General features: G+C 38.6%; 4 protein-coding genes and 1 non-coding gene across 6 annotated transcripts; 2 read left to right on the top strand and 3 right to left on the bottom strand.

Moving 5' to 3' along the window:
* Positions 1–7,010: 7,010 nt before the first annotated feature.
* On the bottom strand, positions 7,011–7,613 carry LOC138907235 (uncharacterized). The gene has a single exon (XM_070197716.1). It carries the CDS (start codon positions 7,611–7,613, stop codon positions 7,011–7,013), a length of 603 nt encoding a protein of 200 aa, XP_070053817.1.
* Positions 7,614–10,205: 2,592 nt separating this feature from the next.
* On the bottom strand, positions 10,206–11,240 carry LOC104090621 (uncharacterized). Its single transcript, XM_009595761.2, has 2 exons — positions 10,848–11,240; positions 10,206–10,772 (listed from the first exon to the last, which is right to left on the bottom strand). Exons 1-2 carry the CDS (start codon positions 11,238–11,240, stop codon positions 10,206–10,208), a joined length of 960 nt encoding a protein of 319 aa, XP_009594056.2.
* A 621-nt stretch (positions 11,241–11,861) lies between these two features.
* Positions 11,862–11,968, top strand: LOC117275351 (small nucleolar RNA R71). The gene has a single exon (XR_004505518.1). It is a non-coding gene; the product is annotated as a small nucleolar RNA R71 (small nucleolar RNA).
* A 36,360-nt stretch (positions 11,969–48,328) lies between these two features.
* Positions 48,329–55,605, top strand: LOC104111211 (uncharacterized). Its single transcript, XM_009620860.4, has 6 exons — positions 48,329–48,905; positions 49,428–49,639; positions 54,054–54,336; positions 54,421–54,506; positions 54,612–54,703; positions 54,814–55,605. Exons 1-6 carry the CDS (start codon positions 48,561–48,563, stop codon positions 55,074–55,076), a joined length of 1,281 nt encoding a protein of 426 aa, XP_009619155.1. The 5' UTR covers positions 48,329–48,560; the 3' UTR covers positions 55,077–55,605.
* A 1,613-nt stretch (positions 55,606–57,218) lies between these two features.
* On the bottom strand, positions 57,219–61,985 carry LOC104111210 (protein DEHYDRATION-INDUCED 19 homolog 3-like). Of its 2 annotated transcripts, none has more exons than XM_070187868.1 (5): positions 61,643–61,985; positions 60,917–61,116; positions 60,046–60,121; positions 59,225–59,480; positions 57,219–57,734 (listed from the first exon to the last, which is right to left on the bottom strand). In XM_070187868.1, exons 1-5 carry the CDS (start codon positions 61,689–61,691, stop codon positions 57,626–57,628), a joined length of 690 nt encoding a protein of 229 aa, XP_070043969.1. In that variant the 5' UTR covers positions 61,692–61,985; the 3' UTR covers positions 57,219–57,625. The 2 variants fall into 2 exon arrangements, with proteins under 2 accessions (XP_070043969.1, XP_070043970.1); XM_070187869.1 differs by having other exon boundaries at positions 57,219–57,731; positions 61,643–61,981.
* Between the last annotated feature and the right edge of the window lie 10,104 nt (positions 61,986–72,089).

The following is a 72,089-nucleotide window of genomic DNA, read 5'->3' as shown; positions in this document are numbered from 1 at the left end:
ATCCCTATTGAATTTTGAAAGAGCGCGGGCAGAGCAACTTTAGAGTTGCTAACTCGGTTGTTCATTGTCATTTTTAGGACGGCAACGATGCCTGAAGAATGGAGATGGAGTACGATGGTCCCGGTGTACAAGAAAATATATTCAAAATAGCAACAATTTTTAAAGTATCAAGCTGCTAAGCTACACTATGAAAGTTTGGGAGAGTGTCGTGGAGATGAGGGTGAGGAGAGGTGTGTCTATTTTCGAGAACAAGTTCGAATTTATGATGGGGCGGTCGACTACAAAGGCAGAGAGACTTACATATAATATTCATTAACGTAGAAAAAACATATGATAAAGTCCCAAGATAAGTTATTTGGAGATGTATATAGAGGTTAGAGGTGTACTTGTAGTGTATATTAGGCTGATTAAGAATATGTACGATGGGGCCAAAACCCAGGTAAGGACAGTGGACGGAGACTCGCGTCACTTTCCAGTCTTGATGGGATTGCACTAGGGATCTGCCCTTATCCCATATTATTTGCCCTAGTGATGGATGAATTGACGCGACACATCCAAGGGGAAGTGCCTTGATGTCTGTTATTTACAGATGGCATAATGTTGATTGACGAGATGATGGGCGGTGACTAGGTTGGAGGTTTGGAGACAGACCCTGAAGTTTAAGGGCTTAAGGTTGAGTAGGACTAACAGTATACCTGGAGTGCGAGTTCAATGATATAACACAAGTTGTTCCGAAGAGAGGAAGTTCAATTATCTTGGGTGTATAATCTAAGCTAATAGAGAGATTGACAAGGATGACACTCACCATATTGGGGTGGGGTGGATGAAACAAAGGCTCACATCCGGTGTTATGTGTGATAAGAATGCGTCACCTAGACTTGAAGGTAAGTTCTATATATAGAGTGGTTGTTAGGCCGACTATGATGTATGGAGTGGCAAATCAAGAGCTCTCATGTCCAGAAGTTACAAGCAACGGAGATGAGGATACTGAGACGGATGTGTGGGCATACTAAGAGAGATAAGATTAGGAATGAAAATATTTGGGATAAGCTGGAAGTGGCCTCGTGGTGGACAAGTTGCGGGAAAGCGACGCTCAGATGGTGATAGCATCCTAGGAATCTCAAATCTATTCAAGGGAAAGGATGAAACTTTGAAATCTAAAAGAGGGCCTTTAACAAGATGTCAAGTTAAAGAGTTGCAAAACAAGGTCATTAGACTTCAAGTGCAAATAAAGAAGTTGTTAATTGGGAAGAAGAGCTCAAGGATAAAGGATGTGAATTGGCTAGGTGTTATAATTGTTTTATGACCCAAATTTATGTCCAAGAAGAGGAGTATTGGATCCCAAGAGACATCCTTTGAAGAAGGTCCAAATCAGGCCATTGTTGGACCTATTTGGCACCTAAAATATGTCCAAACTTTCTGCCCAAAAGGTCTTACATAAAACCACATTTTTATAACATAAAAATGACATACTTGATGTCCAAAAATGGTACAACAGGCATGCTAGAAGTTGAGGGCAAGTTGGTGCCAAGTTGCTTGCAAGTTGCCTTAAAGATTTCCAAGATCCTACCCAAGATTGGTTTGGACTTTCAAGATCCTATCTTAGATTGATTTTAATTTATTTTCATATATTTTGGTACTAGATTTATTGCTTTCCTAGGTAGTTAAGGTTATGTTTTCCTTTTCCTAAGATTGTTAAAATTACTTTCCAAGATTGATTTGGTTTTTATTTCCTAGTATTTTTTCTATTTCCTAAGGTAGTTGGACTTGTTGTCCAAAGTAGTTTAGGACTTTATTTTCTTATTTTTTAGGTAGAATTTCGTGACCCCCTCTCTGTATAAAGGGGTATCTTATTTGCTTGTAGATTATTATAGACAATATCAATAAAAATTATAGATTTTTCTTGCACTCTTGTGTGAGGCTACTCTTGGATTTATTCTTCAACCTTCAAGACTCAACTTAAGGTGGTAAGATTAAACCCTTTTTCGAAATCTTAGATCACTTCTAGGTATTTAAGAAAGGTGATAAGTTTAGGCTTTTTGTTGTTCTTGTTATTCTAAAGGGTCGGGTTTCATAATCTATCTCTTGTTTTTAAGTCTCTACCAAAGGCGATTAGTTCTTTGTTAGTTGATCACGCACAACTATGCCTTGTAAAAAGGACTAAGCGGTCGCTGCAAATATAATCCGGTTCAAGTCCGGAGTCGAATCCCACATGGAACTAACCTATTTACTACAACTTTTAACAATGCTAATGATAAGCTCAGACAATTTCCGGATGCAAGATTTTTTATAGAGCATAAGTGGAATTTATTTATCTAATGAAAATGACAACAAAATTAGCAATAATCAAGAATAAGGTTGTATTCAGAGGTAAAAGGATCTAGGGCTATTGATTTCCCCAATTGCCGGACTAATTCCTGACACGTTAGCTATAATCTCGCTGTAATACTCTATGAGGATTATGAGTTCCGGACTACCGTAATTATCTCTTGATCAATTATGATAATTTACTAGAAGTATTCTCTCGAACTACTCTAGTTAACAATTTATGCAACTCGGAATTGTCCCACCAAAGCTTTGTTATCTCTAACCCCACTTTTAAATTCAAGTAATTAATCTCTTAACTTACCCGAAAGTGGTGTTGTTCAACAACAATCTAATCAAGTGTTATTTCTCAAGCAACACAAGGTAACTAGACACGATTAATCAAGGGCCATTTCAATTAATCACAACACATAGTTGAACAATCATGGAATAAGAACGGCTCAATTATATCTAAACATAGTCAAAACTTTATCCAACAATTGGTTTCATCAACCCTGGATGATGGGTTTAGCTACTCATACTAATGGATAAAAATTCACTATAACAATTCATAATCAACAATGGAAGTAAGAAGAAGAAGATGAAAACTCTTAGAAAATTCTCCGTCTTCTCTCTCTTGTTCTTGCCTCCAAAACCTCCTAAAAACAGCTCTCCATCTCTTCTGGGCAAATTAGGCTTCATATAGGTTTAGGTTAGTCGTATTGGAAATTACATAATTACCCCTTGAGTTGTTGGCCTCCGTCTGCTCGTCCGCGGCCGCGGATTCGACCGCGGATCCGGCCGCGGATTTCAGCCAGTGTTCTGCCTCCAGTGCGCGGTCCAATTCGCGGTCAACTCCGCGGCCGCGCACCTGGAGGGACCTCCTCGCTTGCTTTTCTCGCTCCTTTTCGACTGGCTAACCTTCGATTGGCCTTCCACACTCCATATTGACTCCAAAACACTCTTTAACTTCCTCCTAGCTCGGAGTGGCTCCTGTAAAGCATAAAATTCTTAATTAGAGCATTTTGTTATCTTTTAGCATTCAAATATCAATAAAGTGTGGCTAAATTAGAGTATAAATAGTGTCTAAATTGCATAAATATAGCCTACTATCAACACCCCACACTTAAACTATTGCTCGTCCCCGAGCAATCAAACCACATTCTACAGAGGCCTAACTTCACTGAGCGACTTCCCTAACTCGTCACACCAAAAATATTTCACATAGTTTGAGTATACATTAGTGTAACATCTACACCTTAAGAGTGGACTCCCGCGAGCCACGCAATATTCCTAACCGGCTTACTTACTCTATTAAGAGATCCAGACTTACCTCTCCTTCGTGAATCAAGTGCCTGCTCACTACAAAAGAGACTTATTCCACAATCAATAAAATTCATGCATACTGAGGAACTTCAAAATAAACAAAATTCACTCACCCTCAGAAATGATATTCTTTTGCCACAGAAAACGCTGCAGTGGCTTGCCCGTAGTGTACTACTCTACTAATTGAGCTTGTTCAGTCTAGGATCAAGTAGGACTTTATTTGGTTGTAATGTAGCCTGCAGGCCGGGTAACATATATTTGGATATAATAGTGACTACACCTCCCCAAGCACTTTAATACATATATTTTATAATCAAGCCCACACTTAAGTTAAACCAATATTTCCACCTTCAACACCACGTAAATTACCCCACACTTCTTTGAGCACAATCATCTTAAAAGCCACCATAGAATATTACTAATCAACATGATACACTATTAACACATGATACATTTTTTTTTCAACAAGGTGCACCTTTCTCCTGATTTCCCTAGTTCCACTCAAAAGCCCCACCAACTACCCCATACTTTATTCTTTATAGATTCATAGTAATTCAAGTGCTTACGAGAGGTAAAAAGTTCAAAAAGATGGTCAATTCAAATAAGGGATAAGGCTTGTAATGTGGTTGCCAAGGAAACAGGATTACAGGCTCAATGGGGTTAACTACGATACATAACAATAGGTAGGTGGAATATGTATATATATATGGTTCAACAAAGAAATGCCTATATCACTTTCCAGACTAAACAAGACTACTATTTCGCTTTGCAGACACACAGGGCAAGTTCTAGGCATCAAATGTCGTGCACAGAACACAACAAGCCTCTCACACACATGGCATATGACTCACTCCAAATCGGATCATCAAACACTTAGATTAGAGTACTTAAGCCAAATTAAGAACATACAATTTAAGGCATTCTTACAAGAGTCAACAAATGAGCCTAAGCGTCACACTAAGTACCCATTATATTCAAGGAATTACGAAGTTAAGAGATCCTATTCTAATCCTGCCCATAGCCCATAAGTTCCTAACTAAAAAATAAAAACTAACTACACCCGGTTCAAATAAAACCCTTGAAAAAGAACCGTGGTTTAAAGAAAAATCAAGAGGGAATTGTTACACTACTACAAAAGAAAATCCACGGTCACCGCGCCATTTTTTACTTTTAACAATTATTTTTCGACTTTAGTCCCTCAAGAAACCCGTCGAATGATATCCATCGTCGAGACAAGTCGAAAATGATTTATGTAAATAAACTACGAAACTATTCTACATACAACAAAGTATCCCCCACCCCACACTTAAAAAGATGGCATGTCCCCATGTCATACAAAATAAAGTAATGCGAGGTAAAGGAACTTCCCCGATGGATCAGTCTTGATCGGAGATAGTGCCAGTGTCGAGATGACACGCCCTCCCCAACGCACGCAGCCAACCCATGATTTTCTTCTCTGACTTCGCATTTTGGGTGGCCAAGGCATCAACTCTAACCCCTAATTCCGTGACGGAAGTGCGCAGCCCTGCCATATCCTATTCTAAGACTGTCATCCGTGTACTCTGTCTGACCTGGGATGGTCCTTCAACCACTGCAGCTTGTTCTTGTGGGGGTGAGGCAGGTCCAACCTCCTCCTTCCCTTCATCGCCCTCCTCTGGCGCATCAGAATCGTCACTATGAGTTGCCCAGGTGCCACCGGGGCTTTCTCGATGGTCACTTTGTCTGCCCGGAACTTTGCTTCTTTCTTCAGCATGCTATCTGCATTTAGGTTCTCAGGCACCCTTGCTGCCCGGCATAATCTAGTGACCAGAGAGGGGAAAAAGAATCCATACCTCTTCAGTGGTGAACGGACGAACATCTCAGACTGAATAACCTTGGCCACATCAAAATCGTGGCCATTCACGAAGCACCAGATCAAGGCAGCTCTCGGACCATTTACCTTCATGGTGTTGTGGGACGGTAACAAGCGACTGTTGATGATGTGCAACAAGTAGTTTCCTTCAAAAGTGAGTGAGGCAAAGTGTAGCTTCGATCCCGGCACAACCCACACCACATCTTTGCCTGGTACACAGATAGTTCTGAAAAACCTGTTCTATATGATGGGTTCTCGCTTGTAAGTATCGTTCTATATGATGGGTTCTCGCTTGTAAGTATCATAGGAATCCCCATCCCCATTGAATACAGGCAATCGATACACTCTCCTGATGGCTTCTATCGAGGCATCCACCCTCGTGTGTCGCACAGTGTATATTCTATCCTCATGTTCGGGGCAGTTGGCATAGAACTCCCGGACAAGCATCAAGTTACCCTCCTCCGGCTCTTCGAAAAAGCTGTCCAACCTGCATCTGATCAACTCCCGATATATATTAGGGCACTTATACTGGAGGGACGCCCTGTCAATACCCCTTTCCGGTACAGGTTTTCTAGTGGTCTTCAAACTGAAACGGTCTTGGGCAGCTCTGGAGACAAACCTGGTACGATCAAACTGAGGTGCACTGGCCGGTGCCCGTGCCCGGGATGAACCTCCATGACCACTTGACGAGGCTCCGGTGGTGCGTCTCTTCTTTGAAGGTGTCATGGTACTTGGAGATCTTGGGAGGAACGGAGATTGTGGATTGGTTGAGTGGGGAAATAGAGGAAGGAGAAGAAGATTTGTTGATGAGAGAAATTTTGAGGGAGAGGGGGCGTGTGTTTTGTTTTAGGGGAATGGGGAAGGGTTTTAGATTTTATTAAGGGGGAGGAAAAGAAGAAGTGGGGGAGTGGGCGGTTGGGGGGGGGGGGGGTAAGTAAAAAAATTGAATAATAATAAATAGGAAAGAAAAGAAAAGAAGAGAAAAGAAAATAATAACAAATTCTGAACCTGGTACCGCCTCATCTGCAGTCGATCTCGTTCAAATCCGCGGCCGCGGATGAGGAACAGTGAGAGGGACAAAATCCGTGCCCCAATCCGCGGTCAAGTCCATGGGCGCGGACTTGCGACAGTGAAGGCTGTAAAATCCTTTGTCGACTCCGCGGTCCAATCCGCGGGCGCGGACGTGGAGGCAGTGGTCTATGCAAAATCCGCGGCTTACTCCGCGATCTAATCCGCGACCTCGGATTTCGATCTCCACCAAATTTTTGTCTTTTTCACACTTTTACCTATCTCTAGGTTAATTTCGTCCCTCGGATCCTTCTAATGCGCATAATTTTATCCCTGCACATTAGTAGATCGGTCAATGCCATTCAAAATCAATTACAAAAATAAAAGTAAAGAAAAATAATGGGTTGCTTCCCAAAAAGCGCTTGAGTTAACATCGCGGCACGGCGATTTACAACAAACCATGAGTTGCCTCCCAGGAAGCGCCTGATTTAACGTCGCGGCATAACGCAGGCTTTCATTATTACTCTTCGCTCGCATATTGGGGCTCTTCCAAAGATATCACCACTCTATCCCCCTTTTCTTTGACCATTCCAAGGTAATATTTCAACCTTTGCCCATTCACCGTGAACTTATTTGTACCATCTTCGGATTCAATTTCTACAGCTCCACTTGAGAACACTTGCACCACTCTGAAGGGTCCTGACCATCGGGACATCAACTTTCCCAGAAACAATGTCAATCTCGAGTTGTATAACAACACTAGATCTCCGGGTTTGAAGTTCTGATCTAGAATGTGCTTATCATGCATCATTTTCATCCTTTCTTTGTACAATCTTGTATTCTCAAATGCATGGAACCTGAATTCCTCAAGTTCATGTAACTCAGTGACTCTGCTGGTGCCTGTGGTCTCCATATCCAAATTCAACTGCTGCAGTGCCCAAAGGGCTTTATGTTCGAGCTCTACCGGAAGTTGGCATGCTTTTCCAAACACTAACTTGTATGGTGACATACCAATTGGAGTTTTAAATGTTGTGCGGTATGCCCATAATGCATTATCCGGCTTCTTTGCCCAATCAGTCCTTGTCGCATTCACTGTCTTGGTCAGGACACTTTTGATTTCCATGTTGGACACTTCAATTTGCCTGCTCATCTGTGGGTGGTAAGGTGTGGCTACCTTATGGCAAACTCCATACTTTTCCAACAACCGTGCGAACGCTCTATTGCAAAAATGGGTTCTACCATCACTGATTATAGCTCTCGGGGTGCCAATACGTGTGAATATGTTTTTCTTTAAGGAAGCCTGTCACCTCTTTTGCATCATTGGTTGGGAGAGCCACCGCTTCGACCCATTTGGAGACATAGTCAACTGCTACCAATATGTATTTGTTACCATACGAGCTGACGAAAGGCCCCATAAAGCCAATCCCCCACATGTCAAAAACCTCTACCTCTTGAATTATGGTCATCAGCATCTTGTGATGTCGAGATATGTTGCCTGTCCTTTGGCACTCATCGCAACTTTTTACCCAAGCATGGGCATCCTTGAACATAGCTAGCCAATACAACCCCGATTCCAACACTTTTGCTCCATCCGGATTCCTCCAAAGTGTCCACCATATGGTGAAGCATGGCAAGCCTGCAAAACAGAAGGTTGATCTTTCTCGGGGATACACCTCTGGATCATGTTATCTACACATATTCTAAAAAGTAGAGGTTCATCCCAATAATAAGATCGTCAATCACGAAAGAACTTTTTCTTTTGAATTGAAGAGAGTTCATAAGGTATAATACCGCTTGCCAAATAGTTAGCAATATCAGCATACCATGGCGTCTCCTCCATTGTCACAGCGAGTTACTGTTCATCTAGGAATGTCTCAGTTATATCTTCAACCTCTATCTTCTTTTCAGCTCCTTCCAACCTTGAGAGGTGGTCTGCCACTTAATTGTCCGTCCCTTTTCTGTCACGGATTTCCAGATCGAATTCTTATAGCAAAAGAACCCAGCGGATTAAGCGTGGCTTTGACTCCTTCTTTTCTATCAAGTACCTAATTGCTGCATGGTCAGTATAAACAATAACTTTTGAACCAATTAAGTACGACCTGAATTTGTCGATGACAAACACTACAACCAACATTTCCTTTTCCGTTACGGTGTAATTGAGTCGTGCACCGTTGAGCATCCTGCTTGCATAGTAAATTGGGTGCATCATCTTGTCTTTTCGCTGCCCCAAGACTGCTCTTATAGCATAATCACTGGCGTCGCACATGAGCTCGAACGGTTGCTCCCAGTTGGGTGCAACAATGATGGGTGCAGTTACTAGTCTCTTCTTCAGCTCCTCAAATGCCAACCTGCAATAATTAGAAAACATAAAGGGCTGTTCCTTTTCAAGAAGTTTACATAAAGGGTTAGCAATCTTGGAAAAATCTTTTATGAATCGCCTATAGAACCCGGCGTGCCCAAGGAAACTTCTCACTGCCTTGACTAAAGTGGGCGGTGGCAATTTCTCAATCACATCAACCTTAGCATAGTCGACTTCAAATCCCTTACTAGACACTCGATGCCCCAAACTATTCCTTCTTGTACTATAAAATGACACTTTTCCCAATTCAATACCAAATTTGTCTCAATGCATATTTTGAGCACTCTTCTTAAATTGCGAAGACAATCTTCGAATGAATCCCCCACCACGGAGAAATCATCCATAAACACCTCCATAATGTCTTCAACCATATCAGTGAAATGGCTAACATGCATCGCTGGAATGTAGTCGGCGCATTGCAAAGTCCAAAAGGCATTCTCCGAAAGGCAAAGATGCCATACGGACAAGTGAAGGATGTTTTCTCTCTGTCTTCAGGGGCTATTGAGATCTAGTTGTACCCCGAATATCTATCCAAGAAACAGAAGTGAGACCGCCAAGCTAACCTGTCCAATATTTGGTCAATGAAAGGCAAGGGGAAATGGTCCTTCCGGGTGGCTGTGTTCAATTTTCTATAGTCCATGCAAATCTGCCACTCCGTGACTGTACGAGTCAAGATCAACTCATTATTCTCATTTTGTACGACCGTCATTCCTCCCCGTTTCGGCACACACTGAACAGGGCTGACCCAGTTGCTGTCAGAGATGGGGAAGATGATACCCGCATCCAGTCACTTGATCACTTCCTTCTTATTCGGGTTCAGCCGTCGTTGATGTTCTCTGGAAGGTTTGTGCCCCTCTTCCAAGAGAATCTTGTGCATACAAAAGGCTGGGCTGATACCATTTATGTCTGCCATGGTCCAACCAATGACAGTCTTACATTCTTGTAACACCTACAAGAGTTGCTCTACCTGCACAGCTAGCAAACCAAATGATATAATAACAGGTAAAGTAAAATTAGGCCCTAAGAAAGTGTACATGAAGTGAGCTGGAAGCGGTTTCAGGTCCAACTGTGGTGGCTCCTCTATTGATGGTTTTGCAGGTGGTGTTTCTCTTTCTTCTAAGCGTAAGGGCTCGAACTGAGATTCCCTTTTCCAGAACCCTTGACCCTCGAGAGCCATGACCCACTCCACCAGCCCTTCACCATCCATCTCTTCCAAATTCATCAAACAGGATTCTAGCGGATCCCTGACATTAAGGGTCTCATCCTCCTCTTGCAGTATCACATCTACGGCCTCTACTAGCGAGCAATTTGCAAATTCGCCGGGTCTCCTTATGGATTGTTGAACCTCATTTTCAACTATCCAGTCTCACAATCAATCAATGCTCTTCCAGTGGCTAAGAAAAGCCTTCCCAGAATGATGGGTATCTCTTCATCCACTTGGCAGTCAATAATAACGAAGTCTGCAGGGAATACAAACTTCCCCACTTGATCAAGCACATCATCAAGAATTCCTGTCGGCCTTTTGACTATGTGATCACCCAGTTGCAACAACATTGAGGTCGGTCTAGCTTTGCCAATGCCCAGTTTTATATAGATTGCCAAGGGTATCAAGTTTATTCTGGCCCCCAAGTCACACAATGCTTTAGCAAAAGCATAACTCCCAATGGTGCATGGGATAGTGAAACTACCTGGATCAGACACTTTTTGAGCCATAGGTCTTGTCACTACCGCGCTGCAGGTCTGCGTCAGAGTTACAGTGGACAGGTCCTGGAAGTCAAATTTTTGCGACATCAGATCCTTCATTATTTTTGCATACCCTGGCATTTCCCTCAAAGCATCCATCAGTGGAATATTCAATTGAATTTGTCGAGGCATTTCCATGAATTTCCTGTATTGATCATCTTTCTTTTGCTTTGCCAATCTCTGAGGGAATAGTACAGGAGTCAACCTCTACCCACTGCTTGGTGTCTTTTCTTTGTTGGAAGCTTTTTCTACCACCTGTTCTGAGAGTTGTTCACCTTCCTTTTCCTTACCCTTGTCAACTTGTGCTTGTTCAATTACAACCTCGGTGAGCTCTGCTGACTCATCTGCCTCTAATGTAACTGGAGTAGTTGGTGTAGTCTCTCTCCTAGATTGAGCAACTTCTTGCTTTCTGTCTAAATCTCTTCCATTCTTGAGACTTACTGCCATTAGCTGATTTGGGTTTTGTTCCTTTGGGTTAATATTTGTATCTGTAGGCAATTTTCCTTGTGGGCGATTGTTCAAGGCCATAGACAGTTGTCCCAATTGAGTTTCAATGCCTTTGATTGCCGAATCATGTGCTGTTAACTTTTCTTGCATCTTACCATTTTTCCCAATGAGTTGTTGCAGCATGCCTCTGATTTCTATCATGTTATTGTCCTGCTATTGATGAGGTGGTTGGTAGGCCAACTGTTGTTGGTGCTGCTGATTATAGCCATGTTGCCTTTGATAAGGCACGACTTGGCCTTGTGGTCGTGCGCTTCCAGGATTGGGGTTGTGTTGTGGCTGGTTTGGTCTGTACTGCTGGTTTGGTGTTGGTCGCCATTGCTGCCCACTTTGCCTCTGACCTCCAAAATTATTGACATAATTCATGTCTTCTCTGAATCCCTGGTTGTCATTCTCTCCACTCCACGAGCACACATATGACTGGTTTATGCAAGGAGTGCACAAGCCTCCATTTGTTGTATCAACAATGTGCACTTGATTTGTACCCATCTCATCAATTTTCTTTGTCAGTAAGCTCATCTGGGTCATGAGAGTGGCTATTTCTCTTCATTGGAATTGTTTGGGTCAAGAGCAACAGAATACACTATTGGTGTAAGTGTCGTACCTCTAGTCATCCAGCCTGAATTTTGAGCCATCTTGTCGAGTAGAATCTTGCACTCTGTGAACGTTTTGCTCAAAAATACACCCCCAGCTGAAGCATCTACATTGGCCTTCAAATTGTCTGCCAAACCCATGTAGAATCTTTGTCCCAGCATCTGATCTGGAATGCCATGGTGTGGACACTTCACTAGCATACCCTTAAACCTCTCCCAGGTTTCTTGCAAGGTCTCAGTCAGTTTCTGCCTGAACTGCAATATCTCATCAATTTGCCTTGTAGTCTTATTGGGAGGATAAAACTTGTTTAAGAACTACTTGACTAATTCTTCCCAAGTAGCAATGGAGTTTATTGGGAGCAAATTCAGCCAAGTTTGAGCCTCTCTGGTCACTGAGAATGGGAACAGTAATAACTTAATTGCTTCAGGAGTCACATTCGGCTGTTTTTGAGTCATACAAATTGATAGGAAGTTCTTCAGATGTTGTTGTGGGTCTTCGATGTATGACCCGGAGAACAACCCTTTATTCTGCAACAGGTGCAGCATGTTGTTGGTAATCTGGAATGTCTCCGCTTGTATATGAGGAATATCAATGGTGGTGGCCAAGTTATCAACAATTGGTTGTGCTCAATCATAAAGAGCAGCTTCCGGCACAAGAGGTGCCACCACTCCATTGTTTGGGTCAACATGATCATTCCGATTATTTCTGTTGACGTCGTTCACGTTGTCCATTTCACTTTCAAATTGGTCTTTTTGTTTTAACTGTTTGTTCTTCTTGTTGGCCCGATTCAATGCCCTGAATGCTTTCTCGGGGTCTAAGAGTCCTTCAAAAAGTTCACCAGTCCTCAAAGAGCTTCTAGGCATACGCCTCAGTCACAGAAGAGTTCAAACGTGAGAATTTCAATGGAAAAGTTATAATACCGTAGGAAATTGATCTAAACTAAGAATCCTAGCAATTCTTCTAAGTTGTAATAAATAACACCGTTAGATCCCCGGCAACGACGCCAAAATTTGATCACGCACAATTATGCCTTGTAAAAAGGAATAAGCGGTCGCTGCAAATATAATCTGGTTCAAGTCCGGAGTCGAATCTCACAGGGAACTAACCTATTTACTACAACTTTTAACAATGCTAATGATAAGCTCAGACAATTTCCGGATGCAAGAATTTTTATAGAGCATAAGTGAAATTTATTTATCTAATGAAAAATGACAACAAAATTAGCAATAATCAAGAATAAGGTTGAATTCAAAGGTAAAAGGATCTAGGGCTACTGATTTCCCCAATTGCCAGACTAATTCCTGACACGTTAGCTATAATCTCTCCGTAATACTCTATGAGGATTATGAGTTCCGGGCTACCATAATTATCTCTTGATCAATTACGATAATTTACTAGAAGCATTCTCTCGAACTACTCTAGTTAGAAATTTATGCAACTCATAATTGTCTCACCAAAGCTTCGTTATCTCTAACCCCGCTTTTAAATTCAAGTAATTAATCTCTTAACTTACCCGAAAGTGGTGTTGTTCAACAACAATCTAACCAAGTATTCTTTCTCAAGCAACACAAGGTAACTAGACACGATTAATCAAGGGCCATTTCAATTAATCACAACACATAGTTGAACAATCATAGAATAAGAACGGCTCAATTATATCTAAACATAGTCAAAACTTCATCCAACAATTGGTTCCATTAACCCTAGATGATGGGTTTAGCTACTCATACTAATGGATAAAAATTCACTATAACAATTCATAATCAACAATGGAAGTAAGAAGAAGATGATGAAAACTCTAAGAAAATTTTCCGTCTTCTCTCTCTTGTTCTTGCCTCCAAAACCTCCTAAAAATAGCTCTCCATCTCTTCTGGGCAAATTAGGCTTCATATAGGTTTAGGTAAGTCGCATTGGAAATTACATAATTTCCCCTGAGTTGTTGGCCTCCATCCGCCCTTCCGTGGCCGCGGATCCAACCGCGGATTTCAGCCAGTGTTCTGCCTCAAGTGCGCGGTCCAATTCGCGGTCAACTCCGCGGCCGCGCACCTGGAGGGGACCTCCCAGCTTGCTTTTCTCGCTCTTTTTCGATCGGGCTAACCTTCGATTGGCCTTCCACACTCCATATTGACTCCAAAACACTCTTTAGCTTCCTCCTAGCTCAGAGTGGCTCCTGCAAAGCATAAAATTCTTAATTAGAGCATTTTATTTTCTTTTAGCATTCAGATATCAATAAAGTGCGGCTAAATTAGAGTATAAATAGTGTCTAAATTGCATAAATATAGCCTACTATCATTAGCTAATTATTGTTGTTAGTATTCAACTTCAAAAATAAATTTCTTGAATTCAAGAAACTCTTTCTTGAATTCAATCTATCTTTAATTTTTGTCTTCTTTTTTGTTTCTTTATTTTCTTTTAGCTTACGCATGTTTCTTGATTTTCCTTAGTAGTTCTTGGACTCCTATCATGTTGTTATCAAGTGGTATCGGAGCATAGGCTGATCAAGACTTCAATCTTGATAATATTGGGAGGTTTTTTAGCACAAAAAAAAATAATCAACCTAGAAAGAAAAGTGTTATTGCTCGTTATTATATCTAAATTCAAGTATTATTTGGTTTTCAAGTAAAGAAAGGAAACAAGAAGAGGGGATCCTAGATCTTGAAGATTAAGGCAACTTATTTCCTTATTCTTGTGGGTTTTGGGTTTTCTATTTTTTTTCTACTAACCAATTCTTATTCTTCCTAGGTTTGGTCCTTCACTTTTCTTTTCTTTTCTTTTTCTAATTCCATATTCTTCTCACTAAGGTTGTGACTAGTAAGGTTTATTAATAAATCTAAAGATTAACGACCAAGAGTTGCTTTGAGTGGAAAAAGGCAAGAGAGATGGGAGCATTAGAGGGAAAAGCCAAATTTGAGAGACATATATTGCTTTTAATCTTTTTCTCAAGATGTCTCAAATATATAGTTATGAAGAAAGGAGGCGAGATATGACTCAACAACTTGAAAAATCAAACTTACAGTATACCGAATGGAAGGAAGACGATGGTAAATTTATTTTTCAAACAAGAGCTAAAGTGATATCTTCGATTTGTGCCCTTAAAATTGACAAGGAGTTTGGCTATAACTCAATTAGCACTTATATGGTTGAGAAATTAAACTTGCCTTATGTTGAGTATATTGAACCCTACATGTTGAGAGGAGTAAAGGTAGATAAAAGAGTATTATTACTATTCTCTATTGGAAGGCATGAGTATGCGATCTGGTGTTATGTGATTCCCATGAATAATTATCATATATTATTGGAAAAGCCATGGTATGTCTATAGAAGAGATTCACATAACATGAAAAAATAGATACTCTTTTGAGGTTAACGGGAAAAAACTCATTCTTGAACCTTTGACTCCCTCATAAATTTGTGAAGATGAAAAGATTGTTAAAGAGAATATGGAAAAATATGAGAGAGAAAATAATGAGAGGAGTAAAGGAGTGCATGTCGACATCCCAATAGAGGAAAAATGAGAGGTTGTGTTGAGGAAAGAGAATGGGATGTCAAGTGAGAAAAAGAGTGAGCTTGAGGGAAAAGAAAAGAGAGAAGGCAATGATATAACAAAAGTCCCTGAGGTAGAGAGAGAAAAACAGGAGGGTTTGAGTGAAGAAAAAGAAAAAAACTTTAGTGAAGAAAAAAATTTCTTTACTTCCTAACCCATTAACTCTTTCTTGTATTAGTTCTTGTGATTTTGCGCAGCCAAGTGTTGAAAGACCTTCTGAAAGGGGAGGTGAGGCGCAAGAGATGGTGGCAAAGGATCCAATTGGATTCCAACATGAATTTGGCGAAATCTATTCTTGTTAGATGGTGGAAGATAAAAGCTTGGTTAATTTCTTTGTTGTTGAACCTTTTGACTATTTTGATCCTTATTTACAGGTTTATAACATGGAGTTCCCTAAAGACATTGCTTAGTTGGAGCCATAGCATAATAGAATACAAGGTGATGATGTTCTACTGGTAAATAAGTCCAAGTATGGTATGTATAATTGATTTATTCTATTTCTTGGGCTTTCTAGAACACCTAAGGTATTTTTGGATGTAATGAACTATATTCTTAGTTTTTATGTTGGTGACTTTATTATTTTTGTTGATGATGATATTTTGGGGCATATCAAGTCATTAACAGTAATATCTAAGTTCAAGTGCAAGAGTAATTTATTGTATTTTGAAATCCAATGTGACATAGATGACTATGTATTCCAACTTGGTGAAAAGATGCATGAAGTTTATGAGAAAATGCTTGCGAATGAGTTAAATATTTCTTCTTATTTTATTCAAGTGTCTAATGAGTTTTCATGTGATAAATTGCTAGAATATGATTTTTGTTGTGTGATGGGGAGTCATTCTTCATGTCATGTTGATTGTGATCTTGTAAAAGTATTTGCTACTAGTAAAGAGGATATGCATGATTATTGTAACGCTAGTGATCAAATGCTCATCCGTGAAACTATCTATGTCTCTTTCTGTGATAGTTTGAGCAATTGTTTAGAATCCTTTGATGTTGAGAACATTATTAGGGAAAGTTATAACTGAGCTTGAATGTAATAAAAAATTTATTTTTGGATTTATGGGTTCTTCAAACATTCTTGAGAATATATGTGCTTTTTTGAATAACTTACATGTAGAAGAATCAACGAGATTTGTAATTGTAGATACTTGGCTATATCATAAAAGTATTTTATTTGATAAATATGGTAGAGATACTTATATTAAATGGATGGATGGTCAATCTTTTGTAATTTCTTTGTCATGCACATTTTGGACTACCTTATTGACAAGACCACATTGCAAATTTTATTACATAGTGCATCTAAGAAAGTTTTTTACTGGACAAATCTAAGTAGGCATAAATTTTATTGGGATGATGATGTCCATATGCTTTATAAAGGAGTATTTATACATATTAGGATTAATTAGGTTATTTGGACACATGGTAACTATCTTATTTTATTTCTACCATTTTTTCAGATTAGTGGATATCATTTACTAGTGCGTGACTTCTTTTTCTTGCAAGGTCGAAATTCGAGGACAAACTTTTTTCAAGAAGAGGAGAATGATAGCATCCTAGGAAGCTCAAATCTATTCAAAGGAAAGGATGAAGCTTTGGAATCTGAAAGAGGGCCTTTAACATGGTGTCAAACTAAAGAGTTACAAAACAAGATCATTAGACTTCAAGTGCAAATAAAGAAGTTGTTAATTAGGAGAAAGAGCTCAAGGATAAAGGATGTGAATTGCCTAGGTATTATAATTATTTTATGGCCCAAATTTATGTCCAAGAAGAGGAGTATTGGATCCCAGGAGACATCCTTTGAAGAAGGTCCAAATCAGGTCAAAGTTGGACTTATTTGACACCTAAAATGTGTCCAAACTTTCAGCCCAAAAGGTCCTATATAAAGCCATATTTTTATAACATAAAAATGACATACGTGATGTCCAAGAAGGATATAATAGGCGTGCTAGAAGATGAGTACAAGTTGGTGCCAAGTTGCTTGCAAATTGCTTTCAAGATTTCCAAGATCCTACCCAAGATTGGTTTGGACTTTCAAGATCCTATCTTAGATTGATTTTAACTTATTTCTATATGTTTTGGTACTAGATTTATTGCTTTCCTAAGTAGTTAAGATTATGTTTTTTTTTCATATGATTGTTGGAGTTACTTTCTAAGATTGACTTGGTTTTTATTTCCTAGTGTTTTTTCCTTTTCCTAAGGTAGTTGGACTTGTTGTCCAAAGTAGTTTAGGACTTTATTTTCTTATTTTTTAGGTAGAATTTGGTGACCCCCTCTCTATATAAAAGGGTATCTTATTTTCTTGTAGATTATTATAGACAATATTAATAAAAATTGTGAAATTTTTCTTGTACTCTTGTGTGTAGCTACTCTTGAATTTATTCTTCAACCTTCAAGACTCAACTTAAGGTGGTAAGATTAAACCATTTTCGAAATCTTAGATCATTTCTAGGTATTCAATAAAGGTGATAAGTTTAGGCTTATTGTTGTTCTTGTTATTTTAAAGGGTCGGGTTTCACAATCTATCTCTTATTTTTAAGTCTCTACCAAAGGCGATTAGTTTCTCGTTAGCTAATTGTTGTTGTTAGGATTCAAATTCAAGAATAGACTTCTTGAATTCAAGAAACTCTTTCTTGAATTCAATCTATCTTTAATTTTTGTCTTCTTTTTTTGTTTTTTTATTTTCTTTTAGCTTCCGCACGTTTTTGGATTTTACTTAGTAGTTCTTAGACCCCTATCGTGTTGTTATTAGATGGTTCAAGCATGTAAAAAGGAGATACACAGATGACCCTGTGAGAAGGTGTGAGAGATTGGCCATGATGGGTCTGATAAGGGTTAGAGATAGGACTTAAAAGTATTGGGGAGAGGTGATAAGGCAAGATATGGCACATCTTAAGCTTACCGAGGACATGACCTTGATAGAAAGATGTGGAAATCGAGAATTCGGGTAAAAGGCTAGTAGGTAGTCGCGAGTGTATCATTTTCTTACATGTAGAATTAGTAGTATTCTCATATTTTCATATACTTAGACTTGTATTATTAGCCGTGTATTTCTTTTGCTTCAGTTTTCTTATTATCCTGATATTATTGGTATTGTTTCGTGTTACTGTTTCCTCTCCATAGTGTATACATTATTATTTTCTTTTTAACAAATGATATGACTATGTTTCCCCTGAGCTGAGGGTCTATCGGAAACAACCTCTTTACTTTCACAAGTTAGGGATAAAGCCGCATACATACTATCCTCCCTAGACCCTACTTGTAGGAGTACACTAGATTTATTGTTGTTTGTTTATTGTTGGATTACATGACTATAAAGACCACCCAAACTAGCCACTATAGATACGGTTAAGAATCTATATGGCTATATAAATGTTGTTGTCGCATATAATACACAACATCTACTCCTATTAAAAAATATAAAGTCTATAATTAAATCACAAAAAGAAATAGTATGAATACATACAACATATTGCATGCAAGATAGAAAAAGTAAGAGCCACACATCATAACATATCAACTTAACATAATAGGATCACATAACGATAAGGGGATCAACATACAATATACAATGAGTATAAACAAGACTCATATTGACATTAGAATATTTAGAGAACCAACCACTAATTAGGTTAATGATAAGCATAACAAGATACCACATATGGATTAAGAAAGTATTGTTTATCCATACATACACTTTATCCGTACACTTCAGGCATATGCATGCACATATAAAAGCATGAAGAGAAAACTAATGTTTTGAGAAAAACTTAAAGCAATTCTACTAATATATGCCATGCATCACATATTTTATCTACCACACAGGTATATACACCAAAGAGAATATAGCCTCAATATATAAGGATTGTACCTTTGTTCATTTACAATTTCTTATTTTATTTTATTTTCTTTATGCATATTCTGACTTTATTTCAATAACTATATATTTTTCCGTAAAACGATACAGTTGAATTTGTTACGTGGTTTATAGACAAGAGAATTGGTTTGATCCAAAATGATAAATAAATTAGATTAAAAATAAGACTCAACGGTTAGAATCGAAAGAAATGACAAGCCTGGCTCCGGGAGCAATGCTTCCGAGGACAGAAGTAAGAGTAATATAAAACATAAAGTAAATTTATTTTCTTTAGCTTAAGAACAGAATGTAGCATACGTTTTTCCAAAGATTTCGTTGTCCTATAATGACTGTTGAGCTTGCTATTTATAACTAGATTTAGGGAAACAAGATCCTAGGATCGAGCCCCTCTTAAATGACAATAAATGGGACCATTAATGAATACGTAACGTTATGTTATGAATGTAAATACTCTCTGAAACGGCTGCCCATTAAATGCCAGAAAATATTTTTCATTAAATACTTTTCGATGGCAAGCATTTAATTTTGCTCACGTTGATAATGTTCCTATCGAGGTCAGCCCGATGTCACTTGCAGCTATTGTTCTCGGTCCCGGTTACTACGCAATTTATTTTCTACCAGTCTTCATTTTCACGTGTCACGCTATCATTCGATTATTTGATATAAACCAATCCTACTCTATACAGATAGTCTCCATGCTTTCTGGTGGCACATCTTTGTGTTATTGAAAAGTTGGTAAAGATTCCTTTCTTGGAGAAAAATCTTATGAAATCCTTCTGAACAGTCTCTGATACTTGAAAGGACGCATGCGTTCTCGCATTTAATTCACCGAACACGTGTTGCCCCACGATTTAGCAATATTTTCGCCGGTTCTCGAGGTAATTATGACCATAATTTTTGTTGTCTATATCTTTACTTATATTCATCATTTTACCACTTTCATTTCCAAAAATCTCATAAGTTCATTATATTCTTTGCATTTATCCTTCTTATGCTCTTATCTCGTTCTGATTTTCATCAAAACTTCCATCACTATTTTGCTAACATGGCTTCTTTTGCTGAGTCTTTCAAAAACTATGGTCTTCTCTTTGGTGAGGGCTAAAGAGAAACAAAGATAAATGTTTTGATGCAGGGTAAGCACTATCATCCCAAAATATCTATACACCATTAACGATTTCCAAGAGAAGTTTCCCTCTGTGTCTTCGCGGACTTAGGCCATTAGCAGATATTCTTCCTCTATCAGTCCTTCCAGTATTCCTAGTGTAAAGGAAGAGTAACTGCTCGGACCTTAATGTCATTACTCCTGACCTGATAGAGCGGGTTACCTTCACCAAGGAAGGTTTTACGTATGTCTATACATATCCTTTCACTTTGGGCCCGTTTTCTTTGAGCTCTACCCTGTGGTCTTGGAATTCTGCCATTAGTACAAGGTTTTCTTGGCACAAGTAGGCCTCTCGATATGGCGAATGGTGGCTTGCCTGCGCCGGCTATGCACGGAGACTAGGAAAACCTTAACTCTTGCGCATATGATGAATCTCTACTCCTCCAAGAATTTTCGTGGGGGAGTAATTAATTTCAGCAAATGTGGCCACCACGCTCTCCTCACCGGTGTGGATGATGACAATGACCGTGGATGGATGGAGCAGTTTGTCATCATTTCTACCAGGGATATCATCCTAACCACAACTCCATCCTTCCCTGAATCATGGAATCGTTCACGTAAGTTTGTTATCCATTCGTCCTTTTTTCTTTGTAAAAAGACCGTCTCCCGACATTGGTGACCTCTTTTATCTCTGTTGTTGCAGCTACTCAGTGGACACCGCCAATGGTTCAAGTCCTGGACCGATGGGTTCAGAGGATTCTAGATATCATAACGTCATAAACTCGTTGGTGGAAGGAGATGGCCCCCAAATATGGGTGGAAGGCCAAGAACCACGGTAAACTGAGTTCTTCTTTCTTTTGTCTCTGTACATGAGGGAATTTGCTAACTAGGCATGCCGCAATTTGATTCCTCTCGGCCAACAACTGATCTCGCTCAGAGGTCAGCCCTTCTTTATCCAGAATCAACCTCTAAAGGCCCATTGGAAGCTAGGAAGTTGGCCTATAAAAAATGTATATCAAAGTCAGAAAACCCATTATAATGAATAAACAAAGAACAAGTACGGTACCGCTGCCACATTGTGCATGGAATTGTTCAACATGCACTCCCTAGAAAGAGAGTGTATCTTCTTCTTATCTTTCTCTGAAGCCAATAGTTTCAGGTAGTTGGCGAGCTCCACTGGCCTAGACATTAGATAGCAATCCTTTGAAACTGAGAGAGTAACATTGCTCCTCCCTCGGGAATCTGGAGAAGGGGGAGAATAAGTATGCCCCAATTTCCCGTAGTCAGGAGACTGGGGAGAAGAGATATCCTCCTCTAGGGCATCTGTTGCCGGTGGAGGAGATGCGGTAGGTGCTGGTGGTGAAGATGTGGCTGGTGTCGAGGGGTGTGAAGTTATGGGCGTTGAAAGATGAGAAACACCTGCAAAATGAGCAGTGTTGGTTATTCGTTGCTCATTAACCGAAGGTAGAAAAGGCACGGGGTTCGACCTCCCAGGACTAGAATTATCAATGGGGGTTGGAAAGCGAGAATCAACATCCTCCACTGTGTCAAACTCGCCCCAAAGCGCTTGTACCTCATCTACAGTCAGGTTTTAAAGCTCTCCCAATTGAGCATCCGATTGAGATGATTAAGTTATTCTTCTTCTTTGGCGGGGGAGCCACATCATCACTAGCTTCTACGTCTTCCACATCAACCATTGTGGTCATCTCGATTGATGTGGTCTTTATTATTTTATTTTTATCCCCAGCCGAGGAAGAACGCCGCCTTTTTATTTACGTGTTCTCTATTTGGGGATTCCGAGAGGAAACACCTTTACCGGAAGCAGGTCCACGTACACCGCTTCGAGCGAGGGCACTTTGTAGCACTCTCGCAGCCTCCATGGGGTCAGCAAAAATGTCCACTTTGGGGCAGGTGATAGATCCCTATGGGAGCCCTGAAAGGGTGCTAGAGGAAAGAGCCGCCGAAGTGGGGTGAGCTTAAGGCCTAGTTGCGGCAAAGCGAGCAAGAGGTAATGGCACACAACCATGATGCTGCTCAATCGTATGCACAGCTCCAAGATGCTAAGACTAAGTGGGATGAACTTCAAGATGTCGTGCTTGCTATGGATGAATGTGAGTCTGCCTTCGTTGAAAAAGTGAATAATTTGGAGGCAGCCTTGATGTCATGAACCCAATTTCCCTCCGTAAGATATCGTGACGTCACCTAGTCCCTAGGACTAGGTAATCCTAACACTTACTAAATAATTAGAATAATTCAACCATCAAATGAAAAATACAGGATAAAAATCTTATACAAATTACAATTCCCAAATTTGGTAGTACAAGTCATAAGCTCTACTGAGTTTGCTAGAAAACCCCTAAATACAACTGTTCGGATGGAATTAAACAGTACAATGAAAATATCAGAAGGTGACTCTGAGGCCTGCGATTGCGACGACAGGTTTACCTTGAGTCTCCACAGCTCGACCAGCCAGCTAATAATCAACAACAACCAAGGTACCTAGATCTGCATAAAAATATGCAGAAGTGTAGTATGAGTACACCACAACGATACCCAGTAAGTATCAAGACTATCCTCGGTAGATTAGCGACTAGGGACAGTCAAGACACCTAGCAGACTAAACAACCCGAACAAGTGTGTAGATGGACTAACATAGAAATAATATTAATACAAAGCTAAGCATGATAAGGAATACAAAACAATACTTACAATGATACACTAGTAACAACAATATTCAAGACTATCCTCGGTAGATTAGCGACTAGGGACAGTCAAGACACCTAGCAGACTAAACAACCCGAACAAGTGTGTAGATGGACTAACAGAGAAATAATATTAATACAAAGCTAAGCATGATAAGGAATACAAAACAATACTTACAATGATACACTAGTAACAACAATATTCAACATGAAGCAGTCAGGTAATAATGTTGTAGAGTAACTAATCACAGTCTAAGTCCAGGGAAACTAAATAAAGGGAAAACCAACAACAACTCAATGAGAACAACCGCTTTCACACCAAATTTGTTCAAGCATTTCCAAGAGGTATCGAACCTCATAATCACAGCTCACAAGTCCCAATTCATGAACCCTAATCACTTGGCATCTTGTGCCCACATTATAACTCATAACCGCACGGACAACTCAAGTCACAATAGAACCATCCTCACACAGAAGGCAATAAGACAAGAGTACGTATAATGGTTAATGTCGTCAGGATTCACCCTTTAAAAACCGATATGGGTAATTTAACTATGTGTATGCTTGTGCAAGTGTTCTACCATAATTCCAGTCAATAAATAAGAGTGAAGTCGATGAATGACACATAAGCAATGATCACCACGAAATGTACGGTGTAACAGAAGCAACAATAAAGTTTGAAGCATCGACCATCACAACAAGATTAGATACACAGAGTTGAGCAAATAGTGCAGCACGGAGGAAAATAATTAATAGTATGCTAAGGAAAACAACAATCTAAGGCAAGTGCACAGAAAAGGGGAAATGACAACAAGAGCACTCCCGAAGTACCGCCTCGTAGTCTCAAATCGTAAATGAATCACAACTTTTCTTATATCACTGTGGGAGCCTTTATATTTAGTTTTTGAAAATCATTTTCCTGAAATAGCATCCCGCGTTTTAGCCCACCTTATCGCACCGCATGGCTTCTAAGAGTTCCCCTACTAGCCATGCGTTTCAAGCCCACCTTATCTCATCACATGCGTTTCAACACTCAGACCTTATACCACCGTATGTGTATCAATAACAACAGCACGACAGAAAATAATAACCATACGGCAGAAACCTCGTGCAACACAATAACAACCGCACGACAGAAATCTCGTGCAACACAATAACAACTGCCCGACAGAAACCTCGTGCAACACAATAACAACCGCACGACATAAATCTCATGCAATACAATAACAACCGCACGATAAAAAACCTCGTGCAAACACATAAATAATTTTATCAACAAAACACGTATGCCAAAAACATAACAACTCAAATAAATGACTTTCACAATATGTGCCCACATGCCATAACATTTTCTCTAAACAGTTGCAATATCACAACCATGTATAGCCGTCAGCTCAACAACACCGAATACAACAGCAACAACAACAATAACACGAGAATACAATAAGTAAATCAATAATAGAACTTCAGAACATAAAGAAACGGAAGAACGATCTCACAGAGAAAGACACAACAGGGAAATAATAGTCTCAACAAGAATAGTTCAACAAGGGAGAGGTAATGTGTAACAATGATTCCACGAAAGTGCAATTTGATGACAAGAGAGATAACATGAATTAATGACCCCAAATAAAAATACGTCAACAATGAAAGGGATAACAAACTTCAATTAAGGCTAAGCAATTACGGAAGAGATAATAATGATTTCAGTTAAGGTTACACAATTACGGAAAGGATAGCATGACGATAAAATAGGCAACAGCTTCAGTTAAGGCACATAAGAGTTTAATCGGCAATAAGAGTAGAACGTGAAGCAATTAATTCCAATTAAGACACGTAAAGGTGAATTTAGTAAATGAGAAATTTAACATGACAAAACAACTTCATATTTAATGGACATAAGAACCTAAGAGCACCAGACGATCAAATTTCCACAAATAAGCATGAGCACATACTTGTCACCTTGCGTACTCGGCCTTCACATGACACATTTAGCACAAAGACCCAAATCCTAAGGGGTAGTTCTCCCACATAAAGTTAGGCAAGATACTTACCTCAAAGAAGCTAGACCGTTACTCTAAAATGACCTTCTCGAGTGAAACACCCTCTGGATACCTCAAATCTAACCAAAATAACTTCAATTCATAAATAAAACTCATAGAAAATAAATTTTGGATAATAAAGCTTCAATCTTTAACAAGAACTAAAAGTCAACCCAAAATTCAAACCACGGGCATGCACCTCGGAACCCGACCAAAATTTTAAAATCCGAACACCCATTCGATAACGAGTCCAACCACACAAGAATTACCAAATTCCCATAATGAATCACCCTTTAAATAACCATTTTACATTTTTGAAAGATTATGCGAATTTCTCAATTTCTTCAATTTGATTCACTAATAAATGATGAAATAACCATATAATTATGAAATACAACCAATTTAGATATAGAACACTTACCCAAAACAAACCTGTGAAGAATACCTCCAGAATCGCCCAAAACCGAGGTTTCCAACTTAACCAAAATAACAAAAAATGACTGACTTCTATCCTTTATGTTTCTGCCCAGACAATTTGCGCACCTGGGATGTTGCTTCTGCGACACAAGCATCGCTTCTGCGGAGTCCACTGCCAGTTGAACCCATCGCACATGTGACAGAAAGTCTACTTCTGCGCAAACGCATGTGCAAGCTGCAAATGCGTTTCTGCGCTTACCTTGCTTCTACGTCTCCAGGCACCGCTTCTGCGATCACGCAGGTGCAGAAAATAACATCGCAACTGCAACATATGCCCTGATCCTTCCCAGCCGCTTCTGCAACTATATCCTCGCTTATGCGACTGCACATGTGAAGGTGATGTCGTCTTCGACGACTTCCCGGAGTCTCTTGTTGTGGGTCACCGATACTTTTGTTTTCTTGGCCGCCGAGAAGGTGACCCTATTGATTTCATTCCCTCCAAAAATCATGTTGATAGTTAGCCTATAAGGGTCTTCCCCTATCTTCGAGGGTTCCGCGTTATCATGTTTGCGGTCTTAATTATTCTTGGCTCGGTTGTTCAAGAACTCCTTGAGATGGTCGTTCTTCAACAATGTTGCCACCTTCTCGTGTAGATGTCGGCAGTCCCCAGTTATGTGTTCGTGAGTCCCATGATATTCACACCATAAGTTAAGATCCCTCTGGTTGGTATCAGATCCGATTGGCTTCGGGAATCGCGCCTCTTTGATACTCCTCATCTCCGATACTAGTTCTACTATGCTAATGGTGAAATTATAATCTGGAAGCCTAGGATATGAGGTATCTCGGGCCCTCGGTGCCTCTTTTTCTTGCAACAATCTATTGTTTCGGCCATGGTCGGTTTTTCTATCGTGAGCGAACCTATTCGAGGACTGGAAACCTTTATTTCCGCGTCCCTCGGCTCTCTCATAAGCCAAAAAATGACCCTCTAAATATCGCCAGTCTGCATCAAAATCATCCTTGAATTTATCCTAGTTCATGTCTCGGTCCCGCCCCTTGGTTGATGTCGGTAATACGAGCTGATCATCTTTTATCCTTATCTTTGATTCATAGTGGTTATGGACATCCGCCCATGTGGTCGCCTGGAATTCAAGCATGCTTTCCTTCAACTTTCGGGATGTGTCGGAGCTCATCGGGTTCAAACCCTTGGTGAATTCCTCCGCTGCCCACTCGTCTCGTATGACCGCGAGCAACATCCTCTCTTTCTGAAATCTGATAACGAACTCCCGCAGCAATTCAGACTCACCCCGTGCGATCCTGAATATGTCTGCCTTCTTGGCTTGAACCTTTCTGGCCCCAGCATGGGCCTTAATGAATGAATCAACAAGCATTTTAAAAGAGTCAATTGAATGTTCAAGTAAAAGCGAATACCATGTCAGGGCCCCCTTCGTGAGTGTTTCTCCAAACTTCTTCAGTAGAACCGATTCGATCTCATGTTGAGCCAGATCGTATATGTTATGATATACTTCTGAGGATCCGAAGTCCCATCGTATTTGTCACGACCCAAACCGATGGGCCACGGAGAGCACCTGGTACCTTACTCAACCGAATACCAATGTAACGTATCTTTCGTATAATACTATCATAGGTAATTGAGTCGGAGAGGCTGTCGTGAGATAAGTAGAACAAAACATGAATACTCAATATAGGGTGACCAACTTGATATACTCACTTTTACATATTACGTACTGGCCTATAAGGCCATACCAGTATCTGTATACATGACATCTCTCTACAAGCCTCTAAGAGTACATAAATATCATAAAGGTCGGTACAGAGCCCCGTCATACCAAATAATACATATTCAAATCATACTGACCAAATAGGCAACTCCGGAGCAAGTGGAGTGCACAAACACCTTCTGCCGAGCTGATAGCCTACTAGGAGAACTCTCAACCTATCTATCGGGATCTTCGGGCATGAAACGCATCATCCCCAGGCAAAAGGGACGTCAGTACAAATAAAGTACCGAGTATGTAAGGCATGACAGTAGTATATAAAAGACATGAAAGAAACATGGAGTAAAGAACTCAACCTGAAATTCTGAATAGCTCTGTGAATCATGAAAAATTATAATGTCATGCATGTGCGTATAAATGCCATACCATGCATAGGTATATGCATACATAACATCATCAAGCCTCTGAGGGTATCCCATCATATCATCTCAGCCACTGTGGGCAAAATCATCAACGTATACCAGCTGATCAGGTGGTGGTGCCTATATAATGCCATAACCTTTTCCCATATCCCATATACATATAATATATGCGTATATAACGTCTTCTGGTCATGGGTAAATGTACATGTATAAATGTATGAAATGCATAAGAAATACGTTAATAAGATTTCTCGAATATCATAAAATCAATATGCCTTTCGGACAAACTTGATCAAATACGTATTTTTTTGAGACCCATGAATAGAGGATATAATAATAATTCACATGAGGAATAAAGAGTATAGACACCCCTAGTATTTCTATGAATAGAGTCATTTATGAAAGTTGCGTATTTTGCTCATTTCGTTTGTATCATTTGGATCATGCCAAAAAGAAATAAGGGATAGCCTTAACATACCTCAACTCCGTTGAGTCCTTAATACCTTCCAAGAAATTCTTCAAACAACTCAATTCAATCTACCACATCATAAGGAGATTCAAAATCAGTGTTGAGTAAAGGCTAAGTCCTCAACTTAAACTAGTAGCTCGTTTACGTAAATTTGGGCAGCATCTCCCCTGTAACTAGGACCTCCTCCAATACCATATACCAACAACAACAAGAACACACCAATAAAAATATGTAAGCATCATTTTCCAACCTTATCTCCATCAAAATATAGCACAAAATATCCCACACACCCTAATAACTTCATACATAAAACGACAACTAAAGTAGTGTCAAACAACTTTAAAAAAATATAATGACGAATGACTAGCCCACTATTCCGTCATTATGAGGTGTTTCTCCATACAATTTGTCCTTCAAAACTCCATTAAACAGTAGAAAAATATACAGCCCAAAGGCAACACGAAATAACCCATAAAACAGTCTACTACAAGTCAAATAACTCGAACTCACGGCTTCCGATCGTCGTCCTGTGAATTCTAACTATTAGGAAACGAATTTATCAACATTCATTGATATTTAAACACTTAAATACATAAAGTACACGTTTTCTTAACTATGAAGTACCTTCCAAAACTCAAACTACAAAGAAAAAGAGAGGCGATATAGCGATACTTACGTCGTAGGGATCGTTTTAATGTTATCGCTTCTTGATTCCGTGCCCGGGATGATAATATTGTTTAAAGCTCTTGTAGAGAGCTTAAGAGTAAAGTTAGGGGTGCTATTTGGGCGAGCTCTCTGGAAAATGGAGAAAGAGACGAGATGGGATGTAAATATCCCATTTTTTTAAAAGTCATAAAGGTGCTACTTGGCACCCTATGACTCGCCCTTCTTCCAATGCTTATAACTTTTAATCCGGGTGTCGTATGAACTAATGGTTAAGTGCGTTGGAAACTACATTCCAAGACCTTCAATTTGGTATATAATATGTCCAAAAAGACCTTATATAGCATACAGAATATATTTCTCAAAAAGCTATGTTACATGGCAAATCCTTAGTCGGTGTTTCCGCAACTTTAATCCGATTTTTATCAAACTTTATATTTTCTATCCAAACAGCATATATAGTCATATTATGACTTTAAAATCATTTAAATTATGATTAACAAGTCTCATATTCATTACGTCACCTTGTGACGCACAAGGTGTAACTATCTTCCCCCTTAAAAACATTCGTCCTCGAATGTTAAACTCCCAAAAATCTGTAGACATTTTGGCAGAGTCTCCTCTGTAACGGTACTACTACCAACTTGTCACACAGGAAACCCAACAATACAAATCCACACAGGGCCACAATCATCAATAACACCAATGGCCTCACACGACCAATAACAATAACTTACATAAGAATCAAGTACCATATACGTACCTAAAGGTTGTGATGTCTCAATCTAATCCTTCTCCGGAAGTGGAAACAAATGAGTATACCTAGTCTTCATTTCTTATTCAGCTTCCCAAGTTATCTCCTCCACATTATTGTTAATCCAAAGTACTTTAACCGAATCTACATCCTTAGTTCTTAATCTCTAAACTTGTCTATCTAGTATAGCAATGGGAGCTTCCTCATATGATAGCTTCTATGTAACCTGAACATCTTCAACTGGAATGACTTTAGAGGGATCTCCAATACACCTACGGAGCATAGACACAAGAAATACTAGATGTACATACTCCAATTTGGAAGGCAAGTCTAACTCATATACTACTTGGCCTACTCTGCGTATAATCTTATAAGATCCAATGTACCGAGGACTAAGCTTTCCTTCCTTACCGAATCTCATAACGGCTTTCATCGGTGATACCTTTAGGAATACCCAGTCATCTACCTGAAACTCCAAGTCTCGTCATCGATTATCTGCAAAGGACTTCTGATGACTCTGTGCTGCTAATAGCCTTTCCCTTATAAGCTTAATCTTCTCAACTGCATGTTGTACCAACTCTGGTCCTACTAACTTAGTTTCCCCAATCTCGAACCATCCTATAGGAGACCTACACTTTCGTCCGTAAAGAGCTTCGTATGGAGCCATCTGAATGCTGGAATGATAACTATTAGTATATGCGAACTCAATAAGTGGAAGATGATCATTCCAGTTACCCCTGAAGTCCATCACACAAACCCGTAGCATATCCTCCAGTGTCTAAATAGTACGTTTAACCTGACCATCTGTCTGGGGATGAAATTTTGTACTAAGACTTACCTGAGTCCCCAATCCTTTTTGGAAGGACCTCCAGAAATTACCTGTAAACTGAGCACCTCTATCTGAGATAATATATATAGGGACACCATGAAGTCGTACTATCTCCTTAATGTAAATCCTTGCATAATCCTCTGCTGAATACGTAGTCCTGACAGGCAGAAAATAGGCTGATTTTATAAGTCTATCAACAATAACCCATATAGAATCGAACCTACGCTGGGTACGAGGTAAGCCTATGATGAAATCCATATTAATCACTTCCCATTTCCAAGTCGGTATCTCTATAGCCTACAATAATCTACTGGATTTCTGATGCTCAATCTTAACCTGCTGACAATTAGGGCATTGAGCAACAAACTCTGCTATATCCTTCTTCATTCCATCCCACCGATATATTCCCCCTGATATAATGATACATATTTGTTGCTCCTGGATGAATAGAATAACGAGAATAGTGGGCTTCTCCCATAATCTGCTGGCGCAACCCAGCCACATTAGGAACACATAATCGACCTCGATATCTGGGGACTCCATCTCCTGTAATCTCAAATGGTGTATTCTCCTTTTGAGGGGATGTATCTCTGTAATGAGCTAGCACAAGATCCTCATACTGGCGTTCCTTCACTTCAGTTACTAAAGAGGGTGTTGTCGTGTCCTGAATAGTAACTCCGGTATCACTTGAGTCCAGTAATTGAACTCCAAGACTAGCTAGCTGATGAATCTCATAGGTTATCCCGCACTTATTTGGCTGTAAATATGACATGCTACTAATAGATCTACGGATGAGGGCGTCGACTACTACATTCGCCTTCCCCGGGTGGTATAAAATATCAACGTCATAGTCTTTCAGTAGCTCCAACTATCTCCTTTGGCGTAAATTCAATTCCTTTTGATTGAAGTTATATTGAAGGCGCTTATAATCCATATAGATATCAACATGAATGCCATACAAATAGTGCCTCCACATCTTTAGTGCATGAATCACCGCGGCTAACTCTAAATCGTGGGTTGGATAATTCTTCTCGTGCTTTCTTAGTTGTCTTTAAACATAAGCGATTACTTTTCATGGTCGTTCTGCCGCTTGTTGCATGAATACATGGCTTATCTCATTTCCAACAAAAACTGGAATTTCCTGTAACTCATATGATCTCAAATATCATCTTTTGATTTATATTTTTTCGTTCATTAGCCAGGATAGGTGCCACTTTCTTATGGAGTGCATACAATGTTGTTGTGAGACTGTTGTTACAAGACCATTTCTTTCTTACGTCACTATGCTTAAGTTGAAGCCTTCTTCCTTATTCCCTCAGCTAGTCTTTCTTTATAGTACTTAAGAGAGACCCTTTGACTCATGTAAAGCTGCGAGCTTATTATATTGTATACCCGAAATAATTTTTGATGTTTTTACTCACCTATAATTATCCTTAATTACTTACCTCCGCGCCCTTGTTCTAGTAAGGTTGATTCTGAACTGAAATTTTTGACTGTCTTCTCAGTGGCACTATTTTTTTATTATTTTCGTAACACTTATACGGTACCTTTAACAACCCCAACTCCTATATGAATATTTCTCAAGGATTATGATGCCATCATATTTGCGAGACTGAATTCCCTATGTTGGATTTCACTATGTTTATCTTTCACAACTTGCTGATTTGTCTGTATCTGTCATGACCCAAAATCTCACTAGTCGTGATGGCACCTAACCCAACCCGTTAGGTAAGCCAATTTCCAACTATCCAATTTCAATGAAATTAATTAAAAGAAAATATCTAAAACCAATAAATCTCCCCAAGAACTGGTAGTACAAATCATGAGCTTCTAAGAATAGACTATACAAAGCGGAAATGAAATAATACATAGTCTGTTTGAATAATACATAAACAGAGCTTTTATAAATCTAAGGCTACCCTGAACAAGCAACATCTACAACAGGAACGCAGGTACATTTTCAGATCCCGCAACCATCGAGCACAGCAACAACGACAACCAATATCTGCACACAATGTGCAGAAGTATAATATCAATACAACCGACCCCATGTACTGAGTAAGTAACAAACCTAGCCATAGGTTGAAAGTAGTGACGAGCTTCTACCAAGGTCAGAGTCCAACTTCCATAACCAACAATAGTTCATAACAATATTAAACAAGTAATACCAGAAGTAACTCAAGAATAAAGGCTCAGCTAAATCATGACTTCTGAAAATAGTTCTGCCTTTCAAGTACATCAATGAAAAACCGAATCGTATACCGAAGATTACCAAAAATATGAATAAGTTTGAAAACAGTAATTTTTCCAAAATCCTTTCAATGATAAATAAAATATTTCATTTTCTTTCCCAGATAACCAGTGTAAAACAAATACATCACTATGCCCATCTGTCAACATGTGAGAGAAATCATGAATAATGTGATACCGTACAGCATGAGAAAAATACATCTCTATATATATATGTCATGTGTGCATGTCAATGCAATGTATATCAGAGATTGCACTCATGTACTCACACTCTCAGAGTACTCAATCTCATTATCTCGTATTCTCTCTCACTGTGCTCGGCACACTCAATCACTCAGCGCTATACAATACCTGCTGCGGCATGCAGCCCGATCCCTGTTTATAGTCGACTGCGCTCACTGGGGGTGTACAGACTCATGAGGGGCTCTTACAGCCCAAGCGTTGTAAGAACGGACAACTCACGTGCTGCACGGACAACTCACGTGCCATAATATAAATATCTGGATCTGCACGGCCAACTCACGTGCAATAATAATATAAGGATCCGCACGGCCAACTCACGTGTTGCACGACCAACTCACGTGCAATAATAATATAAGGATCCGCACGGCCAACTCACGTGCTGCACGGCCAACTCACGTACAATAATAATATCTGGATCCGCACGGCCAACTCACGTGCTATAATAATATCTCGATCCGCACGGCCAACTCACGTGCAATAATATAATATATATAAATCCAACATGGCTTGCTGCGGCGTGCAGCCCGATCCCAAAAATATCCTCACAATCAGGCCCTCGGCCTCCCTCAGTCATCAATCTCTCTAGTCTCTCTTTCATGGGCTCACAATGTCATGAGAATAGCCCAAAATAAATGATGATATGATGTATCAATAAATAACAACAGAGTATGGGATATGATATGCAATGAAATGAATATGACTGAGTATGAATTTTCATTTTAAAATAAATATTTCACAATAATATGACCTCCGTGGGTCATAATAATACTGGCACATAGCCTCAACATGATTTTTAATATGATTTTCAGCTCAATTTCTTTAACTCATAAAATCGCATGGAAAATTCCAAGATCATTTAACTACAAAATTTCACAGAAACAATTATGCCACAATTTCTATAGTACACGCCCACACGCCCGTCACCTAGCATGTGCGTCACCTCCCAACAATTTACGAAATACATATATTCAGGGTTCATACCCTCAACTCCAAGATTAGAAGAGTTACTTACCTCGAACAAGCCAAATCCAATGTCGAGCAAGCTAAGTAATGCTCCAAAAATTCCATTCTGCGCGTATCAACTTCCAAAGGGCTAAAATCTAGTCACAATTAATTTGATTCAGTTCACAAAAATTATAGGAATTAATTCCATATCAAAATATTAATATTTTCCAAATCCGACCACAACTCGGCCTTCAAATCCTCAATTAAAGTCTATGAATTTTTCTACTATTTTCAACCCAAAACACTAATTTGTTGATAACCAAAACCGGGTTAGAATCACTTACCCCGTTGTTTTCCTTGAAAAACTCCCAAAAATCGCCTCTTCCCGAGCTCAAATCCGTCAAAAACTGAAAATGGGACAAAGTCCCATTTCAGAACTTAAACTCACTGCCTAGGCTCTTCTTCTTCGTGAATGCGGTCAGTGCCTCGCATTCGCGAAGCACAAAATAGCTCTCGTCCAAATTCCTCCTTTGCGAACGCGACATCACCCTCGCGTTCGCGAAGCACAAAATGCCTCTGCCTCAATGCCTTCTACGCGAACGCGTTCAACCCATCGCGAACGCAATGCTTATTTCCCCCTCACTATGCGAACACGACACCCCCTACGCGAACGCATAGACCAATTGTCTGGGGTCCTCAGCTGCTTCCTCTCTTCTTCGCGAACGCATAACACCTCTCGCGTTCGCGATGCACACCCAGTCCACCCTTCGCGAACGTGTTCTTCTCTTCATGAACGCGAAGAGCAAATATTGCCAGCCTCTCAATTCCTCTTCGCGAACGCGAGGCTCCACTCGCGAACGCGATGAAGGAAACCAGATGGTGCATCAGAAAAATTCCAGTAGAGTTCCAAGTCCAAAATCCAACCCGTTAACCATCCAAAACTCACTCGAGTCCCTCGGGACCTCAACAAATTATACCAACAAGTCCTAAAACATCATACGAACTTAGTCGAACCCTAAAATCACCGCAAACAACACTAAAACCATGAATTACACCCCAATTCAAGCCTAATGAACTTTGAAATTTCTAATTTCTACAAACGACTCCGGAACCTATCAAATCACGTCCGATTTACCTCAAAGTTTGCGTACAAGTCCTAAATGACATAACGGAGGTACTCAAATTTTCAGAATCGAATTTTGACCCCGTTATCAAAAGGTCAACCCCCCGGTCAAACTTTTCAAAAAATTCAACTTTCGGTATTTCAAGCCTAATTCCACTACGGACCTCCAAATAATATTTCGGACACGCTCCTAAACCCAAAATCACTATACGGAGCTATTGGAATCATCAAAATTCAAATTCGAAGTCGTTTACACATAAGTCAATATCCGGTCAACTATTTCAACTTAAGCTTCCAAGCTAACTCCCAAACACCTTAAAACCAAAACCAACAATTCACACAAGTCATAATACCTCATAGGAAATTATTCAAGACTTCAAATAGTTGAAAGGAGCGTAAATGCTCAAAACAACCGGTCGGGTCGTTACAATCTCCCCCACTTAAATATACGTTCGTCCTCGAACGTGCCAAGAGTTGTTCTTAACCTTCAAATTTCTATTCCACCTTACCACGCACATACCCGAGGGTGATCTCATGTCACCCTATTCTATATAGGCCTGACCACACAACATAACTGAAAATCATTAATTTAACATTAGCCCAAAAACCTTGGAGCCAAATTTCTAATATCCAAAATTCTTTTCAAGACCCGAATCTCTAATCTACACACTATATAAGCCTGAACAAGCTGTATCAAGCTATAGCCATAACCCTATATATGATCACATTGCATACTACACAACTCACATGCTCGCAACACCATTCCCGATCACAGTAATTACTCCAAACCAACCAAGTACTAGTATAAAACTTCATATCAAGCCAAACCTCGTTCCAAAACCTTCATACACTGCCAATGATGAAAGAAACAATCAAAAACTCATAACCACTCATCAGATCAACTAGCCATGGAGCTCTCTCGCCCCAACCAAAATCATAACCCTCTTGAATATACCATAATCAAGCCTAATAGTACCCATTCTAGGTCCAATGACCTTATATTATTAAACACAACTATCCCACAGACACGCCGCATCAATATAACTCCAGCCACTACTGCGCAATTCGTGTACCCAAATATGGGAGATGTCTCAAGGAAGAGAATCGTATTGCAAGTTCAACAAGCACTACCACAGCCGCAATGTTACAACCAATTCCTCAAATTTCGTGAAGCCATAGGCGCATGTGCACAATTGTAGAGGAAGGAAATTAATGAATAAGATAAATTATCATAGAAATAAAATTCCCACACACGGTACGGATAACTCACGTGCCAATAATATGAATCGCCTGGCATGGTCACGGGCCTCCAGTCCCAGCATATCATACATGAGCAATTAAACAAGTACACTTGTATATATTAATGAAATAAGATTCTCATGCTCCTGGACTGGTATAAATGACACGCCATAGTGTAAGCATGTGCAAAGTCTGCTATCACACTTCAAATCGGCAATTTTATGCAGAATTAGTAACTACCCTATTTATTTAGGGAATCATCTTCTTTGTAACCTCAAGTATAGCCCAGATAGTTCTCAACAAAGGTACGAATATGGGAAACGTTATAACGTTATGCTAAACAGTCGACTCTAGGCATATAATAGCCTAAGCATTCTTCCGAATATGAATACTTGCTCTAATGCCCGCACATGGGCTCCAACCTCACATATATGCACACTTATCGCGCGTAGCTATCATAAATAATTAACGCAACTAGTGCCTCCACTGAGTTAAAATAAAATACTCACCTCAAACAAGCAGCAACCTGAAACACTATACTTCTGAGAACTCCCAGTCTCCAAAATCATCAAACATATGAATCACCGTAACTGATCCCAACTCCAGCACTAGAATGACTAACACATCTTCCATTCACGATCTTCCTATAAGGAATACTTTCATAATTCTTCCGTGCCACATAGCAATAATTTGAATATCATCAATCTATCAACCATGTGAGAACTGCAATACCAATGAACATTCGTAAGTCAAAACACAATGCGCACCCTTTTCAGGGATTACCGAGCAGTTATAACATTCATCTAATTATCTGAAATTGACCATTTTGTCCAAAATTTGTGATCTTCCTTTCAAGAATGAGCTGCCACCTTGTACATGCAAATCTTAATCCCGCGCCAAACACCACATCTATCATGTCATCATGTGACAAGCACGAGAATCTTATTATCAACTTTGGGTAACCAGCAAATTACATACCCGGTCATTCAGTAACTTTCATCTTGCTTCCTTCCAGGAGGAATTCATAATACACAACACGTTCCCTGCACCGGTAGAATATATCCGGTTCAACCCATGGTAGAAACCATTAAGAACACTTTGAAACCATTTGCACATAACCAAGCTATCAGAATTAAATCCTTATAACTCCACCAAGCCACACAAGTTGCCAAATCCAAGAGTATTGCCACAAAACACCCGTAAAACCTCACCTCATCATAAGAACTAAAAGAACCGAGCATACCATTACCATATTGATCCAGCATGTTACCCATTTGTCCTATTTCCTCTGAGTTTCTTCTGGATTATCCTCAAGTTGCCATTTCTCCTTGTCAGAACACCACTACTTTACCCAAAGCTCACTACAAGACATCCTAACATAAAACTACACTGCCCTAAGGCCCATAAGCCACTATATTCTCCTTAAGCACCTCCATAAATACCACAACTGTAACACTCACTCTGAAAATACCTTATGCGAATCTAAAATTATTCCTCTTTCCTTTCTTATACTAAAATATAGAATCCATAGTCAAATAGAATTACTGCACATCCCGATACCATCCAATGTAAGTAACTGATTCTAGTGATATACAAATTCGAAAAATTTTCAATTTCCATATATACATTTTGAATCCATTAAAACCCTCTCGAGAGTCATCTACTCTGCTCAAATCTAATTTACTCCGCCCCAAACGGGCCGAAATATATGTGCTCCTTTAGTACGATCAACACTCAAAGAAGTAACCCTGCCTTAACACGACCAATCGAATTCATACTTCGTGCGCACTATATCCTTCAAATTAACAACTTAATCATTCCATAATTTTCATATTTTCATAAAGTTAAATGTAATCCGTATCCAGGAATTTACTTACTCGAGTCATCCTCGATCTTCAGCTCTGTAAGTCATAACTAATCCACAAGTATGCCTCAAACCAAAACTAAAATTTAACATATATCCATGAAATTGAATTGTCAATAGCAGACTCCCCCACTTGGCTCAAAACCATAGAACAAAATATTCCATAATTCACAATACTCATACCCTATTACTGTCATAATACCGTAGTCAGTGCCACAAAATTCTTCTCAAGCTCATGCAATGCCATCCATAAAAATATCCCAAATCATCCGCTAAGATCGCAATCATTCTCTTGATACTCAGGTCGACTTTCTCAGCCAAATTCGAATTCAAATCTCCACACATACGCCCCATTAGCAGAAAAGAAACCCTCCACTCACATTACAAGGAACACACCTACGTAGATTATTCTCCAGGAGATAACCCACCTCCCTAGCCTCAATTGGCATCTTGTTATGTATTTTCGCAGCCACAATTTCTACGCAATCACTAAATCTTTTCAAGTCCAAACTTATTAACAAGACACGAGAATTTAGTCTGTCCCAAAATTTAACAATGTAAAAGATCCTTCAAATTATTCATACTTGAGACTATACGTCACATCAAAACGAAAATCAAGCACCCAACGGCCTTCCTGTACACATCAAGGAAACATTTCTTGCCACATTCACATCGTCTTAACACATCCTGCAGTTACATCATACTCATCACAAAGCCATTTCACCGCTTATCGAGCCATAAATTCCACTGTAGGGTCATTACCGGACATATGAGTCCAATTGTACAGGTTATAACTGAAGCTACCGAGCTCAAGCTACGGTCTAACCATGGCCTCAAGTCCTACAGACTGGCCTATCACCAAAACACAGAATACTCACCTCGAACCTCGTTCCTAGAATCACAAGCCGACGATGCCTAGCTGATACCGAGCGCTCATGTGCTCATACGAATACGTGGAAGGAATTCAAAGAGTTATGTCCCAAGCTGAATCAATCCCGCACGATAAGGAAAGAAAGATGGGAAGTATATATCCTAAATGCCCTGTAGCCTCTCGAAGATAAGTATGGACGTCATCATACCGATCTGCAAGACTCTACTAGACACTTGCTCATGACTTGTAGAACCTATGAACCTAGAGCTATGATACCACCTTGTCACGACCCAAAATTCCACTAGTCGTGATGGCACCTAACCCAACCCGTTCGGTAAGCCAATTTTCAATTATCCAATTCCAATGAAATTAATTAAAAGAAAATAACTAAAACCAATACATCTCCCCAAGAACTGGTAGTACAAATCATGAGCTTCTAAGAATAGAGTATACAAAGCGGAAATGAAATAATACATAGTCTGTTTGAATAATACATAAATAGAGCTTTTATAAATCTAAGGCTACCCTGAACAAGCGGCAGCTACAATAGGAACGCAGGTACATCTTCAGATCCCGCAACCATCGAGCACAGCAACAACGACAACCAATATCTGCACGCAATGTGCAGAAGTATAATATCAGTACAACCGACCCCATGTACTGAGTAAGTAACAAACCTAGCCATAGGTTGAAAGTAGTGACGAGCTTCTACCAAGGTCAGAGTCCAACTTCCATAACCAACAATAGTTCATAACAATATTAAACAAGTAATACCAGAAGTAACTCAAGAATAAAGGCTCAGCTAAATCATGACTTCTGAAAATAGTTCCGCCTTTCAAGTAATTTTTCCAAAATCCTTTCAATGATAAATAAAATATCTCATTTTCTTTCCCAGATAACCAGTATAAAACAAATGCATCACTATGCCCATCTGTCAACATGTAAGAGAAATTATGAATAATGTGATACCGTACAGCATGAGAAAAATACATCTTTATGCATATATGTCATGTGTGCATGTCAATGCAATGTATCTTAGAGATTGCACTCATGTACTCACACACTCAGAGTACTCAATCTCATTATCTTGCATTCTCTCTCACTATGCTCAGCACACTCAATCACTCAGCGCTATACAATACCTGCTGCGGCGTGCAGCCCGATCCCTATTTATAGTCGACTGCGCTCACTGGGGGTGTACAGACTCATGAGGGGCTCCTAAAACCAAAGCGATGTAAGCACGGACAACTCACGTGCCATAATATAAATATCTGGATTCGTACGGCCAACTCACGTGCAATAATAATATAAGGATCCACACGGCCAACTCACGTGCTGCACGGCCAACTCACGTGCAATAATAATATAAGGATCCGCACGGCCAACTCACGTGCTGCACGGCCAACTCACGTGCAATAATAATATATGGATCCATACGGCCAACTCACGTGCTATAATAATATCTGGATCCGCACTGCCAACTCACGTGCAATAATATAATATATATAAAGCAAATATGGCCTGCTGCGGCATGCAGCCCGATCCCAAAAATATCCTCACAATCAGGCCCTCGGCCTCCCTCAGTCATCAATCTCTCTAGTCTCTCTTTCATGGGATCACAATGTCATGAGAATAGCCCAAAATAAATGATGATATGATGTATCAATAAATAACAACAGAGTCTGGGATATGATATGCAATGAAATGAATATGACTGAGTATGAATTTTCATTTTAAAATAAATATTTCACAACAATATGACCTTCGTGGGTCCCAATAATACTGGCACATAGTCTCAACATGATTTTTAATATGCTTTTCAGCTCAATTTCTTTAGCTCATAAAATCGCATGAAAAATGCCAAGATCATTTAACTACAAAATTCCACAGAAACAATTATGCCACAATTTTTATAGTGCACGCCCACACGCTCGTCACCTAGCATGTGTGTCACCTCCCAACAATTCACGAAATACATATATTCAGGGTTCATACCCTCAACTCCAAGATTAGAAGAGTTACTTACCTCAAACAAGCCAAATCCAATGTCGAGCAAGCTAAGCAATGCTCCAGAAATTCCATTCTGCGCGTATCAACTTCCAAAGGGCTCGAATCTAGTCACAATTAATTTGATTCAGCTCACAAAAATTATAGGAATTAATTCCATATAAAAATATTAATATTTTCCAAATCCGACCACAACTCGGCTTCAAATCCTCAATTAAAGTCTATGATTTTTTCTACTATTTTCAACCCCAAACAATAATTTGTTGATAAAAACAATAATAGATTCGTGTAATTTAACCAAAACCGAGTTAGAATCACTTACCCCGTTGTTTTCCTTGAAAAACTCCCGAAAATCGCCTCTTCCCGAGCTCAAATTCGTCAAAAACTAAATATGGGACGAAGTCCCATTTTCAGAACTTAAACTCACTGCCCAGGCTTTTCTTCTTCGCGAATACGGTCAGTGCCTCGCGTTCGCGAAGCACAAAATAGCTCCCGTCCAAATTCCTCCTTTGCGAATGCGACATCACCCTCGCGTTCGCGAAGCACAAAATGCATCTGCCTCAATGCCTTCTACGCAAACACGTTCAACCCATCGCGAACGCGATGCTTCTTTCCCCCTCACTACGCGGACGCGACACCCCCTACGCGAACGCGTAGACCAATTGCCTGGGGTCCTCAGCTGCTTCCTCTCTTCTTCGCGAACGCGTAACACCTCTCGCGTTCGCGATGCACACCCAGTCTGCCCTTCTCGAACGCGTTTTTCTCTTCGCAAACGCGAAGAGCAAATATTGCCAGCCTCTCAATTCCTCTTCGCGAACGCAAGGCTCCACTCGCGAACGCGATGAAGGAAACCAGATGGTGCATCAGAAAAATTCCAGCAGAGTTCCAAGTCCAAAATCCAACCCGTTAACCATCCGAAACTCACCCGAGCCCCTCGGTACCTCAACCAAATATACCAACAAGTCCTAAAATATCATACGAACTTAGTCGAACCCTCAAATCACCTCAAACAACGCTAAAACCATAAATTATACCCCAATTCAAGCCTAATGAACTTTGAAATTTCTAATTTCTACAAACGACTCCGGAACCTATCAAATCACGTCCGATTTACCTCAAATTTTGCGCACAAGTCCTAAATGACATAACGGAGGTATCAAATGTTCAGAATCGGATTTCGACCCTGTTATCAAAAAGTCAACCCCCCGGTCAAACTTCCCAAAAAATTCAACTTTCGGCATTTCAAGCCTAATTCCACTACGGACCTCCAAATAATATTTAGGAAACGCTCCTAAGCCCAAAATCACTATACGGAGCTGTTGGAATCATCAAAATTTAAATTCGAAGTCGTTTACATATAAGTCAATATCCGGTCAACTATTTCAACTTAAGCTTCCAAGCTAACTCCCAAATACCTTAAAACCAAAACCAACAATTCACACAAGTCATAATACCTCGTAAGAAATTATTCAAGACTTCAAATAGTTGAAAGGAGCGTAAATGCTCAAAACGACCGATCGGGTCGTTACAGTATCCTCTTGTTTAGCCATGGCTAGGTTCTTCCTGAATCAACTACTAACTACACGTTAGTCCATTCTCATATCTATATTCTGCGTAATCTCTCTTGGGTTATATCCTTTGTCTTAACTTACTCTGCACACTTGCTCCTTGTGTATCCAGTGTTCATTTGCACTTATTTGTCAATAACATCTAGTGATGGAACCATTTCTGCCTCTCCCCGTCGTCATGCTTACATAATGTTCTGGAGTCGTATCATATCCGTAGGATCTGAATAAATGCAATCTCATTCCTTTCGCCTTTCTACCACATTCTTCCTTTATTATTCCATAGTTACCTTAACCACATAATTCTGACTTAATACCATATCACACCATCTTCCCTTTTTAGGGGAGTACTAACATTTATTGCTATGAAGATTTACCTATAAATGTTTCACCTCTTCATATTTGGTGTCTTTTCACATCTTCACGGGCTCTTACTTGCCTTGCGGTAACACTTCTGTACCAGGGATAATTTAATTTCTTACACACAAAGGTGACACCTAGTGTAACTGGCACACTTAGTCCCTTAAACTTAACTCTGCTCACAATGCTTGTTTTAGGCAAACGCCTTCCTGAATGACCTTTAAAGCTTATTCTTCTGTTGTCCATTCAATTATCGCCGGAAAGCGATCTCTGAAATTCTCACGATGTCAACTATTATCAAATCCTTCGGTCCTGAATTCATGTTCAGTTTATCGTATTCACTAGCCCATACTAATTTCTATTACACCGGGGTCTAACTTTTCCTTCTGGTAATCATGTATGAGTCACTAACTCATTTCTCGAAATGGGGACATGACTTTATGGCTTATACTCCTTTATTGTCTGAAGGCTTGTAACTTCTTGTCTTTTCCTTCACTTGACTAACACTCTCTCTTTACCAGGGACAAGAGCCATACAAAGGTAAATATTTACCCCTTCTACGATTCCAATGCCAATCTTCTGAAATTTTTGAACATTCTAGGATTCATATATGATTGTACTATTCTAGAGTGCACCATATGGGTGTCTCACAAGGAGAACCATTACCATGCTTACAATATCTCTCTGAAATATGAGCTAATGATAACAATCCATCCACAATTTTGGGTTACTCTAACCCCAGCTGAATGCTGATATCCTATCCTTCTCTTAAATTATATCTGTTAGCTCCCACAGGGCATAACTGAAAAGAGTGTTGTCAAGTTAATATATCTTTGTTATTGTTGAAAGTAACTCAGAATGCTTATATTTCTCTACCTAAATTGTAAATACAGATAATCTTCACTAACTGCGTACCTCGTATCCTTCTTCACCTAGCTTCTTTTACTTGTTAAAACTTGTATCTACCTTCTGATTCTCTCGTTGCTTTTTTTTACCATAGGGGTAGATATATGTTCATGCCTTAGGGATCCTTATCAAGAGGCTCACACGTCGTAGTACACACATATCTACTGAAGGCCGTACATTTACTCATCATAAGCATGACGCAAAATCGAGTTCCTTTGACTCAACTCTTCCATAACCACATTCAATCTCTTACCAAATGTCTTTCTGGATATAGATGTCGTTGTATAACGAATAAAATAGAATTTAGGAATTTGAATTTCTTACAACTGAGCTCTACCACACGATCTAGAGTAAGAAGAAAGAGTGACATTCCTAAATGCCTTATAGCCTCCTGCTTATAAGTGTGGTACACAACACACCCATAAACAAGACTCTACTAGACACGGCTTGTAGACTCCCTAGGACAGAACTGCTCTGATACCACTTTTGTCACGACCCAAACCGATGGGCCACGACAAGCACTTGGTACCTTACTCAACCGAGTACCAATGTAACATATCTTTCGTATCATACTATCATAGGTAATTGAGTCGGAGAGGCTGTCGTGAGATAAGTAGAACAAAACATAATGAAATACTCAATATATGGTGACCCAACTTGATATACCGACATATACATATTACGTACTGGCCTATAAGGCCATACCAGTATCCGTATACATGACATTTATTTACAAGCCTCTAAGAGTACATAAATATCATAAAGGTCGGGACAAAGCCCCGTCATACCAAACAATACATATTCAAATCATACTGACCAAATAGGCAACTCCGGAGCAAGTGGAGTGCACAAACACCTTCTGCTGAGCTGATAGCCTACTAGGAGAACTCTCAACCTGTCTATCGGGACCTGCGGGCATGAAACGCAGCATCCCCAGGCAAAAGGGACGTCAGTACAAATAAAGTACCGAGTATGTAAGGCATGACAGTAGTATATAAAAGACATGAAAGAAACATGGAGTAAAGAACTCAACCTGAAATTCTGAATAGCTCTGTGGATCATGAAAATTTATAATGTCATGCATGTGCATATAAATGACATACCATGCATAGGTATATGCGTACATAACATCATCAAGCATCTAAGGGAATCCCATCATATCATCTCAGCCACTGTGGGCAAAATCATCAACGTATACCAGCTGATCAGGTGGTGGTGCGTATATAATGCCATAACCTTTTCCCATATCCCATATACACATAATATATGCGTATATAACGCCTTCTGGTCACGGGTCAATATACATGTATAAATGCATAAAATGCATAAGAAATACGTTAATAAGATTTCTCGAATATCATAAAATCAATATGCCTTTCGGACAAACTTGATCAAATACGTATTTTTCTGAGACCCATGAATAGAGCATATAATAATAATTCACATGGGGAATCAAGAATATAGACACCTCTAGTATTTCTATGAATAGAGTCATTTATGAAAGTTGCGTATTTTGCTCGTTTCGTTTGTATCATTTGGATCATGCCAAAAAGAAAGAAGGAATAGCCTTAACATACCTTAACTCCATTGAGTCCTTAATACCTTCCAAGAAATTCTTCAAATAACTCAATTCAATCTATCACATCATAAGGAGATTCAAAATCAGTGTTGAGTAAAGGCTAAGTCCTCAACTTAAACTAGTAGTTCATTTACGTAAATTTGGGTAGCATCTTCCCTGTAACTAGGCTCTCCTCCAATACCATATACCAACAATAACAAGAACACATCAATAACAAGATGTAAGCATTATTTTCCAACCTAAACCCCATCAAAATATAGCACAAAACAACCCACACACTCTAATTACTTCATACATAAAATGACAACCAAAGTAGTGTCAAACAACTTTAAAAAATATAATGACGAATGACCAGCCCACCATTCCATCACTATGAGGTGTTTCTCCACACAATTTGTACTCTAAAACTCCATTAAACAGTAGAAAAATATACAGCCCAAAGGCAACACGAAACAACCCACAAAACAGTCTACTACAAGTCAAATAACTCGAACTCACGGCTTCCGATCGCCGTCCCGTGAGTTCTAACTATTAGGAAATGAATTTATCAACATTCATTGATATTTAAACTCTTAAATAGAGAAAGTACACGTTTTCTTAACTATGAAGTACCTTCTAAAACTCAAACTACAAAGAAAAAGAGAGGCGATATAGCGATACTTACGTCGTAGGAATCATTTTTATGTTATCGCTTCTTGATTCCGTGCCCGGGATGATAATATTGTTTGAAGCTCTTGTAGAGAGCTTAAGAGTAAAGTTAGGGGTATTATTTGGGCGAGCTCTCTGAAAAAATAGATAAAGAGACGAGATGGGATGTAAATATCCCATTTTATTAAAAGTCATAAATGTGCTACTTGGCACCCTATGATTGGCCCTTCTTCCAACGCTTATAACTTTTTATTCGGGTGTCGTATGAATGAACGGTTAAGTGCATTGGAAACTACATTCTAAGAACTTAATTTGGTATATAATATGTACCAAAAAGGCCTCATATAGTACACGAACTATATTTCTTAAAAAGCTGTGTTACATGACAAATCCTTAGTTGGTGTTTCCGCAACTTTAATCCGATTTTTCTCAAACTTCATATTTTCTATCCAAACATCATATATAGCCATATTATGACTTTAAAATTATTTGAATTATTATTAACAAGTCTCATATTCATTACGTCACCTTGGGACGCACAGGGTGTAACAGTATTTCGGTATGTCCAGCATCTTAAACTGCTTCGGAATTAACCCTAGTGCTGCGCTCGGTTTGAACGGCAGCTGAGTATACTTTTTTGAATCCGGGCCCTTCAAGATTGGTGGTGCGCCTAGAATCTGGTCCATTTGATCGTGAAATTCCTTCGCGTTCTGATCTATCCGCTCGTTCATCTCTCTCATGAATTGCATGAGTTCAGTTTTGAAGGGATCATTACCGTTGTCGTTACCAGATCCTCTGTCTGTTCCCCCTGTACCGTCGAAACCGACCTCACCCCTCGGGGTGTTATTATCAACTCTTTGGGCCGTATGATTTGTAGGAACGCCAGAGGGAACTTGGCCTCTTCTATTTGCGTTGTTGGAAGCACCTGACAATGCCTGCTTTTAATTCTGTCATGACCTGGTCCTGCCTTGAGAGATGGCCCATAATGGCCTTTTGTTGCTCTCCCAGGATCCTCACTGTTTTCACAACGTTTTCGTCTTCTGCGTCATCGGTAGTTGACTCCCGTACATGTCGCGGGTACTGTCCCTCGTAGATCGGGGTTATCTCGTCCCCCTCGTTGTGGGTGTCACTTATGAATCCTCGTGTTGAGGAAGAACTTCATGTCCCTCAACGTTGTTTGCGATGTTGACATTGTTAGCTTCCATTTTCGATTTTTTTCTAAGAAACAAATAATCAAACAAGTTAGTAATAGCCGCAAGGACCAACTCAATTATGCAGCTGTCTAAGCCCCACGGTGGGCGCCAAACTGTTTACCCGTAAAACGGTACAGCTAAATTTGTTACGTGGTTTATAGACAAGCGAACTGATTTGATCTAAAATGATAAATAAATTAGATTAAAAATAAGACTTAGCGGTTAGACTCGAAAGAAATGGAAAGCCTGACTCCGAGAGCAATGCTTCCAATGATAGAAGTAAGAGCAATACAAACAAAAAATAACGTTATTTTCTTTAGCTTAAGAACAAAATGTAGCATAAGTTTTTTCAAAGATTTCGTTGTCCTACAATGGCTGTTGAGCCTGCTATTTATAGCTAGATTTAGGTAAACAAGATCCTAGGATCGAGCCTCTCTTAAATGACAATAAAGGGAGCCATTGATGAATATGTAACTGTATTTTATGAATGCAAATATTCTCTGAAACAACTGTCCATTTAATGCCAGGAAATATTATTCATTAAATACTTTCCGATGGCAAGTATTTGATTCTACTCACGTTGATCATGTTTCCCTCGGGGTCAGCCTGATGTCACTTGCAGCTATTGTTCTCGGTCCCGATTACTACGCAATTTATTTTTTACCTATCTTCGATTTCACGTGTCACACTATCGTTCGATCATTTAATATAAATCAATTTTACCCTATACACTATATATGATAGTGTGAGAGTGAGTCATGCGAACCAGTGTATATACGGGCTCGCATTGTACTTAGCAAGTTCCAACTAGATTCTCTAATAATGACTCTTGTGACATAAGTAGAGAAATTTCGGATTCAAATTTTAGTGAAGGGAGAAAATACTAGGTGATTATTAGGTAAGCACAAGATGACTCAACATCATGGTACCGAGAGAAGTAAAAAAAATTGGCTCGATTGCAAATTTCTTTCTTCTTCTTATCACGTCATAAATTAGGAGAGGTTCAGTAGGTTGGAGTCAACAAACAGAAAAGTTGAAGAAAAAACTTGTGGCAAAAACCCGAGAACCAAAAGGGCACATGGGAATATTCAAGTAGCGAGGGGGTAAAACACGGGCCATCACAGTGTCTCTAATTGGTTGAAGGCCAAGAGTAATACACGCGTCACAGAACGACTGCACATGAAAGTGAAAGCTCAAACCCCTTTTCTCCTCTCCACAACTCGGGCTCCTATTTTCATTTTTCCTTTTGTTTTTTTGTCTTTTAAAAATTTATTTTTCTTTTAGTTTTCGCCTTCAGAAACTCCGAAAAATCAACAAGTCATTGATGCGAACAAGTTTCAACATCCAAAAACCTCCAAAACCCTAATCAAGTAAACCCGCAGATTTTGATATTTCCACACTTCAATTCTATCCCATTTCACAAATCTATCAATTGTCACTAACTTAATTTCACCATATTAGACTCTTTAAGAGTTTGAGCTCAATTAACTACACACACAAATTTGGGAGTAATAATGGCTGGTTCTGGAAGCTTCGCGGTGTCGCGGAGTCATGGCGGTGACCGATTCTACAATCCTCCTGCTATGCGCCGGCACCAGCAGATGCTATTACAACAGCAACAGCAGCAGCAGTTACAGAAACAGCAACAGCAGCAGCAGCAGCAGTTGCAGAGAGCAGCTAATAAAGCTGAGGCGCCTGGGAACCGGACGGACTCGGACGATTCGACTACGACATTGTCGAAAACGCCCTCCGTTTGCTCCGCTGCTTCGCCGCCACGGCCGCCGCCAGTAAATGTTACTAATTTGGATAGTTTGATTGAATCTGTTACTCCCTTCGTGCCCGCCCTGCATTTTTCTGAGGTATAAGAGGTGTTTCAGTTATTTCTAAGTTATAAGTTACTAGCAGTCGTTTTTTTTATTTTTATTTATAAGTAACACAATCTTTATAGTAGCAGGATTTTGCTTTTTCATTTTGCTCTGCTCAAACTATTGTCCTTGCTTGCATATGAGGCGAGAGCTGCTTATAGATTTCAAGTTTTTATTTTCATTAACGTTCCTCTTTTATATTTGGAGTGGAATGGATATTGAAGAATCATATTAGCCAAACCAGTTTGTGATTTAGGAGTAATAGTTATAGTAAAGGTAGTAGTTGTTGTTCTCATATTTAGGAAGCAAATGCTGTTTGATTTGCTTTCAAGATTTTAAGATTTCTGGTTTAGATTTCAAGATTTTATGTTTTCTTCACATTTCTCACGTTTAGGAATCAAGTGTGATTTATTTTTTGACCGATATGCATTAATTTTGCGATTTATTTGTTGCATTAAGAATGAATAGCATCAAAATGAAGAATATTTATCAATTTATCAAGCTTTGTATGGACAGGTGAATGTAAGAGGCCATAGAACTAGGGAAGCAGAGTCAAATCCCTATTATTGCCTTGGGGATCTCTGGGAAGCTTTTAGTGAGTGGAGTGTCTATGGAGTGGGCGTACCACTATTGTTGAATGGGAAAGACTCAATTATACAGTATTATGTTCCTTTCTTATCCGGCATCCAGTTGTATGTAGATCCATCTAAGCCATCTTCACGCTTTAGGTAAGCCAACCTTTGATGTTCTTTTTCTATTTTCGTGCTAATTAGTCTTTTTATTGGTCTATAATTATTCACCATTTCTCGGAATGCTTATTCTGCTTGCCATCTGAATTGGCATCCACTTTAGCTATGCTTCATAATTTTTCAATTGCTTAGTTCAGTTTGAGTGGGTTACAAAAAAATATACAGTCAGACCTCTCTATAAGAGCATCCCTATATAACAACACTTCACTATAAAAGCCAAGCTTTTCCGGAACCAATTCTTATGTTATGTTATAATATATGTTCTCTATAACAACACTTCGCTATAACATCCAAAAATATTCGGAACAAACGATGAAGATATTGAGCGGATTAGAACATAGACTCACAAGCTTTAACTTGGACGTGCATTGAGTTCACTGTTTCACTTGGCTAATTCCTTGAGATGAAGATATTATTATTGTTCCATTGCCACAAAACGCTCTTAAAAGAACCATTGCAATAAAAATGCTCCAAAATTGGTTGTTCTTTTTCCTATGTTGTTGAAATCACCCCCCTTATGAGAGACTTTAATAACTCTATATGCCGCAAATGGGATGTTGAGATGATTAGGATGAATAGAATCTTCAGAGGGAATATGATTCACATGTAATCATGGATTTTATGACGTTGAAGTGTAGTTTAAGACACTGCTATTTGGTAGTCATTTATGGAAATATATTTTCATTGCAAATGATGCCTTAAAATAGAAGCTAAGGGGTAGTTGTTTCATAATTTTGCTTTTTAATGAAATTATTTCATAATTTTGCTTAGGATAGCGATTTATTCTTTTTGATAGCTTACAACGTTTACTAAATTGCATGTGATGGTTGACTGTTTTATATTGCAGTCTGTTATTTTGTCCATATCATCTATCCACGGCCTCTAACTCTTGGAGGGATATTTCGTATGCATTTTGTGGAAGTGTAATGTGATTCATTGAAAGCTTTATGCTGCTTGTTGAAGAAAATTGAGAGTACCAACTTGATAGGTGCATTAAATAGACAAGAGTATATTGAGAGTATCAACTTGATGGTTGCATTAAATTATTTACGATTTACCTTGTTGATGGTTCTCGGTGGTGTTAAATTGTTTAGGGTTTAGCTAACGTGCATTCTAACCATATGCTATAATTTTATGGAGTTCTTTCTATACTAGTAAACTACAAGTATGTCTTGCATATTCTTAGTGGTTGTGTAGCACTTTCTTAGTTCTTCTTGTTCATCAATAATATCTTACCTTATCAAAAAGAAAAAAAAGTATGTCTTGCATATTCTACCTTAGAGAATGGATTAAGGTAACAAATTTGATGGATGCCTTAAATCCTAAGTTGCTCGGACTCGGGTGCAGGCATCTGATACAGGCACGTATCCGAGTGTCAGATTCGGCAAATCTAAATTTTAAGATTTGGGGGTGCGGATCCAGGTATGGATATGGGTGCGGGGATTCGGATAAAAAAATTCAAAATTATAAAAAATAGAGCTATAAAGAGAAAAAGAAAGCCATTCAAGGCGTTCCACCAACTCTCCATCTATATCGCTGCTACTGTTTACCAGAAGTTCGAACTCAGAACACGATCCCTTGGATTCTTGGTTTTTCTCAAACACAAAGCAGCATAATATGAGACAAAAGTACTACAATATTGAAGGTATGCCATTTCCCATGTCTTAAATCTGTTTTATTTTTAATTTTGAAAAATCAAAATGTCAACCCCTCCAAAAATAAAAATAAAAATAAAAATAAAAAAATTTGTCGATGGACTCAAGTCAAAGTATCCGAAGTTAGTTGACCAAAACCGGGACGTATCCCGCTCCCATCCCGTGTCGAGACGGGTGCAGCATCAAAAACGAAGAGTCCGCGACTTAGCTTAAATCTACCTCGCTGATGGTATTTGATTGTTGGTATTAAATAGTTTTTAATTTTTGCTCCGAATCTGAGCTGGCACAAAAGTTAAAAGCTCCTGAAGTCTAGACCGACAAAGATAAATCATAACAGAAAACTGAGACCTGCAACATCCTTAGTGAGAATTTCCCCGTCCTTAAAGGCCTCTATGGTTCCTGGTCTTCTCCATTATGGGAGCTTATTTCTTAAGTACAACATTAGTTAGTATACTCATATGATTTAATATACTAATCAAAAATAATAAAACACTAGTTAATATACTCAAATGACATCAATAGAGCCTTCACATTTCACTTAATGTGCTCTTGGTTACTTGCATTTGCTGGTTCTCATTTATCAGCCCCCTACAAAAAAAAAACCTTTGCCTGTGTGAAAATATCTCTCTGAAGTGTAATAAGTAGCAGTGAAGCTGTGTTTCGCTGGCTTGCTCCCTCTTGATCATACTCACCGCGCACTCAAGCTTGTGTTGTTAATAAAATAAATATATTAGGTAATACAATAAAAAAATACTACTCCCTCCGTTCCAATTTATGTGAACATATTTCCTTTTTGGTCCGTTCCAAAAAGAATGACCCCTTTCTAAATTTGGAAACAATTTAGCTTAAACTTACAATTCTACCCTTAATGAGAAGCTTTTATAACCACACAAATACTCTGGGCCCCTTTTTGACTTGTTTAGGACTTCAAATTCCAAAAGTCTTTATTTTTTCTTAAACTCCGTTCCCAGTCAAACAAGTTCACATAAATTGGAACGGAGGGAGTATAGGTAATATGATTATATTCTACTAGTTGAAGTTGTTGTGTTCCAATAGTGGCAGATCCAACATGGACTTGAATAAAATCTGCTTACATCTTGCTTTGTGGAAAGAACTTCTTGCAGAACCTGGAGTAATTAAGCAGCAGTCATCCCTGTGTTTAGATGGCTCTTTCCATCAGTGTTGTCAAAGGCGCACTTAAGCCCTGAAGCAAGGCTCAAAACATGTTGAGCGCTTCGCCTCGTTTTGTGTGCGCTTTAGTGTCGCATCAAGGCTCTAAGGCATATTTTTCCTTGCCAATGAATGTAATCCTGAAAAGGCGACATTAAACAATTGATATTTCACTTTCTCGTAAATTTTTTTCAATTTCTTGTTCATATATTTGTTATTCATGCTTATAATTATTAGTCTTGGACTACCGCTACGTATACACATTTTTAATTTTTCTCAAGTTGCGCCTTTTTTCATTAAAGCCCACGCTTTATTTGCGCTTTGCGCTTAAAGCCTCAGCGGACCTTAGAGCTTTTTTGCGCTTTTCGCCTTTGATAATACTGCTTTCCATTAATAAATCAAAGTTCCATTTGATCTTTGAATGAATTCCTGGTCAGTTGTGCACGCTGCTTGTAATTTCTGTTCCTTATAATGATACTTGTTAATCTGAAAAAGTTATAATGTAAAATGATACATTAACATTTTGTTTATGTTGCAACCACAACTTCTTTTCTCACATTGCATGACTTGTCTGAACATTGTTGAGACTCTACTCTGGATGCCCTTTAAGCTTCATTATTACTTAACTAATAGCGATATTTTAACATCTTTCGCGTCATCTCTCTAACCATTTAAAACATTTTTAACCAATTGGATTATCGCCAGTTTCGAAGTAAATGCATGGTTCTCTCTCCTTATTTTGCTATTAATATCTTTCTGCTGTGTTGAGGGTGTGTTAAAATGCGGGTGTACTTTACCCTACAGGCTTACCTGGATAGGCTATTCGGTGATCCCTTGCTTGGTAAATGGTGGATGTACCTTTTTGAAGGCACCAGCAATTTCACAAGTTTCTGAACTAATTTCTTCTGCAACTCATCTTGGTGCTGCTATTCCCTTTTCTGAAACTAAACCTTTTGGTTTCAAGGAAAATTTTGCATAGACAACTTGAGACTTTTTATCTGTTTGGCACTTTCCATAGGCTAGTAGAATGGTTGATGTTAGAGATTGATGATCTGTTTCATGATATTACCATTTCGTGGTAATGAAACACACATGCCAAATTAGTGCAGGTTTCCAATGTTCTGGGGTTTTAGTTTTATTATGATACTTGTGAGATGGGAACCTGGAGCAGCACCTGAAAATTGTTCAGTGAGAAACAGGGTTAGCTTCGGAACTGTAGACACCCTCTTGAGCTACTAAAGTGGCTAAAGTAACTTGGTACTTGGTGCATCTTCCTTATTTGATGGTGAGACTTGTTCTTTTAGCACTTATGTGGACCTTTTCTCCAGAAATAGTAAATCGAAGAAGAAGCTTGTCAACATATTATGATTTTTACTTGTCAGAAAAAGATATTAATGTGTTTGGTCCAAGCCGATTAACTGATTGCGATTATTGTCTGTTATTGTGAATAATAATTGGATATTTTAGCTAATGTTTCTTTCTTTCACCTAAAGAAAACTTCACCTGGCACAGTTGGGCATTTTAACATGAATCTACCTTTTATCTTGTGTTCCTTTTGTTTTATCCAGGAGGCCTGGTGAAGAGGGTGATGCTGACTCATCAAGGGAGACCAGTAGTGGTGGAAGCAGTGACTGTGAAGAGAGGCGGTCCAAATCCTCTTCTGATGGGCGGTGGAACCAGCACAGCCTTGTAAATCAAAATGCCCAGCGACTAAATAGACTATCATTGAGGGACAAGTCTGTCACGGGTTCATCGAGCGATGAAGCTGAAATTTCGAATTCTCTTGGGGTGCTCTTGTTCGAGTATTTGGAACAGGAGCAACCACACCATCGAAGACCATTGGCTGACAAGGTACATCATTTATTAGTGTTTGAAACGAATCACTTCTTTGTCCTAAATGTGTGTTTTGTTCTGCATTCATATCTTCTTTTTCAGATAGCAGTTCTGGCATCTCAATTTCCAGTGCTGAAGAAGTGCAGGAGCTGTGATTTACTGCCTTCTAGTTGGATTTCTGTAGCTTGGTATGTTTACAACCCTGTAGAACTTAGAGTAATTTGCAACACGATGAGGATATTTGAAGCTCTTATTTTGCATTTTAGTTTGTGACTGCTGCAAGTGTGTTGTAGGTATCCAATATATAGAATACCCATGGGTCCCACGTTGCGGGATCTGGACGCTTCTTTCTTAACCTTTCATTCTTTGTCCACACAATCCAGAGGTATGTCCACCCTTTGTGTGCAAACAGACAGATTTATGTATTTGTTGTATGCATGTGTGCTTCTACTTCCTAGTGCTTCTTCTGAAGTAATGTTTCTGTCATTTTCTTAGCTCTGAGTACAGTTCAGCCACGCTACCATGGTGCAACTGGCAGGAAAGTTCTTGGCAATGTAAATGCATACTCAAGAATTTCTTTACCAGTCTTTGGCCTTGCCACATACAAACTGAAAGGGTCAATCTTGAGTCCATGTGGACCTCATGAATCCGAGCAAGAAGATTCACTATTGCAAGCTGCAGACAGTTGGCTTCGGCGCTTGCAGGTTATCCTTCCCGATTATCAGTTTTTCCGTGTGCACTATTCTCCATGGAGATGATCCAGCTGTTGAAGCTCCTACGTTTTTGCTGATAATGGGGAGAAATTTAGATTGTCAGTTTGGTTAAAAAGTTTTGAGATCTAAAACCCCAGATTTTGACCAATCTTGGTCAAAGATCCATATCTCCATTAAGCCTTCCATTTTGGTGTGGAAGGTTTTTGTATTGGATTGAGGGAGAAAAAGATCGGATGGGCGTGATAACTCTCAGTGAGTCTATTTGACGCTCACAGTGGAAAAGCTGCTGCTTTGTACTTTATGATTGTTTCCTGAAATGTGGCAGGACTCCTCATTACCCTGCCTTCTTTACTTTGCTGGGGTGGATAAAATATAATCTTCTGATATGGATAGGCCTGTTGTCTTTGTTGAGTCAGGAGCAGAAGTTCTTGACAAGTGATAGTGACGAAAGATTTGGAACCTGTATTTTCAGATTGCACATAAAAATTGATAGAAATATTTGTTATAGTTTGTCAAATTCATACAACCAGTACGTTGTGTTCCTGAAATTGCAATCTCATGATTTGTTTCCTTATATTCTTAATTCACATCTTTGGATCTTCATAGGCATTGAGTAGACCCCAGTTTCAAAACTGCCTGGACTCTAGTCTATGGTACGAAGTACTATTACCAAACTTCAATAGAAGTTATGCCAAGAGCAGCATATGCAGCTGAGTACTTCCTGAGTTTGTGTTGATGACAAATCTGTTGCTATTCATTATAGGTTATGATCAAATTAAATGGGTCATTTTTTTTAATTTAGTTTCTCTTTTCTTGAATGCGTAGTCTTAACTGAAAGGGTGCATAGGAGGTGGTTTTTCTTTGCAAGGGAATCTGGTTCTCATGACAATGACAAGTGAAGTGGGAACTGCAATGGATAAGTGTGCTAGTATAGGTAATGGTTTATCCACTTGTACCTCAGATTTAGGTATCAATTTCTTCATTAACCATATAATTTTGTGGATTGGGTTTGTTACAATGGTGAAGCTTTAGGTGTAAGAAAACAATTTTCTTCATGACCTCGAAGATGGTTTTGAATTCGTAAAGACTTGTTCCTGTGATTATATAGTTTAGGGTATAGAGTTTATTCAACTTCTTTTTCAATAACATTTTTCTTATAAATTCTACTCCCATCTCTCGGATAACCATAGTTGGAAGCAGTAGAACAAACGAGAATGAGAAGCTAACCAGTTTCATATTCAAGTCGCAAAAAGTAATGGAAGCATGAGAAGGAAACAAAACTTATTTGTAGGATTCTCCCTATTTATTTTTGTCGGTTGAAGGTTGATGAGATCAGAACAATATCAGGCAAAGAAAACTTGGTGCCAAATTTCGTACTAATTCCAATATAATAACTAACTCCCAACAACTTATTTGTGAGAGTTCGGCCATTTGAAGAAAAGACATCGGATTATACAAAGTGTTCCTAATGCTATGATGTTGACACAATCTGGTTGGCGGCATTTTCTAATTCAAAACATTAAAGATTTGGTAAAATGTTACAATATCATAACTCAGAGTTACTCTCAATACTTATTCCAGTGAAAGAAATTGTACCGTGTTAAAAGGTCATATGGCTTCCTTCGCATTTAGAATATCACAAGATGTTTAACATCGTTTGATATAGAAACCTGAAGACTTCATGGACTAATCAAATTGAATTGGAGTGATATTTTCAAAGTGCTCTTTCTACCATCACTAATTCTTTTTTGTTTTGTTTTTATTATAAGGAAGAATCACAATAACATTTTAAACTCTCTGTACAACAAAATGAGGGTCAGAAGGCAGCAAAACTTTGTCCAAAAGAAATAGTAAAGCTCGATCAACGTAGTAAGTCAGTCTTTTGAAGACAAGAGAAAGGGAGAATTCATCATTCTTTGTCCGATATAATTATTAGTACCCATTCTCCATGATAGCCACATATTGGAGTCGTTTGCTGGATGTCACTGTTTGAGTAGCCAATCCTAAATTAGTAGTCTTTGATAATCTACCTATTCCGCGATAACTTCCATGTCTTCCCCATCTCAACATGTACAACTCATGTTACATAATTCTCAAACGATCTACATTATTCACTCTGCTTTTTGACTATACGAGGATAAAATAGCATGAAGCAATGTAAAGCTGAAGAAACTTGCACATGAGCAATTCAATGAATGACATGTAATTTCTTTTGCAAAATGTGACAATGACCGTAAAAATGCTACTTCATAATTAGTCCTTTTGGATCTTGACTATATGAATGAAGAATTTCTGTTTCCAGTCACGGATAGTCAAGTGCATGATGTAGTATAAGCTACATCAGCTAAGAGGGAAACAAAGAAAGAGAAATAGCACGCTGAAGTCACTTTAATTGAAAGAATTGTGTTAAAGCATGTTAACCGGACATATCTTTGTCACAGCAGGGAGCAAGTCAACTACAAGGTGAACACTGCTTTAACTCCAACCAACAGCTTCTAGCTGCTAATAAATTAATCATCATATTTCGCGGAGCATCTTCAAAGAGCTTCTGTGCCAGTATCCAAATAATGGAAAAGAAGCATTGATGTTCAGTCTCATAAATAGTCTTCGAGTATGGTGGAGAGCAATAGTCCTTTTACAAATTCAGATCTCTGGAACTTCTCTTCCTGATCCTTGTCCATTGAAGGAAACGGTTGGGACCTTCTTTGACAAGGATTTGATTAAAATGAAAAGAGTCAACTTTTACCATCCAGGCAAATGTAAGTTAGGAGGTAGCAAGAAATCAAAAGGATAATACGTGCTTTCCTAGAATAACATTTAGCAAGCATTCAGGAAAAGATACATCTAAAGTTCTCTACACAATTCAAGTTCCAAATTCAGTGCCATGGACACTTAAAACAATGTGGTATGTCCTGCTATGTTCATTTCAAAACAATCATTTTTTGCCACCTATGCTTGAGTTACTCATGAAACAAACACTGATCTTGCTAATTGAAGGAAAACAACATCAGAAAAATAACCAGCTTCTATGTCACTCAAGGTTTGGCTCAGGAAAACGTTTTTGTAGGGCTAAATGAAATATCGTTCAAAATGACTAGATAAATCAGAAAAGGGAAGGCATTAAAGGGAAAGGACAAAGTGAAGAAGGATGATGAAGATCAAGAAAGATCTTGTTACATATATAGTAAGAGAAAAGGAGAGAACCGTTGGATGAAAGCATCAGGTATCAGAATTAACCTTGGCGTGCTCCTGGTGCTAATCAGATTGAAGGGGATAAAAATAAATGGTGATACAGTGTCTTCCTGACAATTTTTTGAGAAGAATGCTTAAATGACCTTTTTTTTATTGCCCTATTGTTCACCTGTGATAACAAAGTAATAAAATTTGGGAGAAATGACCCCCCAAAAAGAAATGGTTCCATGAATTCTCGAAGTTGGCTTGATTTTAGAAGCCTTCTGAGTGAAGCTTTTTTAACTATTAGCAAATGGAACTACAGCATTTTCCTTAGCAAGGGAATAACAAAATCCAAAAACTTGGCAATCATGCATTGATGTTCCTATTATATTCCCTACAAATTGTTAAACTAGGTTTTCTCTCACAATTTCAGATATATGTAAAGCACTACATATCCAGCATAGGCAAAATTTCTAAGGACACCTCAGTTCTCGAATTAATCGAACTTACTGCCAAGGTCACTTCTTGCATAATCCAGAGATGCGATGCATACAAGTATAATCAGCAGCAATCAAAAGCAAAGTCAAGCAACAATGCTCTATGCACATTAATCATTGTTTCCATGAACGATCACATTTAATGAAATTTAACCAAGCAAAAGTATGAGGAACTTATCATTGCCAGATGAACGAAACTATAACTAGTTAGCTATCTATCGAGCTTGTGTGCTTCGGTTGTCTCCAGTGATCAGATCAAGTCTGGTTCTAAGTTCGAATTTAGTTACAAGCTGTTGTTCTTCAATTAGTTTGCAATGACAATAATTGATAAAGGACAGGCTTCTAACAAATGGAAGAAATTGAGTTGAGTGTGCCTACTCCTATATATCCAGCTTTCTTTTGTCCACTAATTTGTCCTTTTTCATCATCGTGATCAGTGCCATTTGGTGTTGGCAGATGATGAGAGGTAACACATAGAACCATGACCAAACTGTTGAAATTAAATCATAATAACCTTCTTACCTTTCACTAACATGGTCATCTAGGCTGTTTACAGATGAACTTGCTTCAGCTGAAGTGCAGGATTGTCTTGTATGAAATCTTTTGGAAGGCTGCTGATTGCCGACAAATGATAACAGTAACTGGTTGGTTGCCGTATTAGAGGAAGGAGTGACATGGCTGGACTTCTTTTCCAAATAAGCACTCAGCAACTCTTTCCTCAGTAAGGATAAGGCCGAGAAAGATCCACCATTTTGAAGTTTCTTTTTACTGAGAGCTTAAGGTTTGTTAAGGTAAATCACCTTATAGCTCCACATGCTCATATGATAAACAAAATATAACATTTCTCCTAAAACAATGATTGATGCAGAATCATGCTCAAGGAAATAACTCAGATAAACCAATAAACATGAAAGTTGGCAAGTTTTTTTTTTCTTTTTCGGATAAGGGAAAGAGGGCAAAGTTAATAACATTTGGAAGCAGCAACGCTACCTTAGTGTCGCTTTATTAATAATATTTAATTATAAAAAGGAAGGCATCTGCCACTACCTTTCATTAAGCATAATGATTGATGAACATGTTAGAAGTTATGAATTAGACAACACACAGAGCAAAATTGAGAAGCTACTGCATTCCAGTTCACTATATAAACAAATATCAAGCTCGCTAATCCAGACTCACCCAACACAGAAATTTCTATATTATCTTCCCAATTGACTATAAAGAACAACTACGAAACTTGATTTGCTATTCTCTTACAACCAGCTATGAAAAGTCAATAACTCCTACACTTAACCTGACCATGTAAAGCTGATAAATTGGAATAAAGGAAGTGAAGGATATTTTTAGTATACTTTCATGTTGCACGATGACATGTGTAGCCATATTCGTTCGCACCTTGACAGCACATAGAGGACATATCTGGAGATAAAGAAACACAGATCATAAGAAATTCAGACTTCAAAAGATTAAGGCTGAAAATACAATGGCCATAAGATAATTTCACACAACACTGAAGTACTACTGTTCGTTATAAGCAAACATATCTCAGATTGAGACAGTATGCAAATATGCCAAACCAATTGAATGTTTTTGTATCAAATTCCTAGGATTACAAAACTCAGGCACGAACTGCAATAATTGAAAAGTTGCAGTTAGTTTCGTCCTAATAGGAATCATCAAATAGAGAAAAAGGTACTTTTTGGAGGTTCCAGCTCAGTGTAAATCAAATAAAAATCACCTTTCTCCCAAAACCCTCTCATTTGCTCGAAAAGTGGATAGTTCTGTGCTTCTTGGTCATATTGAAGGAACATTTTATTTATTTAGGTTTGCACCACACTCTCACATGCATCTGACTTCTTTTCTCACGAGTACATGGATTTTTTTTTTTTAATAATAGGTAGGTGATACTCAAACTCTACCTGATACAACCAATTAATCTAAAAGTTCGAGACATTCAAGAAAGCAAGCTGCCCTAACAATCGCCACTCTACCACTAGACTTTGTGTCTTCACAATCAACAAGTAATGACCTTTAAGAAAGTCTCCACCAATGGCAGATGTGAACAACAGCCTCAATCCAACAGGTGACTATCCTTATCCTAATTTAAACCCTTCAAGAGCAAACTCTCTTCTAAAAATTATTAAAGAGAAGACAAAACCAAAATTCAAAAATACTTCCAACATGAAAATGAAAGAAAATATAGGTATTGTTTACCCCGGTCTTTGCCTCCATGCGATGCTCGCTGTCAATGTGACAGCACAATCCAAGCATATCGAAGTCTTCTGAACAAAATGGACATGCCAATTCTGTTTTTACATTTTCATTGTTAACATCTTCATCATCACCCTCCTCCTCTTCTTCTTCTTCTTCTTCTTCCTCCTCCTCCTCCTCCTCTTCAATATCCACACAACCATCTATTTCAAGATTCAACATGATTATGCCCAAAGAACACATAGTCCGCAAATACACAAATAAACACACACAGACACAGACACACACGCACACACACAAAAGCAATACATATTGTTCCCCTATGTCCCAAAAGATTTGGCATTTCTTTATTTCCAAGAATCAAAGTAAGTGGATTTTGACCAAAAACAACAACTACAAAAACAACAACAACAACAACAACAATAACAACCCAGTGAAATCCCACGAGTGGGGCTGGGAGGTCAGTATATATGCAGACCTTACCCCTGTCCCGAAGGAGTAAAGAGGCTGTTTCCGATATAAGCTCGGCTCAAGAAGACTAAGTGGAATTCAAAAATGTAATTTTTCATGTATGAGAAGAATTGAAACAACTAAAATGATTCTTCCCATAGTTTCCAAGTATCTAAATTTAAATTTTAAAGAACAAATTAATCTAGTTCGATTTAGCCCCTAAACTTAGTCGGATAATAAAAATTGCCAAATAAACAGAGACGGTTGAAAAAACAGTACCCTTTAAAGCAGAGAGCAGAATTTCCCAATCGTCATCATGATCATCCATTGAGAGTTTGCCTGTAGAAGAAAGCCTAATTCCTATAAATAGAAAATACCCAGAAAATATAAATACGTAAAGATTGTATTTATGTATACACAAAGCTTATAGGGTTTTAGGGCACTTTTGAGTAGGAATTTTTGGTGGTGTGTGATATGTGAAAAAAGACTATTGAGACCAGAAGAAGAAGAAGAGCGTCTGCCTCTGGTAGAAAGCTGAACGAAAGGAAATGGGTAATTAATTGGGTCGGGTACGAATCGGGTACCGAAATACCCGTGGACTCCCGCGTTTTCTGGTCAACTCACGAATCAGTCACAGCAGCCAAATAATAGAACCAGCCTAACGATTTGTTTATTTATATTCTTTTGTGTAGTTACAAATACAATCTGTATTTTTGACATTTTAAAATATTTGGCACAACATTATTTCTGAAACTTTTCTAACTTTGAATAATCTAAGTTGATCAAACTATTCACTCTTTAACATTGACGTGATATTTTTTTCTCTTTTAATCACTATGTTTATTTTCTTCCATCATCATTAATATATTGAGTTCTATTTTCTTAAACTCAATACCAATTATCAAGTCAAACACCTGTCACAAAATGTAATGGAAGAAATATTTAATTACTTTGGTATCTATTTCAGTGTTAGCAGTCAAATTTATTTATGTATCCATATCTATTAATATTGGACTTGAAGAGTAATTTATATTTGAATGATTACCTCTATTATATGGTTGATGACAAGTATTACAATAATGTATGGCTATGTATTCAAGATATTTTTTTAAATCGAATGTCATCGAAGGAATTATGCATTTAAGATGCAAGGTGAGAATTTTTTTTCCTTTTCTTTAGTTTTTGTTATTTTTTCTTTAGATATATTATAAGTAATACTTTCTTGCCTTTTGTTGTGTTTCTCCGAACCCCTTTGTGTACTAACAAGCACAATTCCACTAATAATACTGAGTAGTACAATTTTATTCATGTATCGGGTAAAATTGATAAATGACAAGTGGATGCTCGTACAATTGACACATCGGTGAAGTCAAATAAAATATGAGTCAGCAAATGGATGGCACCGGTTACAAATATGTGACTGGTGCTGAGTGTGTTCCGAAGACACTGGAACCAGGGACGAGAAATCTGATCCGGTTGGGAAAAGCAGCATTCAATGAGCAGCCGTTATAATTTTTTTTTGCATTTATGCTTAACCGTTATGCAACCATCAAGAGGTGTTTTATTCATATTAAAGAAGATCTTGATTCAGGGATCTTGTCCCCCTGATTTGAGCTATATGTCACGACCCGAAATTCTCACATTCGGACCATGATGATGCTAACATTTCACTTGCTAGGCAAGCCAACATTAGAATAATATTAACTATTTTTAAATTTATTAATAATCAAAGAACAAATGCGGAAATAAAGTCTGAAATATAGTGAATAATCCATAAAAACAACGATGTCTAAATACCATCCCAGAATTGGTGTCACAAGTGCACGAGCTTCTAGAATAATACAAATAAAAGTCTGAATAAAATAAAGCTGTCTAGAAATAAACACACAGCTAAAGTAAAATAGACGGGGACTTCAGAACTGCGGACGCCATGCAGTTATACCTCAAGTCTCCTCTGGTAGCTGAAATCCGAGCAAGACTATAGTACGCCGCTGGGACCAACTCCGAAATCTGTACAAGAAGTGCAGAGTGTAGTATCAGTACAACCGACCCCATGTACTGCTAAGTGCTGAGCCTAACCTCGACGAAGTAGTGACGAGGCTAAGGCGAGTCACTTACATTAACATGTACGCAATATTAGTAACAAAAACAAATAATAAAAATAAATCAGGTAACTCATTTATAATAATTGAAACCAATTCAGCAGTCGTAACCAATTATCATTTCCATCAAATCTGTTGCAACGTGCAACCCGCTCTCACAACATATTCACATTCAATTCTGTTGCAGCGTGCAACCCGCTCTCCCAATATATTCCTTTTAATAAGTTTGTCATATATTTATTTCAATCAAGTATATATAGACTTTTTAATAAGTCTGTTGCGGCGTGCAATCCGATCCCCTAATATTGACTTTTAATAAGTCTGTTGTGGCGTGTAATCCGATCCCCCAATATTGACTTTTTAATAAGTCAGTTACGGCATGCAACCCGATCCTCCAATATATCCAATTCAATCAATTTTGTTGCGGCGTGCAACCCGATCCTCCAATATATCCATTTACCAATTCTTATAGAAGAAATTTCCTCAATAAATTCAACAATTAATATAAAATTATAAGACAACAAGCATACAATACTTATGATTTAATTACGAAACAAACAATGACAAATAGCAAATTATTATGAAAATCAGGGAAAAAATAGGCAGTTTAATATTTAATATGCTAAATATCAAATAACAATTATAACACACAATTCAAATAGCATGTAACAATTAATGCAGGAATTCAAAAATTAATATTTGACAAAGAATAAGAGAGAAACAATTTTATAATAATTAGTTTATGATTTAAAATAATTTATGTTTTTTCAAGTAAGCAAGCAAACAATTAATTTCACGACGTATAGACACTCGTTACCTCGCCTATACGTCGCTCACATGCATTTCACATAACAAATAATTTAAAGGTTCTATTCTCTCAAGTCAAGGTTAACCACGACACTTATCTCGCTTTGCAAATTCCAATCAATTACTCAACCACAGCTTTTTCTTTCAAATTTATCTCTGAAAGCTTCAAATCTATTCACAAACAATTCGATATATTCAATACTAATCATATGAATTAATTCCATATGAATTTACTAAATTTTTGGATACAAATCTAAAATTTATTAAAATATTCGACAGTGGAACCCACATCTCAAATCCCAGAAAAACTCGCGAAATCCGAATACCTTCTGCTACGAGTTCAACCATATAAAAATTATCCAATTTAGATGTCAAATGGACCTTCAAATCTAAATTTTCGTTTTTGGAAAGTTTTACAAAAATTCAAATTTCTTCCATCTAAATCCGAAATAAATGATGAATATAGACATGGATTTGCGAAATATAATCACTTTTGGTTAAAGAACACTTACCCAATTCAAAGTCGTGAAAATCCCCCTTGAAATCGCCCAAATCCAAGAATTGAAACTCAAAAATGAGCAAAAATGGCTAAGACCTGATTTTATGTATTCTGTACAGCATTTTCGCATCTGCGACCTATATTTTCGCACCTGCGATCTCGCATTTGCGAGACAAAGCTCGCATTTGTGGAACAGGGCAGCTTGACCAGTGGTCGCATCTGCGCCCAAAAATGTCGCACTTGCGACATCGCAGAAGCGCACAAGTGACCGCAGAAGCGGTCGTCCTCGCAGAAGCGGCTTGACCATCGCGATGCGGTTTCGCACATGCGCTCATTTCTATGCAGAAGCGGAGCTCGACAAGGCTGTCCAATATCGCAGAAGCGACTGGTATTCCGTAGGAGCGGCCACGCACCTGTGCACAAAATGTCGCAGGTGCGACACACCAGAACCAGCACTGGGCAGCAGGTTCCAATTGCTCTGTGGCTCGTCCGAAACTCATCCGAGCCACTCGGGACCTCGTCCGAATATTCTAACAAGTCCAGAAACATAATACGGACTTACTCCGAGTTTCAATTCACGTCAAACAACATCAAAATTATAATTCACACATCGATTCGAATTTTGAGTTTTAAACTTTTCCATTTGCTCTTAAGTGGTTATATCTGATATCTCCTGAACGAAAAGGTTGCATAAGTGATAAGGAGAACGACTCCTTACTCGAAGAGAAATCTATCCTAGATAAGGGAGGAGTTAGAAGTTGAAGATAACTAGAACTTTTCCACCAAGGAAGAGTAAAGCATTAGACTTCTAGTTATTTCCTATTCTACTAACTCTATATATTTCAGGATGTTCTCATTTTACAGGTACGCACAAACACTGAAGTTAAACGTGAGTTGAGAGCAAAATAGCAAGGCATTTTGCAAGCAATTCTTATGTGATTCAAGTGTGCGAACCTGAAGCTACATGAACCAAATAGAAGAACCAGTTCCAAGTGTCTGTCTTTTATTATAGTTTCATTATAGTAGGGCTTTTGAGTTGTACCTTTCAGCTTTATCTAGAAGCAATTGTACTAGGTACTCTGAGTGTTGAATTCAAGTTAGAGTTAACTTAAAGTTGTCGCAACAACTAGAGGCTGGTTGCCATAAAGGGTTAGAGGTAATCCTTAGGTTTACAAAGAGTTTTGTAAATGATGTTTTTGGCTTAGTGATTTAGTAAAGTGGTGGAAAAAATCCTACTGGGTAGTAGGACATGGTTTTTTCACCTTCTGAGCCAGGTGTTTTCCAGGTAAAAATACTTGTGTTCTTTACTTTCCGCATTTATTATTCCGCAACAGTAGTATAAGGAACACATAAATGAACCATGTCCTTCTCTAATCCGTGCACGCAAAAAATTGGACACCACACAAATCACCCCCCTCTTGTGTGGTATTAAAGTACAAAACATCAATTGGTATCAAAGCAGGTTATCCTTGAAGAGGCTAACATCTTAGGAGAAAATCAAGATGAGTGCACTACCTTGAAATTAGGAAGGGAAATCCACTGCTAGGCCACCACTCTTTAATGGCCAGTACTACTCTTGGCGGAAGAATATAATGAGAGATCACATTCAAGGAGAGGACTATGAGCTATGTGACATTGTCACTAATGGTCCACTGGCTACATTGAAGAAGAATGCTTAAGGAGTAGATGTGACAAAAAAAAGAGCGGATTGCACTGCTGAAGACTTGAAAAAGTGGGAAAAGAATGCTAAAGCCAAGAAATGGCTTGTTTGTGGACTTGATCCAGATGACTACAACATAATCCAAGATTGTTCCACTGCTAAGCAAATTTGAGACACATTGCAAGTGGCCCATGAAGGAACAACTCAAGTGAAGAGATCTAGAGGAACTCTACTGTACTCTCAGTATGAGAACTTTGCTATGAAGGATGGAGAAACCATTCAAGAGATGTACACAAGGTTCACTACACTGACAAATGAACTAAAATCTCTTGGAAGGATTATTCCTGAAGAAGAGAGGGTTGAGAAGATACTTACTAGGGTCTTGCCAATCACTTGAGAAAGCAAGATCACTGCCATCCAGGAGTCAAAGAACATTGCTACTCTCCCAATAGATGAATTAATTGGAAATATCAATGCTATGAACTTAGGAGACAAACCATGAAGATGGATGTACCTAAGAAGGAAATAAGCTTGGCACTCAGAATCATTGAAGGTTCTGATTTGGAAAATGATGAAATGACTATGATCACCAAAGACTTCAAGAAGTACCTGAGGAGAGGAAATGGTTCTTCAAAAAGTGGAAGTTACAACAAGGCAAAAGCTCCTGAGAAGCAAACCAACGATGGATGCTACAAGTGTGGAAAGCCTGATCATTACATCAAAAATTATCCTTTGTGGGAAATTGAATGGAAGAAGGAAAGAGCTGAACGAAGGACTAGGAAGAAGGAACAAGTTTAACCCAAGAAAAGTAACAACAAAGGATCAACCAAGGCTATGGTCGCTGCTTGGGGAGAAAGCTCAGATGAAAGCTCAGATGAGGATGAACGAGCACTTATGGCCATTGGAGAATCTGATGAAGAAACTGAGGTAAGTGTCTTTCATCTCAAAAACAAGATTAAATTTTTATCTAAAGAAAGGTTATATGAGTTGCTACTAGAGCTAATTGATGAATATGAGGATGTAAATAACAAAAAGGAACAACTGTCTAAAGAATGTGTGATTTTGAAAGCTAAGTGCAAAAACCTGGAACTTAGGGCTAGTGAAACTGTAAGTGAAAATACTGTGTTGAAGAACCAGGTTCATGCACTTGACTCAACTGTCCTAAAGCTTATAGAAAGGGACCCAAACTAGTTTAGGTTCCTAAGTCTAACCCCTGATTTCCTTTTGCAGGTCCAAGTGAAGGGAAGCAGCCAAATATGGTATATGGATAGTGGATGCTCAAAGTATATGATAGGAAGCAAGAACCATTTTCTTTCACTTGAGGACCTTAAAGGTCTCCTTTGGAAATGGGAAGAAAGGTGAGATCATTGGGGTTGGAAAGGTAGGTAAGACTGATTCTCACTCTATTGAGAATTTCTACTTGATAGATGGACTGAAGTACAATCTAATAAGTGTATCACAATTATGTGATAGAGGTAACATGGTAGCATTCACCTCTATAAAATGCTTTATGATTAATCTTACCACTAACAAGATAGTTTTGCAGGGAAAAGAGTAAACAACATATGTGTTGTGGATCTGTCCATACTTTCAGATAATGAACTCACTTGCTTAAGTGTGTTGGATAAGGATACCCTCCTTTGGAACTAAAGACTTAGACGTGCCAGTCTAAGCCAACTCACCAAACTAGTCTTCAAGGACTTGGTGATAGGGCTACCTAACATTAAGTTGAAGGAAGATAAAGTTTGTGAGGCTTGTGCAAGGGGGAAGCAGGTAAGATCCTCTTTCAAAAGCAAAAAAATGGTAAGCACTACCAGGATGATGGAACTGGTCCATATAGATCTTTGTGGACCAATGAGAACATTGAGCAAAGGTGGTAAGAGATATGTTATGGTACTTGTTAATGATTACTCTAGGTTTACTTGGACATTATTTTTAACATCTAAAGATGAAGCATTTGACATGTTCACTTCTTTTGTTAGAAAAACTCAGAAATAACTAGGTAATCAACTTGCATCAATTAGGTATGATCATGGTACTGAATTTGAGAATGCTAAATTTGCTAAATTTTGTGATGAGCATGGCATAAATCACAATTTTTCTGCTCCTAGGACTCCACAACAAAATAGAGTAGTTGAAAGAAAGAATATGACATTGGAAGAAATGACTAGGACTATGCTTCTTTCTGGTAAACTACCCCATAGTTTCTGGGCAGAAGCTGTGAACACTGCATGCTATATCATAAATAGGTGCATGACTAGACCTCTTGTTGAGAATACTCCCTATGAGTTACTTAAAGGGATAAAGCCAAATATATCCCATCTTAGGGCATTTGGATGCAAGTGCTTTGTGCATAATAATGGTAAAGACTCCCTACGTAAGTTTGATCCCAGAAGTGATGAGGGAGTATTCTTGGGATATTATTCACATAGTAAAGCTTATAAGATTTATAACAAAAGAACTATGTGTGTAGAAGAAAGTGTACATGTAGTTTTTGACGAAACTAACATTCTTTCTGAGAGGCAGGAACATGATGATGAAGCAATTGGGCTGGTAAGAAACACAAATGAAACCATATCCCAGACTGAAGCTACACCAGAATAAGGAACATGTCCTTCCACCCAGGGAAACTTGACAAGGGGAACTGAACAAAGAGGAATTGATCCTCAAACCTCGAGGGAACCTGCCCATGAACCTATTCCTCAACAACAAAACATTGAAGGAACATCTAGGGGAAACCAGCTAGTTGTAAGACCTTACAAGTATCAATGTTCTCATCCCATTGAGAACATAATTACTGATCCAACCTCTAGAATCAAAATCAGATCTTCTTTGAAGAATCTTTGTGCTTTTGATGCTTTTTTATCTCTCTTATTGAACCCAAAAATATTGCTGAGGCTTTGCGGGATGCAGACTGGGTGAATGCAATACAAGATGAACTCAACCAATTTGAGAGAAGTCATGTTTGGCATCTGGTACCAAGACCCAATGACAGATCGTTAATTGGCACAAAATGGGTCTTTAGAAACAAACTTGACGAAAATGGAACAGTTACAAAGAACAAGGCAAGATTGGTGGTTCAAGGATATAGTCAAGAGGAGGGCATAGACTATGATGATACTTTTGCTCAAATTGCAAGATTGAAAGTAATTAGACTCCTTATAACTTTTGCTGCCTACATGGAATTCACTCTCCATTAGATGGATGTCAAGAGTGCCTTCCTCAATGGCTATCTAAAGGAAGAAGTATTTGTCAAGCAACCTCTGGGCTTTGAAAGTAAGGAATGTCCTGATCATATGTACAAGCTTGACAAGGCACTTTATGGGCTTAATCAGGCTCCAAGAGCATGGTATGAAAGATTATCAAAATTCTTGCTTGAGCATGGCTACAAGAGAGGTAAAATTGACAATACTTTATTATTGAAAGAAAAAAGTAAAGATCTCTTGGTAGTTCAAATATATATTGATGATATAATCTTTGGAGCAACTACTGATAAGTTAAGTAAATAATTTGATAAACTAACGAGGAGTAAATTTGAAATGAGTATGATGGGTGAGCTTAATTTATTTTTAGACTTACAAATTAAACAAAATTCAAATGGAACTATGATCCATCAGCAGAAGTATGTGAAAGAGTTGCTTAAAAGGTTTAAAATGGAAGATTCCAAAGAAATTGATACTCCTATAGCAACAACCACAAAATTGGATGCAGATGAACTTGGTTCATCTGTTGATCAGAAGTTGTATAGGGGAATGACTGGCTCCTTGTTATATCTCACTATTAGAAGACCTGACATTGTTTTCAGTGTTTGCCTTTGTGCTAGATTTCAGGCAAATTTAAAGAAGTCTTACTCGACTGCTGTCAAGAGGATCTTGAGATACCTAAAAGGCACCACTGACCTTTGTCTATGGTATCCAAAAGGTAGTAATTTCAACTTAATGGGATATGCTGATGCTGATTATGCATGTTTTCTTATGGATAGAAAAAGCACCTCAGGTATGGCATATTTTCTTGGCTCATGTCTTGTGTCTTGGGCCACTAAAAAGTAAAATTTTGTGGCCTTATCTACTGCTGAAGCTAAGTATATTGCTGCTGCCTCATGTTGTGGTCAATTGTTGTGGATCAAACATCAATTAATGGACTTTGGAATTGATGTAGGTTGTATCCCCATCTTTTGTAATAACACTAGTGCAATTAGTATGGCCAAAAACTCGGTTCATCACAAAAGAACTAAGCACATAGATGTTAGGCACCATTGTTTGAGGGACAACTATGAAAAGGGTTTGATCACTGTGAAGTTTTGTGCTACTGACAAGCAAATAGATAACATCTTCACAAAAACTCTAAGTAGAGATCACTTTGAAAGGAACATGTTAGAATTAGGGATGCTTAAGATCACCTAAAAGGAGCTAGTTCTAATTCAAAAATTGGTTAGAAAATTTCTGAATTTTATACATAATTAGATTAGATTTTGCTCAGTCTCATACTTTCACTAATATACTCTTGTGCCATGTGCTAAAATGTCTTATTAATCTCTAATGATATTATCTTTCTTTTCTTGGAAAATTCAGACTTACACAAGAGATTTCTCAGTGAAGAACTTGGTTCATCAAGATTACATGGTACGTACTCTCTACTTTGCATATTTTGAAATAATTATATTTGGATTATGATCAAAAGGAGAGTACCATTTAATCCTAACCTTCCTTGAGCTTATCTGTTACAAAATGAACCAGTTTCACCCAAAGAGAGTCCCACAACGTAATAAGTGCCTAGATTCTAGGGAGAGTCCTCAACGTCTTTTCAAAATGACTCCCAGTTTGATTAGACTTCCGAGCTTCTGAAAAGCTATCGTTACCCAATTAAATTCTCCCTCTTTATATTGATTTGGCCTTAGCTGTTTCTTCACTTCTAAATTTCCAACTGCCAAATAATTCTCTCTATCTTCTCTCATCTTCTAAACACACACATACTCATCTCCTCTCATCCTCTAACCATCAATGGCTAACATCTATGAAAATCCCTCATCACCACCCAAAGAATCCACACCCACACCTTCAACCACACTCTCAACCACACATATCTCTAAGAAAGGAAGATTCAAGATGCTTGCTCGCAAAGTAGTCGCTGGAGAAGAACAAATCAAGAAAATTAATGAGCAATTGAGGGCAAGTCAGGCAGAAGAACCCCTAAAAATTGAAGATTCCTTCAAGTCTGCAACTAAGGGAGAAGAAACTGTTTCATCTGAAATAGATAAGGTAACATCTGGTCCAAAAATTACATATGAGACAATCTCTGAGGTTGCTGAAAATATGAAAAATAGGTTTGTTTTGGTAGGAACTATGGCTGGGGTTGAAACAACTGAATCTGGGAAACTAGGTGGTAAAAATAAAAAGAAAAAATAAAAAGAGAGTGAGGGTGCTCAAGGTGATGTGAGGGAAATGGAAAAAGGAGTGGCTGAATCTTCATCCACTCCTGTTGGTTTGACTGAAGAAATATGAGCTATAATAGTGTGGAGTGAGAAATCTGCTGGAGAGAAAGAAAGTTTGCGAGAAAAGGGGTAGTGGGTCTGGAGAAGCTGCTGAGTGGTTGGTTAGGTTGGGAAATAGTGTTCAAGAACCTGTTCCATCAGTACAGGAATCCCTCGAAGACCTACTG

This window comes from Nicotiana tomentosiformis, chromosome 1, assembly GCF_000390325.3.
Source record: "Nicotiana tomentosiformis chromosome 1, ASM39032v3, whole genome shotgun sequence".
NCBI lineage: Eukaryota > Viridiplantae > Streptophyta > Magnoliopsida > Solanales > Solanaceae > Nicotiana > Nicotiana tomentosiformis.
The sequence above is the reverse complement of the archived record's forward strand: the minus strand, read 5'-3'. Positions and strand labels throughout refer to the sequence as shown.

Excerpts from the sequence above, each read along its gene's own strand:
- LOC104090621 (XM_009595761.2), bottom strand. The coding sequence starts at position 11,240 with ATGATAGAAATCAGAGGCATGCTGCAACAACTCATTGGGAAAAATGGT. Across the intron at positions 10,773-10,847 it reads GTGAACAACTCTCAGAACAG|AGATTGGCAAAGCAAAAGAA; the intron begins GTGGTAGAAAAA and ends CTATTCCCTCAG.
- LOC138907235 (XM_070197716.1), bottom strand. The coding sequence starts at position 7,613 with ATGGAAATCAAAAGTGTCCTGACCAAGACAGTGAATGCGACAAGGACT.
- LOC104111211 (XM_009620860.4), top strand. The coding sequence starts at position 48,561 with ATGGCTGGTTCTGGAAGCTTCGCGGTGTCGCGGAGTCATGGCGGTGAC. Across the intron at positions 49,640-54,053 it reads AAGCCATCTTCACGCTTTAG|GAGGCCTGGTGAAGAGGGTG; the intron begins GTAAGCCAACCT and ends TGTTTTATCCAG. Across the intron at positions 54,507-54,611 it reads AGTTGGATTTCTGTAGCTTG|GTATCCAATATATAGAATAC; the intron begins GTATGTTTACAA and ends AGTGTGTTGTAG.
- LOC104111210 (XM_070187868.1), bottom strand. The coding sequence starts at position 61,691 with ATGGATGATCATGATGACGATTGGGAAATTCTGCTCTCTGCTTTAAAG. Across the intron at positions 59,481-60,045 it reads GCAACATGAAAGTATACTAA|AAGCTCTCAGTAAAAAGAAA; the intron begins AAATATCCTTCA and ends TTAACAAACCTT. Across the intron at positions 57,735-59,224 it reads GATGACCATGTTAGTGAAAG|AAGGTCCCAACCGTTTCCTT; the intron begins GTAAGAAGGTTA and ends TCCTTGTCAAAG.